Consider the following 60948-nt stretch of genomic DNA (forward strand, 5'->3'; position numbering starts at 1 on the left):
CAGGGCTTGTGCAGACATTTGGCCCAGGCGCTGCCCCTCTGGGGGCCTGCCCTGCAGCTCCTCTGAGATGAGCTGCTGTGGGTATTTGTTTTCCCTCTGGCTGCTGCATTCCAATGCTGCAGGTCTGCAAAGACCGCAGGGTCACCTCTGTGTCAGGCCCAGCTGGCCAGCTCTGCTCCAAGGAGAGGCTAGTGTTCGGCTCCCCCATTCCTCTGCCCTGGAAGTAGTCTCCAGGCCCCTCATCGACAGGGGCTGGGGTCATGGGACTCCCAGGGGGAGCTCAGGTCCCAGTCTGGGTGGAGGAACAGGCTGGGGCTGACCTGAGCTTTCCTGGACAGGGCTTAGGAAGGCTCCCTTGTGGGATGCTCTGGTGTAATGACAATAGTATAAAGGGGCTTCGGCTGCTGGACACAGGCAGACCCTGCGGTTCTCTCTAGCTCCCAGTCTGACTGACCCAGTGTCAGCTGGCTGGTGTCCAGACGGGGTCTCCTTGGCCTGGACAAAGTCCTCATGGAAGGGACTGTCGTCTGCATTGTGCGTGGTACCTAGAGAGTCTCCCCCGCTGCAGGGGGAGACTTGCACAGCCTCCCCTCCCCGTCCCACAAGTCCTTTGTCCCGGAGTCCCCGGGCGATGCTCTGGAACTGCTCCCCATGAAGCCAGGCAGGACTCTGGGGCAGTCGCCTTTCTGTGAGCAGCCTGTTTGCAGGACACACAGCTCACACGGCTTCCACCTTCCTGGGTCTGACCTCGGAGCATTCAGCCTCCTCTGCCCCTCCGTGCGCTTCCCACAGCGAGTCCGCCCAGGCAGGGTCCTGGGGAAGCCAGAGGGTCCTGCCCCGCAACTTCGCAGTCAGACGGGACTCTCAGCCAGTCAGTAAAACAGAAGGTTTATTAGATGACAGGAACATGGTCTAAAACAGAGCTTGTAGGTGCAGAGAACGAGACCCCTCAGCCGGGTCCGTTTTGGGGGCCGTGAGCCAGACAACCCCATCTGCACTTCACTCCATGTCCCCAGCCAGCCCCAAACTGAAACCCTCTCCAGTCCCTCCTCCTCTGGGCTTTGTCCCTTTCCCGGGCCAGGAGGTCATCTGATTCCTTTGTTCTCCAACCCCTTTAGCTCTCACCTTGCAGGGGGGAAGGGCCCAGGCCATCAGTTGCCAGGAAACAGGGTGTCGGCCATTCTCTGTGTCCAGACCCCTGCACACACCTGCCCTCTAGGGCTCTGCAACGATCACACACCCTTACCCCACCACCTAGATATTTAAGAACTGCACAGGGGAAACTGAGGCACCCCCACACCATTCAGAGGAACCATTAAGAACAGTCCCGCTTCGTCACATCCTTGTCCCATGTGGAGACAATGGAAGGTAATGGGGAGAAGGGGGTGGTCTGGGGCGATGGAAGGAGGCAGGATCTGTGCCCTGGCTCTCTAGTCTCCCCTAGAGCTTTAACATAGACCGGAGAGTGAGCAGGGTGGTGGAAGCGGTAGATGTGAAGCCAGGACTCCTGGGTTCTTTGTCCCAGCCCTGCCACTGGCTCGCCCTGTGAGCTTAGCCCAGATGCTTCATCTTTCTGTGCCTCCACTTCCCCAGCTGCACAGTGGGGCTAGTGGCGGGGTGTCCCTGCCTCACGGGGGCGGAGGAAGGCTGAGTCACCGGCTCTGCTGAGAGGTGCTGTACGTGCAAGGGCAGCGCTGCCGCTGGAGAGAGCCACCCGGCTTCGTGCCCCTCGGCTCGGCTCTCATGGTGCGCTCGGCTTGTCTCTTGCAGCCCTGGGCACCAGGATGGTGTGACGTGGTCCTGTGAATCCCACAGGGAAGGCAGTTCTTGTAAAGGTGGCAGTCCTAGACGGTAAGCAGCCCAGGGACCCTCCTGGGGTAGGGTGGGTAGAACAGGTCCTATGGGCCAGGACTTTCTTTCCTGCACATAGAAAACTTTCCTGTGAAGAGTAACCTTAGGGAGCTGGTCCCTCTGATCTGCTAAGATCTCCTGGCATATTTGGCAAGCCTTGAGGTGTTAGCCTGTGTCATTGGTCATCCTGGTCTCCCCTGAATCCCTCTCCACACAGCCCCATACTCTCACAGCCCCCTACCCCCTTTCATTTCAAAGGCATAGTGTGTTCTTTCTAAAAGCAGTTTCTCTGTTGTAGATCAGCTGCTTGTTCCACCCCAGAGGTGGCTGCTTTTTAAGGGTGAGGGAAGTGACCTTGGCATGCTGAAGGGGTAAATCCTACCCCTCGTTTATCCCTATGCACGTCCATGGGCTTTGGCAGAGTTGCGAGAGTTTGGCAGGGTCTCTGGCATGAAAGGGGCTTTCGAAACGGAAGGGGCTAGAGGCGGAAATGGATGTCGGAGATATGGGCGCAGCGGGGAAGAGCGAATGATGCAGTCGTTGGAAGCTTAGCCCACGGCCAGACAGTCCCTGCCTTGCACGGATCTGTGCCAGGGCCTATACCGGTGATGCACTGAGGAGTCTGTTCTGGGTTCAGCCCTGCAAAATCTGAGCTGGCTCCATGCTGGGCTTCCACGGCCTGGCCAGGGAGCAGGTGGGGGTCTATGCTGGGCTCCCTCGGCCTGGCCAGGGAGCAGGTGGGGGTCTATGCTGGGCTCCCACGGCCTGGCCAGGGAGCAGGGGGTTCTCATGGCATTTAGATGGTACCAGAACCTTGTGCCGGTGCCCCTCTGTCAGATGCAGCTGGCATCTTTGTAGCCATCCCTGCATTCCTCGAAGCAAAATCTCCACTATGCAGATGAAGGCTTCAGCTGGGAAGCCCAGCCCATCTGGTCTCCTGCTGCTCCTGGTAAAGGGGCTGAGCTCTGGCAGGGAAGAGCCAGGCGTCTCACTGGAGTATTTGCCTGCAGGGGGATTATTCACCCTGCAGCCTGCTTGCCTAACAGGTTTGTGTACTTGGACTTGCTTTTGCTCATAAATAGTTTCCTACTTACTCTGGGATGACTACTGCGTGGAAAGAGCAGGAAGTCAAGAGAGCTGGCAACCTTGCCGGGGGCCAGTGCACCTGGATGGAGCTTCACAGCTCACCAAAGGTTCTGGGTTAGAGCAGCTAGGTCCCTCAGACAATTTACTATGGGGATGAGGATCTCAGGTAAATTCCCGGATCGGAGGTGAAGTGTTTCCACAAGTGGGGCTAGTTTTGGACTGGATCTGGAGTGGTTCCATGTGCCAGAACGGCCTGCTGCAGGCCTGTGTGCAAGGGCTGACTACGGGGTGCTCCTGGGTCTGTAAGGGTCTGTGTTCCGTGGCTGCTTGGGCTGAGGCTGGGAAACTCATCTCGCTGGTGACTGGCAGCTCCCTGTGGCATTGCTGAGCCCAGACCAAGGGAGCGCATGAACTAGGTTAGCACAGCAGGTGAAATGGCTCATCTCCCTGTGGATCTGTAACGTTCCCTCCAGCTGACTCCAGTTTCACACCCGGCCCCGGCTCAGTTTCACTCGGCTGCCAGTGGAAAATCCGGAGTGCATATTCTCAGCGGCGGTGGGGCTGAAGGGTGCAGCTCTGTTCGGCCGAACCCCTGCCTTGCGGGGGGTGCAGCGGGGTAGGGTGAGTGTGCACTTGGAGATGTGGCCTCCGGGGCTGAATCTCATACTGCCTGGGATGCAGGGTTAGGGACTGGCTGGTGCTGATTCCTGGGCAGGGACCCAAATGCTGCAGAAGGGGTGAGCCATAAATGCAAGTGGATCCAGACACCCCAGAATTTGAGGGAGCTCGGAATCTAGAGATGAATTTTGAAGCTTGAGACTCTCTCAATTCCCAACAGAATGGCCCCGCCCCTTGGGACCAGGCCAGGTGAGCGAGAGGGTGCTCCCCTATGCCTATGGGTGTAGGGACACACCCACACACATGGTCCTGAGGGCCGAGCTTGTGCAGGGTGCCTTAAATGGAGCGTGGCTTCCCGAGGCCTCTCCACAGCACTTGCTTGGGGGATGACTTCGCCAACTCACCAGGCTGGGGAGGGATGGAGGCTTCTGCTGGGCAAGGTTGGGAGTTTCGGTGCAAAAGCTTGGGTGAGTTTCTCCCCCATGAGTGGTTTGGCTAGAGAGCCAAGGCGGTCTTTCATGTAGCTGTACGTGGGAGGCCTTGGGGCCTGGTGGTTAGGGCACAGAGCTGGGACTTCTGTGTCTGGCTCTGAGTGGGGGAGGGCTGTCGAGTGGTAAGAGCACGGAGTTGGGCGTCCGGACTCGTGGATTCTACCCCTGCCTCCGAGAAGGAGTGTGCTGTAGTGGTTAGAGTCTCCTAAGCTTTAGTGTCTGCTTCCTCAGTGACTTGCTATGTGTCCCCAGGCCGGTGACCTCACTTTCCTGGGCCTCGTTGGCTGCCCGTGCAAGGGGTGTGAGAGCAACTTACTCCTTTCCTGGGCATGGGGGAGCACCCCAAATGAACGGCTTTGCAAAGTGCTTTGAGATCCCCGAGACGAGGTGCTGCACAAGCTTGGGGCTTATGAGGGGTGTGGGCCACGTCCCGCGGCTGAGCAGAGGACAGCATGTCTGTGCCTGTCCCCTGCCGCAAGCACGTCAGGTTGGAGCATGTCCAGGTGCGTGGAGAGCTCGCCTTGAAAGGGCTTTGAACCAGGGCGGTTTCCCTGGTGACTAGAGACTCTGAGCCATGTGAGCTGCTGTCCTGCAAGGGAAGGAAAACAAGCAGAGAGGGAGTGACAGGGCTGGAGGAGACGTCCGGGGAGTTCCCTCTGCCTCCCAACCACCACGTAAATCCCTGGAGCCGGTTGGGGACCAGCCAGAGCCCCGTCTGGTGTAACGTCCCCCCGGGCCCTGTGCCAGCTGCTTTCTGACCCAATGGACCCATTCCAGGAGCAAAGTTCCCACCCGGTTAGGGCCTGTTTGCGAGGCAGCCCCAGCTTGTCTAGGGAGTGAAGCCGATTGGCTGAGCTAGGCAGGACTTTTACCCAAGTCTTGGATGGTGTTTGTCGCGGGTGTCTCCTCTGGAGGGGCCCGAGTGCTGCTGGTGGGCTTGTGAGGGGGTGTCTTGTGCTGGCCATACTCCAGCCTGGGCCCAGGGGCCCCTTCCTCGCTGCTAGTTGTAAGTTCCTCGGCTTCTACGACTGGCCATTCATGACCTGCTGGATCTGTTTATATCTCTGGGCAGCTGATAGGGTGAACGTGGGCAGGCCCAGGGGGGTGCCCTGGGGAGAGAGCCCCTGGCACATGTGACATTCACACCTACACGGCCTCTTCCCACCTGACCGCGGTGTATAGTGTGCTTTTAGGTACTGGAACTCAGGACTCCTGGGTTCTATTCCCGGCTCTGCCACTGACTCGTTGGGTGGGCGTGGGCAAGTCACTTCCCTGCATTTCGCCATGCGTAGAATGGGGCTCCTGTCTGTGCAGTGTTTGGGGAGCCATGGGAGGAGGGGGACCCAGTCCCTGCCCTTCCATGGGACCCTGCACGGTCTGGGCCCAGGGGAGGCACTCTGCTCAGGACTGATCCGAGCTCCTCTTTGCTCTCTGCTGGCTTGTGGATGGAGCCCGATGCTGAGGCCAGAGATGAGCATAGCTGGCCAGATCCTTGGGACAGGGCAGCCCCGGCTGGTGCTTGGTGCCCCTTGGAGGTGCAGCCCCCTGCCATCCCCAAGAGGGCTGCAGACTGAGCTTCCCATGATGCTAATGCACAGTCCTAGCTAGACCCTTAGCTCCCACAGTGGCAAAAACTTCCCGCACCTGAGAGCTGCCTAGTCCATGGAGCTGCTGCAGCAGCTGGGGCTTGGCCATCACCGCCTAGCTCTGCACTCTCCAGGCTGGCTTCCAGGTCAGCCCAGTAGCACCCTTCCCCCCAGCTCAGCACGCCCTTCCTACTGCTCTCCTGCAGGCCTCTGGCCACTCAGGCTGGGATGGCATCTCCAGCCAGCTCAGCTGCATGGCACAGCTGCTGGAGAGTGGAGCTGGCAGCTGCTGAATAGCCACAGGACTCTGTCTCTGGAATACCAATGCCCCGGGGCAGGCCTGGGTGGGAGGATGGTCTGAGCTGATGAAATCATCCCCCATGCAAACCCACTCAGGCGGGTGGGGAGAGGCAGGGGGACTGGCCCTGGCTGCTGGCTCCAGCCTGCAGTTTGTGCGTGGTGCTAAATTATTGATGGGAGCAGCTAGCTCTCAGCGGGGTCAGATGCAGCGGAGCAGAGAGCCTGGGCTGAGCGGCTCCAGCCCGCAAGTCCTCGCACTGGGGAACAGGCTCACAACTCCAGCCCTGAACCTCCTGCACTTTCTTCTTCCTCCCTGCTCTTTTATCTCTCCTCCAGCTCTCTCTCCCTTCTCTCTTTCCATTCCCGCAGATCCCAGCCGCACCTGTCCTGCCCCTCCATGGGACAGGGAGGAGAACGCACCCTCCCTTGCAGTCACATTTCCCCCAAACACACACCCCCCCAGCTGTGAAACCAGTGCCATGGAGAGGGAGGGCGGGCGGCATGGATTATGGGCTGCCCCTCATCTCTCTGCCAGGCTGGCCGTAATGACTCTTGGTGGGTGTATGACACCCTTTCATCTTCTCAGGGCTCCGGGAGCCTTGGCATACGAGCCTTTGCCCCGGGAGGAGGTCGTGGCCAGCATCCCACCCATCAGATGACCGGGTCCCTGCCCTTCTGAATGCCTCAGTTTCCCCATCTGCGGAAAGGTGATAACACTAGAGATGTGCCTGACGTCCCAAACCTCCCTCAACTTTGGGAGAGATTCAGATCCAAGCATTGTGAGTTAGAAGCATCTCTGAATACTCCCAGCTCGGTAAAGCAAGGCACTGTTATTACTGTTACCCCGAAAACATTTTGAATTGTGGGGCTCTGAGGACGTGCTGGGAAAATCTCTCCCTGCTCCCGAAACTTTCTACAGAGAAGAGCACAGGGTGACCTCTCCTACCCTGAGCTCTGCTCACCTGGGCAGAAGCAGGCCCCTCTGCCTTGTGCGGTGCAGGGCACTGGCTGCTGTAAACAAAGCCGCAGAGAATCCAGGGCCCTTGCTTTCTGTTTAGGCTCCTGCTCTCTGCTGCCATCTGTCCCTGTCACTTGCTTGCGTCTCTGCAGCACCCCCTGTGGCAAGTGGTCGCTGGGTTTGAGTCTAATTGAGAGGACAGAGCATCCCCAGCATGTGTGAGATCCTTGCCCGCCCTCTGTCCCCTCCTCCCCCGTGTGGGTGGGGCAGAGTGAGTGCTCCAGGATCGGGGTGGGGGTGCTGCCAAGCATCCCAGGAATTTCCCCACCATCTCTCCCGACCTATTGGGGTCTTGGTGACAGATTCTGGGGGGGAACCTCAAAGCTAGGGATGGGTTGGGAATGAGAGGGGGGTTCACGACCCATTCAGTCCTTGGTTTCTCTGCTGAGTCCGCCCACCTAGGGTCAGTTAGCAGCATTTCTGGTGGTGCGCTATGTCCCCCTGGGAGCTGGACTGAGACCTGACAAACTCATTTCCCATGTGGCCACCGAATGGCTGTCAGCCGGGACCAGCTCTCGGTCACCACCCCGCCAGGCTGGATTTGAACCTGGTTGGGATCAGTGATTGTAATGAGTGGTTGTGTCAGCTCTAAGCCTCAGAGGATATCGAGTCACGTTCTGTGGCTGTACTGGAGAGGGGAGCGGGGAAGGCTGGGCTGTCCTGGGCTAATGATAACATGAGAAGCAATAAATCTGTCAGCCACGCTCATGCTCCAAGGCTTCAATGGACTGTCAAATGGGGTCAGGAAGGAATTCCACACGCACAGTGACACGCAGACAGATGTGTGCACGCACACACATGCTCCCTGACCTGCTGCAGGTTACATAAAGGGCCTGGGGCATTATGGCGTCACCTAGTTCATCATCCTCTGAGTGGGTGACCCTGCCCTGCACGTTGGGTCGCCGTTGGCCCCAGCGCAAAGTGGGTCTAAAATGCAGCCCCATAAAAAGGTGGTTCCTTCCCTGCCGTGGGGTCAGTGGGTTTCATGTTTGTGGGGACTGCGCGGCTCAGTCTGCTCCACTCGCCCTCCGTGCTGAGCACCTGCCCCACCCCAGCACTGGGGACTTAGGAAGGGGGCTTGGTTTGGATTGGATCCCAACCCCCTATTGGCCCCTCTCTGCTGTCTGCCCCCACACAAGTACATCCCCCTTTCCATCCCACCCGCCATAACCCGCTCTAGAACCCAGCTGTGCCACTCCTGAGCCTACCCCATGCTCCTACCCTTGCCAGCCCTCAGGATACGGGGCGCCTGATGGACTTGGCTTCACACAGCCAGGTCCCGCTGCCATGGAGTGGGCCCGCGCTGCTGTGCATAGGATTTGGCCATATTCAGCACAGGGCTCCAACCAGCTGGTGCGTCCCCGCTGTGGGGCCTGCTGGGCCTTGCCCCTGTGCATCCCAGCCCCTCCGGTGACCGGCTCAGGGGGTTTTCTCCCCGGCAGTTGGAGAGGGATGTTTGTCTCTCCCGTCCAGAGATTTTAAGTCTCCCACAGCTACATTGGCCAAGTCACCTCCATGCTCCCACAGCAGGGGTCTCCTGCCCCGAATGCTGGCTCATAAGGGGTCTCCAGCCTTTTCTCAATATGTGGGGGAGGGGGGGATTCCAGGTCTCTAGCCCCTGTCTGTCCCCAGGGCAGCCTCCAAGCCTGGGGCAGGGTGTGTGCAGCGTGTTGGGGCGGGTGCCATTGGGGCAGGGACTCAAGGTGCCCACTGTGCTCTTGCTTTGCAGTCAATGCCACCAGCGGTGCCCCCGGAGCCCCGGTCTCCAGGATGTCCCAGCTTTCCTCCCCGCTGAAGCGCTATGGAGACACCTCCCGCTACCCCGCCTCCTCCTACAGTAAATCCCCCACCAGCTACGGCTCCTACTCTTCCTATGGCTCCAGCTTTGTCGCCTCTTACCCGGACAAGGACAAGGTCAGCTTCAAGCCGAGCCCCCCCAGCAGCTATCTGCCCTCCAGCCGGCTGCGGACCTCGGGGACCTCCCCGACCAGTAGCTACGATGCGGGCCGTCTGGCGCTGTGCCCAGAGTCCAGCATCAGGCTGAGCCCGAGCTATGGCCGCATGCTGGCCAGGCCTCTGGGCAGCGGGGGCCTGAGCGGGGGAGCGTGCTATGCCTACACCGGCACCACCAGCAGCCCCACCAGCTACATGGCGACACCATCCACGCTCAGCCGCAAGAAGTCCAGCAGCCACTCGGACCTGGCGCGGGAGTTCGCCGGGCTGCACACCTCCGAACCCTACCGCCTGGACTCACCCACCCGCACCCCACTCCTCGCCCGCAACCGCCAGGAGCTCTGTGCCCTGCAGAGCCTGTATCAGGCCGCCAGCCGCTCCGAGTACGTCAAGGAGTACCTGGAGTCCTGCAGCAGGAAGGACAACCGCACCCCCGGCTGCTCCCGCAGTCCCACCCAAGAAGTGCTCACCCCTATGCTCCGGCCCAACAGCCGCTGCCCCAGCCAGCCATGGGAGAGGAGTGAGAGCCGGACAGACTCCCCAGCCAGGGACCCCTCGGTAGGTGCTGCCGGCTTGGCGCGGGGATCTCGTGTGTTTGGGGGGGGGGCAAGTAACCTCGCAGGGCTGCTGATGGGGAGCAGGGACAGGGAGGAGAGAGGCTGCCCATGGGGCACAGGTGGAAGAGCAGGTGAAGTGTTGGGAGGAGGCCCAAGAATAGAGCAGCCTGAACCAAATCCACCTCCTGATCCAAGCTTCGCAGCTGTTCCCCACCCCCAAACCTGAGCCCCACAGACACTGAGAAGAAGCCACACCTGGAGCCAAATGCTGTGCATGCCCCCCCTGAGCTATAGCTCAGCCTATAGCTGGGTGGGGGCAACTCGGGGTGATGCAGCCCCACAGGCATGCGGCCGAGTGGGTGTGAGCCCGGCTGGACTCACTGATGGGGCTGGAACAAAACATCCTGCTGCCAGTGGCTGATCCACCCTGGGTCTCTGTGAACTGCGGTCTCCAGCCGGCCTGGCTCAGATGGGTGGTGTGGCTTAGTGGGTAGAACACTGGGGCTTAGGAGAGACCCAGCTTCTATTCTCAGCTCTGTCGCTGGCCTGCTGGGAGACCTTGGGCAAGTCACTTTAACCTCCCCGTGCCTTGGGAAGAATGATACAGACCCCTGTGGTAAAGTGCGTTGAGAGCTGCTGATGAGCGTGCTCGAGAAGAGCTAGGTGGAATTATCAAATGGTGCAAAGATACCTCACAAACACCCCCGTGTGCTGTGAAGTCATCAGCTCGGTCGAGTTCCCATCACTGAAACCACCTCACTGCTGACACTGCCCGGCCCCCTTACTGGCAATCTGGGCAGTGAGGCTAAGGACTGAATGGGTGGTGCATAGAAACTGAGCTACCCTGTCTATGGGGCGGCGGGGGGGGAGGATGGGGAGTCCCTGATCCCAAGCTGCACCTCCCAGATTCACATTCCCTCGGGAGAGGGGTGGGCTGGATTTCCAGTGCCTTTGGGCTTTAAACCACCCAAGCCCCTTCATGTGTCTTTTCCCCTCCAATAGTAGAGGGAATGGGCAGGATTGGCTCATCCCAGTGAGGTTTCGGGCTGGGGTCTGCTCACAGCATCCCTTGCTCACTCACAATGAGGAGGGGTTTGTACCCGGGGGCACAGCTGGAAGTGGGGGTGGGGGAAGTGCCAATGCCCCCACCCCCTTCAATCCTTTGATCTGGTTCTCATCACCCACGGGAAGGACGGCCCATGGCTGCGGGGGTGGGACCTGAGGTCTGTGGGCTCCATCCCAGGGCACAGAGCGTGCTTGGGGCAGCTGTGATCTGTGGTAGGGCACCTGCTTCTTGCTGGCCAGGTGTTACACATGAAACCTGTTAGCTCGTCACACGCGGCCCAGACCCTGGTCGGGGTGGCTAGTTTCTGGCAGCCCCTGGTGCCTTAGGGTCTGCTGTCGGAATGGAGAGAATCCCGCGGATCCTCCCCTGAGCCCCAGCTTCACTCACCCTCCCCGTGCACGGATCCCTGGGAGGAGGCAGGGCAGAGAGGGGGCCCTGGGTTCTTGCCGTGGCATACTCCTGAGAGATTTCTAGGCGTGCCCTGAGCGCTTCTCAGCTGCCTGTTGACGTGCTGCGTGTGTGTGTTTGTCTGCGCGCGCGTGCCAAAGCTGATATTAAGCAATTATACCTGTTCTGTAAACTCTGGGGATTGGAGTCCGGGAGAGAATGCGAGATGGACACAGAGACCTAATTAGGGGCACTGAGCCGCGTAGCCAACTCACCCCTTGGCTTCCAAGCCTCCCCCTCTGGCCTAGGCTGTGCAGGGCCAGGTTCTTCCGGGAGTCCTGTTCCAGGGACCCAGTCCAGCCAGACATCCTCGCACTGTGGCTGCCCTGGGGCAGCTGGGGGGTCAAACCCATCCCCTTCTGCTGCTCCCCTGATGCTGCATCCTTGTGCCGTTGCAGCAACCCCTTCATCATCCCACCGGTAGCGGGTCTGTGCTGCCCGTTTCTGGGTGTTCGGGAAGCCTAAACCGCTGGCTCTGGAGCTGTGGTCACAGCAGGCTGGGGAGAGGGCAGGTCAGGAGGGAGGGGCATTGGCAGAGCTGTGCGTGGGACGCCAAGGACTGGAGTGGCAGGAGATGCAGCCGGGCAGGACTGTATGTGAGACATTTGCACCACACCTGCACCCGCTGCCTCTGGCCCCCGCCCAGTCCGTTCTTTGCTGTCACGAATCACCCCAATCAGCCCTGCTTGTCTGGCATGGACCAGGCAGCGCTTGCAGCTGGAGACGCCCATCTGGGGCGGCTGGTTTGGTGTGTGCCAGTTACTGTACAGTGCAAGATGGGGACACAGTCCTGTTTCCAGAACCCAACCGCACCCCTCCCAGCTGTGCCATGTTGGAGCTTCCTGTGCCCTACTTATCCCAGAGGCCGTGGGGCTGGGCACCTGGACCAGAAAACAGGGTTCCCATGCAGAGCTGATGAGAGGGAGAACAGGTGGACAGTTGTACTGGGGCCCCAAAACATCTGTAACGTGCATGTAAATTAAGTGAAATAGGAAGCAAACATGATGTACCAGAGACCCAAATTTCTCTCCACGGCCCTGTTCTCATGTGACTGTCACTGGGAATATCCAGTCCCTTTCCTCTCTGCTGAGATGCCTCGGCTGTATGGGACAATGGATCCGTTCAGTGGCACCATTAGGCAAGGGACTTTTTAGCCAGGGAGGGAGCAGCAGCCTTCTCTGGCATTTCCCTGGCTGCTGGTTTCTGGTGAACTGTGACGCGGGCAGTGGAGCATTTAATACCCTGGGTACAGATCAGAGACGTCATGTCACCAAAGCCCCAGCCCAGGGCTGAGCCTCCCACGCCCACAGCCCATCATGTGAGCACATGGGACCAGACTGGTAATTTTCCACTTGGATTTCATTCCAAGATCTCGTCTCAGCCCCTTGGTCGCTTTTTCTGTCCCTCTCTGCCCTTCCTCCCCAGGGGAAACGAGACTGGCTGAGTAAAGGGCCCTGGGCCTGGGACTTGCCGTTGGGCCTTGGGATTGGGCTAAGAGACGGTGACTAGCTTCAAGCTGCTTTGCTTTCATACAAGTTCTGCCCCCCTTGCCCAGGGGGCTCTGTTTTCTCACTATGGGTTTGTAGAAGGAGCTGGACAAGTGGAGAGAGATCCTGAGAATCAGCTGTGTGGGGAGGGGGGAATCTTGTGCACCCCTGGCCCCCACCCTGCCCTAAATTCCAGCGGCTGGGCCAGGGCTCTAAACTCGGGGATCACATCTGTATTTGAGGGGAAATTGCTTTGGGAAGAGCAGTAACAAAATCCAGCTGCTTGGGGCGGCCCCATCAACCACATCCCTCCTGTTCTCTCACTGCAGATATCAGGCAAAAGCCTGCCACAGCAGGTGTGGCTCCCGGCCCCTGGCAGTGGTAACAGGCACCAAAAATAGCCCCAATAGGAAGACAGGAGCTGCCCGGGCTCCACAGAGATCAGCCTCCGACAGCGGCCACCACCAGCTGGGCCGGGGGAGAGACGAGGACCCGCGTTGCTCCAGCTCCCTGACCCTAAGCACTTGGGCCCAGATCCTCAAAGGTATTGAGGCTCCCAATCCCACTGGTTTCTGGGCCTTAGTGCTTAGCTTATGCCGCGTAGGGGAGGCACCTACAGTACTGAGGCTGTGATGTGACTGGGACCTACCCGGAGGGCTGCTAGCCAATGCCCCCGTGGGTTAGTCCATCCTGAGAGGCCACTGGCTGATGTCAGTGGCTATTTGTCCACTAGAAGTGTTCTGAGGTGTTTAACCCTGGTGTGCATGCCCCTGGGGCCTTGGAGAAGCTCAGTGGAGACTCTGGGCCTGATCTCCACCCAGTGGTTATACAACCAACCAGGAAGGAACTGGCTGCGGCGGGGCAAGGCAGGAGTCAGGCAAGCTCAGGGCCGGTCCGTGGGGCTGCAGTGCCAAGGGGGTCAGGTTTCAGAGTCCTGGTGAGTGAGTCTGCAGCCGGGTGGCTCAGTCCCTGCCTGGGATGTTCAGAGCCCTCTTGCTGCTGGGATGTCGGCTCGTCCCCCCGCCCCAAGGCTGTCTTACACCACGGGATGGGGCAGCCGTAGGCGTCAGGTCATGGCTGAGTACGAGAGTGTCTGGGCTCCAGGGCTGATCTGGGGGGGCAGGACTGGGGAAGCTGCCTGAAAATGCCCAGCTGTATCCAGGAATTGTCTCCTCTGGGGGGCCTCCAGCAGCCCCCAATACATCCCTGGTCAGGCAGGTGGGGACGCTGCAGTTTTCTTGCCCTGCACAGATGCAAACCCAGGTCTGTGCTGTCCTGCCCCAGTCCTGGAGGCTTGGAAGTGGACGAGAGCGGTCAGGAGTCTGGGGGACTCCCCTTTTCCTGCCTGGTGGTCTACCCCTGAGTGGCAAGAGGAGGGTTTTCAGGCTGTTGATTTCTTTCGTCCAGGCATTGCACTGCGGGCACTGGCTGAGGCATTCGCATAAGCAACCGCGTGTACAGCTTTGCCCCGCACACCAACACTAGCTCACACCCCAGCGTGCAGGGCTGCAGCTTGCCAGGGCCAGTCTCCCCTGCAGTGTTGCCCACTGGCACCATGCTCAGCTGGGCTCAGCCCTTTCCCTGCCTCGGGCTGAGGCTGAGCCTTGCTCGAGCGCAAGGGGTGCCTGCACTGATCTGTGCAGTTCCCTGGCATGCACAGAAATAGGAGAAACCCCCCTCCCAGCTCTTTCCTTCCCCTCCCAGACTGACCCTGTCTTGCCATGTGCAGGAGCCTGGCTTGGGGAGCGGAGTTGGGGCAGGTTCTCTCCAGCCCTTGCTGGCAGGTCCCCACCAGGGACATTACATAACAGGCTTAATCCCTCCTTAATCCTCCAGTCTCTGTGTCTGACTTTCCCACCATTACTTTCTCTCTTATTTCAGCTCTTGTCCTCTTTCTTACTGCCCTTTCTCCCAGAGGGGACAGCTTCTCCAGCATCTCTGGAACCACAGGGGCGAACCCTGGCAGGGCCAGCTTGGCCCTTCTCCTCCCCAGGGAATCACACACAGTCCCCTCCCTGCGCAGGACTCTGGGGCCAGCACGTCAAAGCCCTGCTCCTCCCTGGTGCAGCTTTGTGTGAGAGCCACAGGTTTGCCCTGTGCTTCTTGGTCAAAATCCCTACGTGCCCTCCTTCCATGGTCCACCCCAGAGACAGCTGCATTCAGCAGTAGGTGAGGGATCCTTGCGTTTATCACCTGTGAGGCCCTTGAGAGCATAAAAGCCGATTATTTATCCTCTCCTGTCCCATCTCCCCCACCGCCGTGTAGCTGGGAACAGTTCAGAACTCCGGCCTCAGCCGTGGGGCAGGATGGGAGGGGGTGCAGCCGGGCATGACCAGCACTGGGAGGAGCCACTGGCCAAGTTGCGGGGAAGGCAAATCCTGATGCCAGGCTCTAGTCGCCTCCCTGCAGGCTCCAACACATGGCTGGCCACACACAGTCCGTCTGCCAGGGGGTGGGAGAGCGCGGCTGCTCTTGGGGCTGGATGCTTTGCAGAGCACTTGGGTCTGGGTCTACCGGCTCCATGTAACCGCTGACACCGGCATGTGGGGGCCCAGGCAGGGGGGCTTTGTTCTGGACCTGCTCTGCACAGGTGCCAGTGACGAGACAAGGTAGCAGAGAGTCAGGAGCAGCGTCTGTCTGATCTGTCACCACGCGCACCCAGCTCTCCCTCTCTCCTGGCAGTTCTGTAGCTCCCACTACATTCATGGCTGGTGTGGGGAGGAGTAGGTGTCATTCCCCCACCCCCCCTCATTCCAAACACATCTCCCGCACAGCAGCATTGGGGTGTCCGCTAGGCTGCAGCACCCGGTCTGATGGCTAGAACAGAGGGTCAGGGAAGTTTGAACTCCTGACTCAGTGGGCTGCACTCAGGCTCTGGGTTCCCCTCCAAGCAATGGGGTATGGATTACGTGTGGCACTGACCGACCTGTCTCTCGGGACCCTAGGCCTCACGCCTGCCACCACTGTCTATGCAGTGTGTGACACAATCCGGCAGCTGTGGGGGCCTCTCCCCTCCCTGCGGGGGATCATTTACTGGGGTGGGGGGGTTTCAGAGGCCTGACTGGGTCCCCCACAGGCCCCCCATCAGATGTCCTCTGCAGGCAGTGTCATTCCCCATTTGTTGCGCTTTGCAGGTAGGCCGTTCCCACCTCCTCCCCGGAGCCTGGAATGGGGTTACGTCTGCTTTTTCATGTACACAGGCATGGTGGGCAGGAGAAGTCTGTCTTCAGGCTCCTTCCTGTGTCCTGGGCTCGCCCCAGATGCCTGTTACAATCCATCCTGATCCAGGGACTCCCTCCCCTCTGTCACCCTGGTCCTGAGCACCCTTTTCTCCCACTCTGTGATCCCAATCGGCTTTTCCCAGGCAGTGCCTTAGTGTTTACTGGGTTAGAACAAAACACGTAGTACGTTCTTAATGGTGACCTTAGCCCGGACCCTGGCCCACCTCCTGCGATGAGTCAGAGCCTCTCCAGAGCAGCAAGCTTTTGGTTAGAGCTGTATGAGCAATGGATTTTTCTGTTCGCTGGCAAGTCTGAAAAACAGGGGGGGAATTGTTTCAAGTTAAATCGAAAATGACATTTTCCGTGAATCAAACAAAATTTTTTTTAAATGTTGATGTTGGGCTTTATTCCCCCCCACCCCCGTTTTTATTTATTTATTTATTTATTTACTTATATATATATATAGATATAGATAAGTGAAGGTCGTTTTGAATTGAAAGGTCAAAACAGTTTGGTTTTTTGGGAATTTTTTTTCCCCACTGTTTTTTTCTTCCCCCTTCTCCCCTCCCCCCCCCCCCCCCCCCCGTCAACAACGTCCCGAAATCGACACAAAGTTGTGAAGTGTTTTGGTCGACCCAAATCTGCATTTTTCACCCAAAAAGGTTTCAATTGGAAGTTGTGCCCAGCTGTAGCCCTGCTCTAGGTTTTGGGGCGTAGGCATGATGGCATGTAGATGGTACTAGTCGGGGCGGGGGGTGACCAGGAGGTGCAGTGTGGGGGCAGCTGTCCTGGCCGGAGGTTATAGTGCTCACTGATAGTTTAATGTTCTCTGCTGTTTTCCGGTCTTATTTTTTTTTCCGAGCCAAGAAGCAAAATCATAAATAATAATTAAACCACAAACACAAAGCGCCGGAAGCGGCTTGTGGAGAGGGGTAGGAGAGGCTGCCAGCCCAGGTTTCCGATCGGTTCTGCTCCATTAACCGGGAGGCGTGGGTCACGCTGGTTGCTTGCGGTCACTTTGGAGCCGTTGCGTCTTTGAAGCTGCACTCCCTTGGCTACACGGTCCCCGGGCCGTTTCCCCCTCAACCTCAGCCTGGGCTACTTAGGATGTTGGGTGGTGGAAAGCAAAGATCATAGGAGTTATTAGAGCAAGAATCTGGGAGTCAGGACTCCTGGGTTCAGTTCCTGGCGATGGAAGGGGAGTGTGGTCTAATGGCTAGAGCAGGAGGCACGGGAGTCAGGGCTCCCAGATCCTGTTCTTGTTTCTGGAAAGGAGTGTTGTCCAGTGGTAAAGCAGCATGGACTCCTAAGTTCTAGTCTTGATCTCTGCCCCTGACCATGTGATTGCAGTGCTCCATGCCTCCGTTTACCTTGCCACTGGGGACAACAACCTGGCCCCAGCTGTGAAGCTTCTTGAACGAACATCCTTTCAGTGCTCTGGGAGTCTCGGGTGAAAGGGCAAGGCGGTCAGTCAGCTCCCGCGGAGGGGGCCGGATGGCAGGGCACCCTTTGCTTCCCAGCTGTGCTGGTCGAGCTCCCGGACTTGTGCGGCCCCATTAACTGCCCAGAACATCAGGTGAACTGAGTATCCGGTGGCTGCAGCCACCCATAAACTTGCCGCCAGCTGCTCACGCTTCCGTCCCAACCAGCTCCTGGGACTGGCTTGCAGCCAGTGCCTGAACCCATTGGCCTTTTACTGCCAGCTGGCTCTTGGCATCCTCTCCTGGGAAGGTCACTGCTTGGGAGCTGCACCAGGGCCCCGGGAGAGTGGGGACGACGGGGTCAGCATGTTGCCCGCCCCGTCTTGCCCCCTGCGACAGCTCCTGGGGCTGTGGGTTCGGCTCCCCTCTGGGATCACACACAGCCCAGCTGCGTTCGATCAATAACCCGGCTTCCGGGAAGCCTGTCGTCAGCTGAGTCGCAGGGGCCTTTCTCTGGATTCCGGCAGCCGCCACAGCTGTGTGCTTATGGCCCTGGCTCCTGTTACCCCACTGGCAGCGAGGGACATGGCAAACCCTCATGTACCCCCTGAGGGTGGGGGGGATGGGACAGCATGAAACTGCGGGGTCTAGGGATGCAGCGGCCGCTCTGCTCTGCACAGGTTGTCCCCTACAATGAGTAACAACTTTCAGCTGCGACTGGCTCCAGTGCCCCGGAGGGGAAGGGTCCCATATCCCATGCCCCACTCGCCCAAGCCAACCAGTCCTCTCCACCTGTAACCAGATTGAAGCTGGTGCCCGCTAGAGGGGAAAGGGCACATGTCGTATTCCCCAGCCCCTGAGCCAGGTTTGTGGTGTCTCTTTACTGACTTGTTCTTTGCATTGCTGGGATGGGAGATGGGTCCATTTGGACCTAGGTCTGGAGGGGAACCGGCCCCAAGCTCTGGGGAAGGGGGTGGGTTGCGTCCCTTGGTTCTGGCCTTAGGCTGTCGCCGCGGCTGATGGCTCATTGCAGAGCTGCCGGCAGAGTGGGAAGCTGCCTGGGAGCGTGCGTTTGCACAGTGTGAGTTGGGGCCAGGAGGGTAAAGTATTCACCCCCAGGCGCTCCATCTCATAATGACCCCTGTCATGCTGTGGGACCTGCTGAGCTGGAGCAGCCTGGCCCCTGGGCACCACCAGCCCAGAATGGTTCCCAGACCTCCGTTGGGGGCGCCCTGCCTGGCTCCCCCCAGTTCTGGTGGGTGACTCCGGCCCAACTTGGGGGTCAGTGCTCTCTACGCCTGCGTAACACAAGAGAGGCAAGAGCATCTAGAGCGGGAGGCCTAAGCTGGCCAGGGGGAGGGAGGGCTTGGCACTACCAGGCAAATCCTCTGCCCTTGGGAGTGCAGAGAAAACACTAGCGTGGCTGAGAGCCAACTGGCTGACACTCCGAGCATGGCCTGGAGGGCAAAGCTGGGGCTCATGTGCCCCCTGCTTTCTGGGGCTGCTTGGAAAATATCTGCCATCCCTTTCCACCCCCCCCCACCCTCCCCCCCCACACACCCTGATGCCCTCATGGGGACGTCGCCAGGGAGTTTGTGGGTGAACCAGCTGCCGTGGGAGTGATTGGAGCTTCCACTGACTCTTCTCCCTGCACGAGCCATCTCAGGGTGTCTGGGGTTCATCTCCCGCTCTGCACTCACCTGAGCAGGTGACAGGCAGCTCCACCATGTAGCACCCCTGCCTCCTCTCTTCGGATCTCACCCCTGGCTCGTTGGTTGCATGGTCACTCTTCTCTGGCTTTGCGCCATCTCCCATTTTCCATGTCTAGTGCGTGATCTGCCAGTTTGTATTAGCGTGGGTCCACTCCAGCTTTGCTATCACGGTGCACGGACAGTCCTGCTAGGGTGGACCCTCTGTCACAGGAATCCTTCGGAGTCTGGCTTTCACGTTGCATGGTTGGGTTTGACCTGGTCTTCCCGGTGATTTGGTGTGCATCTGTTTATACAGCGTGCGTGTATGTATACAGTGTACACTTTTGTTTGTGTGTGTCTTCCTGTGTAGGCAGTTTGTGTGTATACAGAGTGTGTGTCTATATACTATGCATGTGAATGTGTGTACACTGCATGTGTACATGTGGTGGGGGGGGTGTAGACAGTATACTTTAGCTTGGAAGGATTAGATTTTTGTTGGTAAACATTCATTTCGCCACACACCCACAAACTGATGAAAATACATTTCAATCTATAGTCACTGAAATGGACAGATTTTCTGAAACCCAGCGTCGACTGTCATAGAATACTTATTGTTCCCCTCCCCATAATTTCCCACAACTTTGACAATTGAAACAGATACAAAATGTTAGAAGTTTAAAAAGAAACTGACAGTACCACTCAAATGATGTAAAAAGAATTGAATTCTGCCAAGCCTACGTACAGGGGGTGCAGAGTGCAGACCTCTGTGTATGCAGTGTGTGTGTGTGTGTGTACACTGTCGGCTGTGAGTTGGGAGCAAGGGTAGGCATTTGTGTCCATGTTGCGTATGTGTCTGTGTACAGTATACTGTGTGTGTGTATATACACACAGTGTTAAATTAAATGACTGTCACACTTCGATGAGGAAATCTAAGTCCCCTGCAGATGAACACTGCAAGGCGCTGCCTTAGGTATTTTTAAAGCTGCCAGAAATAGTGCCCTCCTCTCATCCTCCAACCTATAGTTAGCTCCCCCAGAACATTTCTGCAGAAGCCTCAATCTGGGGATGGAGGAGGCTACCTTGGTTTTGGAGCAATTAGCATGAAAATAACAACCACCCTGGGCCTCTCCTATCCCTGACTCCTGGAGTGGGGTAATCGGAGGGGGGTGGCTTCTGTGCTTCACCCAGTGTGGTTATTAGGAGGCCGGCCCGCGTGCTGGACTTGGGCCGCTCACGTGAGCCGCGCTGCTTAGTGTCAGCTGGAGGCTTGAAAGCCAGTTTGTGCTGGGCAGAAACTGTCAATCTGTTCTTCCAAATACCCAGGAGGAAAACATGCTGAGGCTAATAGTGGAAATTTACCCAGAACAGAAGGTAAAGACACCTGATCCATGGCGCTCTTATGTAAATGCAGCCCCTTGTGCTTTCTATCAGCCCACCCGCCTGGCAGTCAGTCAGTTAACAGACTAACACAGAACTGTATTACTGTGATTGAGAGAGCTGTGCTCCTGAACATGCCCCTGCAGTCTGGACACCTGGGTTCTCTGCCCAGCTCTGCTACTGCCTTCGCTGCAGAAACTCAGGCAAGTCACTGCTCCTCCCTGTGCCTCAGTTTCCCCAGATTGGAAATGGGGCTAATAATATTTACCTGCCTCACAGTCGGCTCTCGTGGGATACCACAGTGATGGGCTCCTTATACACAGATTAGAGGAGAGCTTGCGCCTTTTGTTTTTGCTTAGCCAGAGCTCCCATTAGGGCCTGGGGCAGTTTTGCTTGAGTAACAGCTTCAGGATTGAGCCCTATTTTGCACAAGTGCTAAATGTAGCAAATCTGTGGCCAGTTGGAAGTGCACAGTAGCAGTCAAGATGGAACCCCATTCCTCCCGCTAGCCCAGGCCCATCTTTCTGAGCCGAAGGAGAATCCCCATTCACTATAAGCAGGGCCTATGGCACACAGCTGTGCCGTTCTGATTTAATCCAGCAGAGGACAGTAGTACATGGACATACTGGAGGCAATATTACAGTTTTATTTCTGAATCACAGGTTCAGTGACTGTTAAAAAGGGAATAAATAGCATGAGGATTTGGGTTGGGGTTTGTTTCCTACTAGTGCGGAAAAAAGAAAGAAAATTAGAAAATAATTACAAAAAATGTGGAGACCAAAAATGTACTGAGAAATAGCAGTTCAGCTCCATCTAATGAGTCTCTGTTGGCACAACCAGCTGTCCGAGCGTTGCCAAGCCCTAAAACAGGAGTCCCCCCAAGAGCAGAACTACACCCCCTGTGGGCTTGTCTCCATCCACAAGTTGCACTGGTTTCACTTAAACTGGTTTGAAAATGGATACAAACCTCTGTGTGGCCACTCTTATATCCATTCTGTCACTTTAACTTGCTCCTTGTAAGACTCCTCTGCATGGAAAAGTTGCACCAGACTGTCCTGAATCAGCTTTTCAACCTGTCTAATTAAACTAGTGCAGAAAGCTGGGTGTTCAATAGAAGAGGGGCTTCTTTTATTGCTAACGGACATAAACTAAACTGCACTAAGCCTCATTTAAATCCTAATACAATCTACATGGCCCTTGGCACCAGGTTAACGAAATGGTTTAAAGTCTCGCATTTTAAGTTATATTGGGGTCACTTTCCTGTGTCAGAAAACTATGTTTACTAACACTGGCAAAATTGCTCTAAGTCAGATGCTAGTCTATTTAATTGTCAGAGTTGCCCTGGTTTAAGCCAGTGGTTCTCAGCCAGGGGTACATGTACCCGTAGAGGTTCTCAGAGCTCTTCTGGGGGTACATCAACTTATCTAGAGATTTCCCTAGTTTTACAACAGGCTACATAAAAAGCACCACAAGAAACTAAAATTTCCTACAGACAATGACTTGTTTACGCTGCTCTATACACTGTACACTGAAATGTAAGTACAATATTTATATTCCAGTTGATTTGTTTTGTAAGTAGAGGGTAGACATGAGAACGCAAGCCATTTTTCAGTACTAGTGTGCTGTGACACTCTTGTATTGTTAGGTCTGATTTTGTAAGCAATTAGTTTTTAAGGGAGAAAAGGAGGACTTGTGGCACCTTAGAGACTAACCAATTTATTTGAGCATGAGCTTTCACGAGCTACAGCTCGCTTCATCGGATGCAAATAAATTAGTTAGTCTGTAAGGTGCCACAAGTCCTCCTTTTCTTTTTGCGAATACAGACTAACACGGCTGCGACTCTGAAACCTGTTTTTAAGGGAGGTGAGGCTTGGGGCTACGCAAGACAAATCAGACTCCTGAAAGGGGTCCAATAATCTGGAAAGGTTGAAAGCCTGCTTTAAACCAGTTCAGTGCGTCTTTCCATGGCGGTAGCGCCTAGGCGCTCCAGTTGTGACCCAGCTTGTGCTCGGGGCTGTACAAACCCGGAACAAAAAGACAGTCACTGCCCCGGAGAGCTTCGGATCAAAGGCAGATCAAACAGGAGCGAGGCGCTGGAGACAGACGGGCAAGGAGCCAATAGTGCTCAGCGTGCTGGGCAGGGCTTTCGGGCGGCCGGAGAAGCTTTCCGCAGCCTGGAGCCCTTTCACCCTCAATCCCCCGGCGCGACAGGGCTGCTGCAGCCCTGCAGAGCCGCCCCACGCGTGCCCCCCTCGGCTACCCCTTCCCGGCCCGTGGCGGCGTGGGGGCCGCCGGAGCCAGCTGGATGCGCCTCCCCCGTCTTGATGTCAGAGCCCGCCCGGTGCCGTCAGCAGCTCGGCTTGCACGGAGCGGCGGGGGCCGGGCTGGGCGGCGCCGGCGAGCCAGCGGAGTTTGCAAGCCGCCGGGAGCCGGGGAGGAGAGCGCCCAGCTGGGGGGGGCAGGCAGGTCCCTGGCCCTGGCCGTGCTGAGCCGCGGCCAAGCCAGCGCGCCTGGCTGCAGCACAAACTTTCCACGCCCAGGACACCGGGGGATCTCCCCGAAGCTGCCCACCCCCCCCCCCGTGCCGATGCCCGGGCTCTGACTCCGGGAGCCGGGCAGCATGCGGAATTCCTACACCGTCACCGTGCCCGAGGAGCCCCCCGCTTTCCCCGGCTTGCACAAGGAGCTGCGCCCCGGCAGGACCTCCGTGCCGGGATCCCTGGTGGTCTCCACCTTCGTGGGGCTCCTTCTCAACAAGACCAAGGTAGAGAGACCCCCCCACCCCCCCCGCCCTGTGTTGTCCTGTCTTCGGGGGTGGCCTGCGTCCCCCCTGGGCACTGCCCTGCACCTTAGCTTTGGCAGGGGATGGGGGAGGCTGCCGGCAATGCCCCTGCTTGGCATGGTGTTAAATGCTGTCGGGGTCAGGGCGCCCCCTCCTGCACCCGCCCCCAGGTGGTGCGCTGGCCATGCTGGGTTGGCCACCCAGAGCCTAGGCTCTGTTGGCTGCCCGTGCCAGGTCTGTTGTGTGGGTGAGAGACAGGGTGGACTAGGAGTGAGATCAGCAGCCTCCTGCCAGGACGCCTGGGTTCTTTTCCCGGCTCTGCCCCAGACTCGCTGTGTTCTGTGTTCCAGCCTGCCCCTACCCCATAACGGGGTGGGGATACTCGCTTGCCTAGCTCGGCAAGGAGCAGGGCTGCCCCTCGGGGCCTTACCTGTGACAGCAACAGGTAGCCTGGGAGGAGAACCTCTGTGCACCTGCAGCTGATCCCAGAGGGCCCAGACCTTCTTCTAATGCTCCTGTAGCCGCCCTTGCCCTCCCCAGACCTGCCCCTGCTGAAGACTGACCCGGAGGGAGGGTGCTGGCAGGGGGGCGAGGGTCTATTGTGCTGGGACATCAGCCCTGCTGTGGCTTTGTGACGGCTGCAGGCTAGTTTGTCAGAAAAGAATTTGTCAGACAGTTTTCTCCAGCTTTTGTTGGGAGAGGAAGTATTGTCTCATGGCTGGTGCATGGAGGAACTGGGAGTCAGGACTCCTGGGTTCTGTCCCTGGCTCTGGGAAGGGAGTGGGGTCTAGTGGCCAGAGCAGGGAGGGAGTGGGAGACCGGACTCCTAGATTCTTTTCTGGCCAAGTCTCTTCCCCTTCCCTGTGCCTCAGTGTCCCCTTTCATACAAGCAGAATCCTGGGCCATACATGTGAAGTGTAACCAGGGCTGACGTTGGCCCGTTGTGTGAGGAGTCCCTCTGGGCGCCCCGGGGGCCCCTCCGGCCAGGACCCGTAGCCCCCGAGGCTCCGGGCAGGTTCACTCCTCGGTTAGATGGGATGAATGGAGAGAGCAAAGGGGGTGTGAACCTGCAGGAACTTATGTAAGAGTCGCCTGCCCTGGTGTAGCTCCATCGCTGTGGCTCCCCGTGTGCTGCTGGGGCCGCTGTGCCCGCTGTTCTGCTCCAGCAGGGAAACCCGAGGGGCTAAAGAGACCGGGGTGGGGGCAGCGGGAGTGTCCTGCAGCCAAGAGACAGGAGCCAGTCCTGGCTGATCTCTCCAGCCCAGTGAACCCTGCATGGGGGCATCTTGGGTTCTGCCTTTGCTGTCCGTGCCCCTCACTTCGATTTCACCCATCCGGGCCGTGCCCACGTCCTAAATAAAGGCCAGGGCCGGGGAGGGGAGGGGGATTAGCCAGCATCGAATCATGGGGGAGGAGCACATGCTGTACAATCGCTCCCCAGCAGTATCAGGCCTCTGCCCAAGGGGGCCAGAGGTCAGGACTCCAGGGGCACGGCTGATCTCCTGCAAGCTGCCCTCTCACAGCACACGGACATTAGCTGCTCCAGCTCCATTTGCGGTCTGTCTCCCAGTACAGAATGGGCAGCAGTGTGGGCTGTGGAGGGGAGCTCCCAGCTACCCTGGTCCTGGCCTTTCCCCAGCAGGAGGCACTGTGGGGAGCGGGGGGAGAGGCTGCTGGCTACTCCCGTGCCAGGGCGAGCGCCGCTCGCCTTGTGCGAGCTCCCTGTCCATGGCCGGGGAGCAGCACTTGGCTCGGCTCGCCTCCCAGGGCGCTCTTGGTTCCTGAGTCTGCACTAGAGGAGCAAGCTTCAGCCCGTGCGGCTGGGGAAGCTGGTCGTATGTCAGGGCCCCAAAGGAGAGCTCAAGAGCAGGAGAGAACCATCCCTATGCAACCCCAACCAGAGCCGCAGCCTGCTGCCCTCGCCCTGTCCTTCCAGCCTTCTCTGCTGGTCATTCCCTCCTCGTCCTCTGCACCCACGGCCCGCCTCACCAGCCCCTGTGCTGAGGGGCAGAGCCAGCTGGCCAAAGCCAGCCCACGTGATTTCAGAGAGACAAATTCCTGGGCAGCAACCAGGGATGGTCCGTAGTTGGAGCCAGGAGGGGCTTTATGGGGAGTGCACCTTGATGGGGGGAAAGTGGGCCTCAGCGGACTGTGGGGAGAGGCCCGGCCAGGCATGGGGCCCTTCCAGCAGCATAGACACCCTAGCTGTTAAATGAGCTCCGTCTGTGCTCCCCCTGGGCTGTCATCCCCTGAGCTCCTCCCCAGAGCACACGTCCAGGCCCCGCCGTTCTACCTAGGTGATTATATGGCCCTGGTGGCTGTAGGATGGGAGATGCCCCGTCCCTGCCACTTGCATCAGTCCCCTTTGATAAGGGCACAGACCCAGCCAAATTCCTGCAGCGTTACAATGACCTGAGGCAGCCAGCATGCATGCCTCGCTCCCTTCGCTCATTCCCCTCACCTCCTCTCTCCTGTATGATAATCCAGGAGGCCACTTGTCAGTTTTTCCATAACTATCTGCCAGATCAGTCACCACTTTCTGGGTTCTTCACCAGGTGCCCAGCTCCCACTGAGTCAGGGCACTGCTGAGGGGAAGCTTGCAGGGTTCGGAGGCTACCTGAGGAGAGCAGCCAGGAGGCTGCATACTGGTGTCAGGCAATGTTGTGGCCTGTCTCCTGCAGCTGATTCAGGCGCGAGTTAGATGGGCTGCACCAATTTATCAGCATTCAGTTCTGAAGTAGCAAGAAGCACCTGTTGGTGCTTCCCTGCATGGTAGCCGCACAGCAGGCCTCTGGCAAGATCCCAGGTGTATCCTGCCCTGGGGCTTGTCCCCATTTATCGTGCTACTTAGCGGGTGTTGACCCGACTTCAGCTCACGCTCAGCAGTGGGAGAGAGGGGACAGCCGGCCAGTCCAATCCACCAGGGACAAAGGGAGGGGTGAGCCCAGACATGGGCATTCCTCACTTCTCCAGCATCCCTGGGGCCTAATCGTGAGGGGCTCTTGGCTTTGCTGGGTGCTTCAGGGCCAGAGCAGGAGTTGCCCTGAAAGAGAGATGGTTAACGTGTCTAAAGAGGGTTGGAGCCAGGGTGAGGAGTGTCTGGGACCGGCAGGGCACGGCTGTGGGGAGAATTACATCACTGCAGCCCCCTAGCTGGCAGTGACAGGGCACTGCTGTGGGGAAGTTCACATCACTGGAGGCCCCCAGCTGGCAGCAATGGCACTGCTAGAGCCCTGGCGAGGTGCCTCTGTGCGGAGGAGGATCCTGCTGTGCTCAGATCAGATTTGGGTCCACCATCACCTGCCCAGGCGCCCTGGTTGTGAGCAGGGCAGGGCCTGAAGGGCAGCGGGCAGGGACTGCATAGGGGCAGCCTGCAAGGGTGACCTGGCCCCGCTCCCCAAGGGGACTTGGCTTGTGACGCCTGTGCTGTCACTAAGCAGCATGTGTAATTGTAGCTGGGTTATTTTGGGCTGTTGCTGGGGCCTCCCACACACATGCCAGCCGCTGCTATTTTGGAGCTGCTGGCACAGTGCTCTCACTGCTTGGGGGGGTAACGTCACTGACATTAAGCTTCACAGGGGGTGGGGGGTGAGAGTCTCTTCCTTAACCTCCTGGGTACTGCATGGTGCTGGTGTCTGGAGAGCTACAGAGTCATAGCCCAGCCTTCTGCCACCTCACACCCATGGGCTCCCAGCTCTCCTCCTCCTGCCTGCAGGGGCAGGCCAGGCTAGCAGTGAGAGCACAGGGATGGGAGTCCGGGCTCCTGATTCTAGCCTCTGCCCTAGGAAGGAGTGGTATCTAGCACTTACGGTGCAGTATGGGGGATCAGGACTCCTGGGTTCTATCCCCAGTTCTGCAACTGACTAGTGCCTTGTCCAAGTCCTTTCCCTGCCATGTCTGTTTCATCTGTTTGATCCCATAGTTCTCTGCTCCCATGGGTTTGGCTCCTGGTCCCAGCACTGCCTGTTTCTCTGCCTGCCCCTGCTCTCTTGTTCTTTCTGGTAACATGGCCAGGATGCATGTCACTTTGAACTTGCCCAGCTGCTGGAGTCTGTCACTTGTCTCTGCAAGAGATGCCTTTCTGCTCTGGCTGTTCTAGCTGGGGATGACAGGGTATTGTTGAAAGGGAGCTCATGCTACTGGAGACCTACCAGTTGGAGCAAACTCACATGGCCCTTTCCTAGCTGATAGAATCAGGGCACTGCCCTGAGGAAGCTCACAGCGCCATCACTCTGGGCAGCAGGGAGAGTGGCAGAGTTGGCTGGGTTGCAGTTCAGCAAGTGTACTTTAGTCGGATAGTCCAAAGGTCTGGTTGCCTGACGCTCACCCAGCTGGAGCGTTTCATGCTGAGTGGGGCTCTTCCGGCTGCCTGAACAGGGCACCCAGTTCAGGCTGGGTGGGTGAAAGTAGTGACAGGAAGCTGGTTTCACATTCTAATTCAGCATTACAGGCAATGGGCATCCCGCCCATGGCTCTCTGGGCACAGCTGCCCTTTGTTAGTGCCAGGTGCACTGCTTCTTGGCCACAAGGGGTTTGTCTTTTACATGATGTGTGGGGTCTGTCCGGGGGGGGTTATGGCTCAGCTCGTGTATGCAGGGTGCAGCAAGAGTTTCCCAGGAGTCCTAGCTTCCCATCCCCTCATCTGGCTACACTGCAGGGGCTGAGGAGGCTGGGACCCCCACCCCCTTGCTGTTACTTTCAGGGGCATACTTCCTATTGGGTCTCATAGGAAGACAGAGCTGTTAACTAATAAAGGCAGCGATGGCACAGGCTGGTTGCTATTTAAGTTCCTCCCCTTGGGCTTCTTTGTGCCACTGTACTCACCAGTCCTTCAGCAACAGCCTGGTCAGGACCAAGGAATCCCACTTTAACTCTTGCTCCCTGCTGCAATGTGGACACACAGAGTGGGGGGGTTAACTCCCTGCTATAGTGTGGCCCCCCCCGGGACCTGCTCAAGGTCACACCAGGAGTTTGATGCAGAGCTGGGAACCTGTGTCTCTAACCACTGGGCCATCCTTCCTCACTAGAAAGTGGATCTCTTTGGACAGCAGTATGTTCCAGCCACCCCCATCCTGGCCTCCAAGGATCCACTCAATTGGAAATCCAGGGGACAGAGATCAGCTGTGTGGGGATTGCCTTTGCCTCTGCCATACAGAGTTCTGCTCCCAGGAGCTCTTGGTGCTAAGGGGGTGGGAGATGGCAGAGGAAAGGCTGCCTGGGACTTTGAGCCCAAGGCCCATCTGCAGCTGGGCCAGCTTTGTGCCTGGAGGAATCTCTGGACTGTGCCCTTGCAGCAAGGGTCTGAGGAATCCTGAATTAATGAGCTCCAGGGAGGAAACTTGACTTTCCCTGCCCCTTACCCAGGCAGCGCTAAGCTGGAGGCAGGGCAAGATGGGCTCTGCTGGGCAGCACTGTTCTTCTCACAGGCCCCTTCCCCTCCTGGTTCCCAAGGGCTGGGGAAAGGGGAAGGCTGAGTGCTCGGGGGAAGCTGCAGCTGAGCTCAGCTTGGCCATGCTCCTCTGAGCAGAGGAGTCAGGTCCCATTTAATCTGAGTCCCACCAAGCCCCCGCTTCCAGTTCTGACCCCTCTCCACCCCCATGCACATGCAGACTGCTGCAGCTACAGCTGGTGAATTGTGGTACTGGCAGGGCTTTTAAGGGGAGGGCGGATGCTTTACCTTTCATGGCTTACCCCTCTTATCCCACCGCAGGCTGGAATGTTTCTCCTGGGGGGGTCTCTGCAGGACCATTGGGGCAGTTAACATCCTCAGTGTTTGTGTAACAACCACTCACCCATACTGTTAGCTGGGAATTAATGTAGGTCCAAATGCACAGGCCTCTGAGTTGAAGGAGTAACTCCATTAGGAGGTAGCAGTAGTAGGCTTTTACCCTGTATGTTCACCAGCCATTGGGGAGAAGGGGGAAGAGAAGGATAGAGACACTGCTCACTCAGCCAGGCTCCTCTACTCACATGGTCCCCTGGGGAGTTCTGGCACTTGGATCCCAATGACCACTAGGAGGCAGGGCCCAGGTCATTGTAACAATGCTGGTTCTGGTGGGACCCAACTGAATGCCAATTCAGGACAAATTGCTTAAAGCAGGGCAGTTACAGCCCAAGGTTGGGGGTTTTTCCACCTGTAAGGCAAGCCAAACCATCTAGACAGTGATAACTTGTGGTTAGCCAGTGGGGTAAAACCAGTCACACAAGCAATTCCCTTAGACACTCCAGTTTCCCAGTATCACCACCAGTGCCACTTGTTATGGGGACAGATGGTTATGAAAACCAATAGCCCAGTAAGAGAAAAAAGGTTCTCTTGATCCTAAAGGACCAAGCCCCAGACCCAAGTCAATATACAAATCAGATCTTACCCACAAATCACACTGTTGCCAATCCTTTAGAATCTAAAGGTTTATTCATAGAAGGGAAAAGCTATAGACAAGAGCTAGAATTGGTTAAATGAAATCAATGACATACAGTCATGGCAAAGTTCTTGGTTCAGGCTTATAACAATGATGGAATAAGCTGTAGGTTTAAATCAAGGCTCTGGAGAACATCCACAGCTGGGATGGGTCATCAGTCCTTTGTTTAGAGGTTCTGTTTGTAGCCAAGTCCCTCCAGAGGTAGGAAGCTGGATTGAAGACCAGATGGAGGAGCTGCAGCAGCTTTTTATAGTCTCTTGCCATGTGGTCTTTGTCCCAAAGACAAGCTGTCCATCCCATGGCCTGGAAAAACCTCAGAGTTGTGTCCATAGGCAGGTCCCTGCACACCTTGCTGAGTCGCAAGGCGTGTCTGCCTCCTCTCAATGGGTCAGTTGTACAGCTGATGGTCCTTAATGGGCCATCAAGCAGGCTAGGCAGAGCTGACACCAACTTGTCTGGGGTGTCACCCAGAAGCAGAGCATAAGTTTGAAATACAGACAGTATAGAGCCAATACTTACGTCCTTAAATACAAAAGATGATGCATGCACACATAGCATAATCATAACCAGCAAACCATAACCTTGTCTTAGACACCTCCTTTTATCCCCTTTGTACAAGATTTGGGGCCACTACAGGGCCTTGGTTGCAACAATGTTCTATATGGTCCCAGTTCAAGTCAACATCACAGTCATGCTGCCATAAGGGCTAAAGTCCCACCTCGAGGGTGGAAGTGTGGGTGCCAAGGATGCTCCCCAGACTCAGCAAAAGGTGCTCTTTGAAGTATTGTTTTAAATGGGAGGTGTACCCTGAGCAAAGAACAAGAAGTCAGGATTCCTGGTTTCCTTCCCAGTTCTGCCTGGCCATGTGGCCTTGGTCAGGTGTCTACCCTGCCTGGTGCCTCAGTTTCCCCATCTGTAACATGTACATAGTGACACTGGCCTGTGCCTGGGGAGGCTGTGGATATGCAGGAGTCTGAGCATCTGGAGGCAGCTTCCTGTTGGTTTACTCCTAGCCTAGATCTTCACATGGATGCTCAGATGGGTAGAAAGGGTTACAGAGGGTATGGCCCCCCAGCTGTCTGGTCACTGCTCCCCACTGTGTCTGCCAGGGGTTTTAGACTGACTGCCTGCCTGAGAGCTGCCCAAGCCCCATCATTGATCTGCCCCTGGTGCTCTCTTTTCAGAACTCCAAGACAGTGCAGGGTCTGACTGGCCTCCGTAACCTTGGAAACACGGTGAGTCCCTTCCCCGCATCTCTGCTGGGCTCCCCCCCAGGGTAGTGGTCCCCTTGCACCATGCCCCATCCCCACATGCTCACAGGGGTCACCCTGGAGACATGGTCCCTGATGTGACTGCTGCACCACTAGGGAGCCCTGAATGCTGGACTGGTTTGTCAGGCTCCTGCACCCAGTCACCATCACCCACCCACGCCAAGCTGCTGCTGCCCTTCCCTGACCTGTATTACCCAAGGGGCTGGCACCCAGCCCCACCCCACCACCCTGACTCATGCACCCGATCCACAGAGGGCCTTCTCAGTTTCTGCTCAGGAAAGACTGTGCTAATGCGAGGAACTCCCTTCCTGGTTCTGCCAGCGGTCCCCCAGCCTGCTCCACCCACCACACAGCTCTTCTGTAACCACTTCCGGCAGTGGCCTCACTGAGCGGATCCCCCAGTGCTGAGCCTGCCCCTCACTTCCACACCACAGAAAGAGGAACCCAGAGTGACAGCAGACAGTCCCCCACCCACGAGCTGAGAGTCTGGGAATACCCAGTACCTACCCGCAGGGGCAGAGATCCCAGGGATCCCTAGCACCCACCCCAATGGACTGACAGCCCCAGGATGCCCTGCACCCATCCCAAGGGGCTGAGCACCCCGTGCCTGCTTTCAGTGCTTTGCCTTCTCACTGCTGGGGAGGCATTAACCCCAGGGGAAAGGGCCTGTTTGGAAACTTCCTTCCCCTGTGGCTCATCAGTGGGTGCTAGGCGCTGCATCATTAATTTGATCTGGGGCCTGTAGTAAAGCCACCCCATGCTGATTGCCCAGCTGTGGTGCTGGGTGTGCCTGGCTCTCAGCCCTGTTTAATTGGCTTTAGAGGTGGTAAAAGGGCCCTGCCCCATCCCCAGCATTTGGTCATATTTTTCTTACAGAGAGAGCTTGCTCAGCACTCACCATGTACAGATGAGTACCCTCACTTCCCACATCCCACTCCGGAGTCGGGCCAGGTATCTGTCACTTGTCCATCTGATGCTCTGCAGTACCAGGGCAGCAGGGCCCTCTGCTGAGGCTGCCCACAGGTGCAGGAAGGTGTTGGCATGTGGACACCCATTCACATGGAACTTGCCCCACCAATCCCAGAGCACCCAGCCACTATCAGATGGGAGCAGCTTTCTGCCCCTGCTGCCTCAGTGTGGCTTGGAGCCAGCTGCTGCATGGTGCTGAGATGCCACAAGAATAGAAATTCTAGACATGTAGAACTGGAAGGGACCTTGATAGGTATCAGCACATTCCCCTGTGCTGAGCCAGGACTCAGTATTATCATCCCTCACAGGTGTATGTCTAACCTGCTCTTCAAAGCCTCCAATGATGGAGATTCCACAACCTCCCTAGGTAATTTGTTCCAGTCTTAACTACCCTGTCAGAATGCTTTTCCTAATGTCTAACCTAAATTTCCCTTGCTGCAATTTGAGCCCATTGTTTCTTCTCTGTACCCACTAAAGACAGGACAAGAAGTCACCCTCCTCTTTATAAGAGTCTTATATACTTCTCTCTCCCCTCAGTCTTCTCTTTAAGAAGAACTCGATCCCCCCCCCAATCTTTCCTGTTAAGTCAGCTTTTCTGGACATTTAAGCATTTTTGTTGGAGGAAGTCCAGAGGAGAGCAATTTGTCTGCATCTTTCCTGAAATATGGTACCTAGACCTTGACACAATACTCCAGTTGAGGCCTTAACAGTGCTGAGTAGAGCAGAAGATTTCCCCATGTCTTGCTTCTAACTCTCCTACTAATACATCCCAGAATGATGTTTGCTTGTTTTTGCAACAGTGTTACACTGTTTGCTCATATTTAGTTTGTGATCCACAATAATCCCTTTTCTGCAATACTCCTTCCCAGAAGATCATTTTTATTTGTGCAATTGAGTATTCCTTCCTAAGTGGAGTATTTTGCATTTGTCCTTATTGAATTTCATCCTATTTCAGACCATTTCTCCAGATCATTTTGAATTTGAATCCTGTCCTCCAAAGGGCTTGCAGCTCCTCCCAGCTTGGTATCAACTGGGAACTTTATAAGTGTACTCTCTATGCCATTTTCCAAATCATTTATGAAGATCTTGATTAGAACTGGACCCTGCACTGATCCCCTGCAGAACCCTGCTCAGTATACCCTTCTAGCTTGACTGTGAACCATTGCTAACTTGTCTCCTCATGTGTTGTGCACCAACCTTCTAGCAGGTTCATCTGAGCTATATTTCCCTAGTTTGCTTGGGAGAAGCTCATGTGACTGTATCGAAAGCCTTACTGAAGTCAAGTTTTATCACACCTCCCGTTTCCCTGCATCCACAAGGCTTGTTACCCTGTCAAAGAAGGATAGTAGTTGGTTTGACATTTGTTCTTGACAAATCTATGTTGGCCATTACCTTTTCTAGATATGTACACATTGATTGTTTGATTTGCTCCATCATCTTTATAAGTACTAAATTTAAGACAAGTGGTCTATAATTCCCTGAGTTGTCCTCCCCCCATTTTTTAGATAGGTACTACATTTGTTTTTCCAGTCTTCTGGCATGTCTCCTGTCCTCCATGAGATCTCAAAGATAATTGCCAATTGCTCAGAGATCCCTTCAGCCAGTTCCTTAAGTATTCTAGAATGTATTTCATTAGGACTGCCTACCTGCAAAAAACCAGTCTAACTTGTTTAAGTAATTCCTAGAGTCTTACCCTATTTTAGCCTCAGAGCCTACTCCATGTACACTGATGTTCACTATGTTAGTTGGCCAATCTCTGCTCACTGTTGTGATGAAAACTGAAACAAAAAGGGCATTTAACACTTCAGCCACTGCTGCGTTTACTGTTATTGCCTTTCCCTCCTCACCAAGTAATGGGCCTACCCTTTCCTTGGTCTTCCCACTGCTTTACAAGCAAGAGGTTTCAACCTTTTTTCAATTGCAGACGCCTAAAATTTTTGAGTTGAGGTGCAGACCCCTTTGGAAATCTTAGGCAGTCTAAAATTACTGTTTTAATCAATTTGTAAAATGTTTTGTTAATAGGTCTTTAAAAAACTGCCAACTCTGCTAAACTCTCCCCTTAGACTTGCTTCCCATGGGATCTTACCTACCAATTCTCCAAGTTTGCTAAAGTCTACCTTCTTGAAGTCAATTGTCTTTATTCTGCTGTTTTTTCCCTCCTACCATTCCTTAGGACAGGGGTAGGCAAACTATGGCCTGTGGATCGGATCCGGCCCCTCAGGGCTTTGGATCCAGCTCACAGGATGGCCACCCCATGGCACTGCAGACCCTGCGCTGCTCCCAGAAGCAGACGGCACCACATCCCGGGGTGGGGGGGAGAGAGGAGAGAGCTCTGTGCACTGCCCTTGCCTGTGGGTACCTCCCTGGAAGCTCCCATTGGCCAGGAATGGGAAACTGCAGCCAATGGGAGCTTCAGGGGAGGTACCCACAGGCAAGGGCAGTGAGCTCAGCCCTCTGCCCCGCCCCCCCCCCTTCCCCAGGGACGTGGTGCCAGCTGCATGGAGTCGGGACCAGGGCAGGCAGGGACCCTGCCTTAGCCTTGCTGTGTTCCCAGAGCTGCTCCAGGTAAGCAGTGCTGAGCCAGAACCCGAAGCCCTCCTGCACCCCAACCCCCTGCCCTGAGCCCCTGCACACCCCTGCCCTGAGCCCCATCCCACACCCCTCCCTGCACCACTGCCTTGAGCCCCCTCCTGCACCCCACCCCCTTCCCTGAGTCCCTTTGTACACCCTGCACCCCTCCTCTGCCCCAATCGCTTGCCCTGAGCCCCTTCCTGCACACCCTCCCACACCCCAACCCCAGCCCTACATTCATGGCCCTGCAAGCAATTTCCCCACCCAGATGTGGCCCTTGGGCCTTAAAGTTTGCCCACCCCTGCCTTAGAATCATGAACTCTTATGATTTCATGATCACTTTCACCCAAGTTGCCTTCCACTTTTGATTTTGTCTAATAGGGAGGAGCCAGCTTTCTGCAATAAAACATTAACACCAATGCATTCCAAGAACTTGTTGCATAATCTGTGCCCTGCTGTTTCATTTTCCCCAGCAGGCGTCTGAGTAGTTGAAGTCCCCCATCACCGCCAACTCCTGTGCTTTGGATGATTGTTAGTTTCTTTTAACAAGGCCTCATGCACCTATTCTTTCTGGTTAGGTGGTCTAGAATAGACTCCTGCCATGACATCACCCTTGGTTTTTACCCTTTTTGTCCTTACCCAGAGACAGGTCTGCCTCCCACTTCTATCTCAACCTCAGAGAAATCTAGATATCTTTGATATACAAGGCAACACCACCTCCCTTTTTTCCCTGCCCGTCCTTCCTTAACAAGCTGTACCCTTCTCTACCAATATTCCACTCATGAATTTTCCCACCCTAGTTCATGATGCCTATTTGGTCATAATTGTGATAATTCATTATTATTTCTAGTTCTTCCTGTTTAATCACCATAAATCTTTCTTTATCATAGAGACCGCAAAGAGGTTCATTATATTTCCCCTCTTGTCCTTTGTCCCTGCTGTGATTGCCCATGTTCTGCCCAAATTCTGACCCTTCACCCTGGTCTCTAGGTTTTTGGACTTGCCTGTAGGCTTTTGTCTCCTGCCCCCCGCCCCCTCAAGCCTAGTTTAAAGCCCACCTCACTAGGTTAGCCAGTCTGTATCCAAACATACTGGGCCCCATCTCTACTCAGCAGAGTTTCTCAGACCAGCATTGTAACAGGTCAAGCACTCACCAGTACAGTGCCTACTGCTAGTTACCTTGGGAATTAGCTCTTTCAACCCTGGAGTACGTCCTGCTGGCCAGTGTCCCTCCTGCCTTCAGCCCCTGTCCCTTGGGGTGCTGCCCACAGCAGTGCCCCCACTCTCTGGGTCTCCCTTCCCAGGGGAACCCCAATCCCCTATACCCACCTTGTCTCAGTGTCCACTGCCAGTCCTCATCTAGCCCCCTCTCACCAGGGGCAAAGTGCAGTCTGTGATGGCCACTCATCATTGGCAAGGGGGTTGGATCTGCTGCCTTTCCCTGCAGTCCCAGTACCTTCCTGTCCAGCCTTAGCCTGGGAGGGCACCAGGCCTGCACGACCCAGCACTGCTCTGTCCAAGGTACTCTTTGCTCTTCCAGCCAGGTCCACCTCTCTCTAAAGTTAGAGAGAGACTGACTGCCCCCTTCCCCTGCAGCTCTTTTATAGGGCCCAGCCTGGCCCTGATTGGCTGCCTCACAGCCTTTTCTGATTGAGTCTCAGCCATCCCTAAGGGCTGGCTTTTAACCCCTTCTAAACCGGAGCCGGGTGGCTTCCCGGCTACCAGCATCCCACTGCTGAGGAAGCGGAAACCTTCCTGGCAGCACGATGACTGTGCAGCTGTGCGTTCACCTCCAGGACATGCCTGTCTCTGCCCGGGCCCCTACCCTTGACTGGAAGGATTGACGAGAACACCGCCTGCACCCCCAACTCCTTCACCCTCACTGCCAGAACCCCTGTGCTCACTGCCGATCTGCTCAGAGTCATGGCTTCTCCTCCTCCACCTTTGGGGGAGATTCCTCAACCCTCGTTACCAGGGCAGCGTACTGGTTTTTGTTCTCTATGGACAGTGGGTTGGGAGCAGGGGTGGAGCACTGCCAGAACTAGCCAGCAGCCGGCCTCCCCTCTGTTCAAGAGCCATTTCCTCCCCCCCCAGTGGCACTATTGTAGTCCTCTGCAGCTGGATTGCTTCCTCTGCCTTGGGGGTCTCCCTGTGCATGTTTTCAATGAATTCTTCCTGTTTCATGGATGGGCCTCAGCCTAGCCACCTCCTCCAGTAGCTCTCCCACCTGCTTCCTGAGAGATTTTACCAAGGGACACCTCTCACACAGGATGGTCCCCCCCCGCCCCCCCTCCGGCTTTCTATGACTGGGAAATACAGGCCACAGTCCCTGCAAATCCACACCAGGACCTAAGTAGAAGCATCCTTGGTTGTGTTCTTTGTCTGGATGCAGGTGAGCGGGAGGAGCCAGAAGTAGTGTCGGTATTAGCCACGTGGCCTTTCTAGACCATGCTGATTTTATTCTTTCTCCCTCCAACAAACTCCCTCACATCTCCCCGGTTTGCATGGCACAGACTGCCTGGGTTCTCAGCCTGGGGGCTGCAGACAGGTCCAGCGAAGTTACAAGATCAAAGAGGGGGGATCCCCAGACATTTCTGTTCCAATGAGCAGTCTCCCCCATCTGAAGAAGGCTAAAAGCCCCTGCTCTAGAGACATAGATCAGATGAGATGATCCATCTCTCCAGTGCCCTCCAGTGATGTGGCCTGAAACACCAGGTTGAGGTGGGCTTTCCCAGCCCCCTGGTACTGGTGCCCCTTTTCCAGGGATCTCCCCCACAGCTGGGATTGTCCTGTCTCCTGTTGCCATAGTTTCTCTTCTGCCTCCCCTGCAGTGTTTCATGAACTCGATCCTGCAGTGTCTGAGCAACACGAAGGAGCTCCGGGACTACTGCTTGCAGAACCAGTACGTGCGGGACCTCAACAGCAACAGCTGCATGTACACCGCGCTGATGGCAGGTAAGGGGAGCCAGCTGCCCGCAGCCAGGGCTGGGAGATACCAGTGCTCCACCTGGCCCGTCCCTTTGGCAGACTGGGGGCTGAGCCGGTGCCTACAGCTTGGCCTTTTAGTGCAGCTCCCCTCCGGCGAGTGACCCTGTCTGAACAGGGCTCCCGGCCTCTTGGTCCTCTGGCTCTGTGTCACATGGGCACAAGAAGATTTTCCTGCAAAACTCTCCCTCGGATGTGAGAGTCATGCTGGCTTTTTTCTTCTCACATCCCCTGCCAGCCCTTGCCCTCGGTGACCCCTTTGCCACACCATCACTAGTCTACCTGCCCGGACCCATTTGGGGCACTAAGGGGTAAACCCATCAACGAGAAGAAAATTGTTCCTACCACATGTGAGTCACATAGCTGGTGGTCATCAGCAGGATGCTTGCAGATGCTGGAAGTGGTGTCGTTTTTCTGTATCACAAAAAGAAAAGGAGGACTTGTGGCACCTTAGAGACTAACCAATTTATTTGAGCATGAGCTTTTGTGAGCTACAGCATCCGATGCATCCGATGAAGTGAGCTGTAGCTCACGAAAGCTCATGCTCAAATAAATTGGTTAGTCTCTAAGGTGCCACAAGTACTCCTTTTCTTTTTGCGAATACAGACTAACACGGCTGTTACTCTGAAACCTTTCTGTATCACGTGATGTTTAAAGGTTCCAAGGCATTCAATACGGAAAAATCACCAAAACAGCCATAACGCGAAGAAACAGTCTAATTTTGCCCAAAATTGTCAGAAAACTTCTATGCACTCAAAATAGCACTGTTTTGGAAAGTCTGGGACATATATAGCCCCAGGTGATATATTGTATGCATTTCCCTGTGCTTGTTTGCCTGCGGTTAAAGCAAAAGTCTGTAGTCACAGGACAGCATGAGTTTGTTTGTACCGTGTAATACATCAAAATATTTGTCATTATTTATAGAATGGACTGATTGGGGAAATGTTTTTCTGTCTGCTATTTTTATAAGCTACACAGATAACAACACCTCGACCCCCTAAATATAAAACATATATTTTGATGTTGTCTGCTCAACCGGAGACATATGTCTAAAGCACACAGATGCAACTATTGTTATCTTCTTACTGTCACTGAATACAATGACAATCCATGTGAACGCCTTAGAAACAGTAAGGACACTTTGCAGAAGGGCTGTGGAATGTCTTGTATGAATATATCCTGTGAATATCCTGTGAATAGCCATGTGCTCTCAATGTAACCTCTACATCTAACGAGGGGATATTGAAGGTCGAATGCAGCACCCCTTCGAGCTATATTTACTCACAAACATAGTCTCAGTAGTATGCAGACAGTTGAAACATTTCTGCTCGCCCCAAGGGTCTCCGCTGAGTTCGATACTCTGCTGCTGCACTCGTCCCTGTCACAGCTGCATGCATGGGAGCACAGCAAATCTTCCCTGCGGCAGTCGCATCTCCTCGTCGCATGGGCATTCTCACCGCCCCGCTGCGCAAAGGGCAGGGCGGCTTCTGGAGCAGGCAGCAGCACCACAATGGCAGGGACGAGACGACCCGTGCTGTCTGTCACCCGTCCGAGGGTAACAGGGGGGACTTAAAGGTACCGAACTGTTGCATGATTCCATGTGAGCTGATAATTTGCACTTTTCAGGTGCTGCCTGAAGGAGGCCACTGATGGGAGCAGTTTCTCACTTGTTTTGTTCTTCTTAGCAAACAACCCGTAGCCCACGATCTCCAGAGCTCCTTCTTTGTACCACATTACAGTGAAGATACCAATGCGACACAGGCTGCCTCCGCTGCAAAACCTTACATGACATAAATCTCAGTTGAAAGGCCAAAGTGCCTGATGAAGAGGTAGTGGCAAATGGGGGCTCCCTCAGGCTTTCCTGTTGCAGGGGGGCCGCTTTCAGTACATATTACATGAGAATTGGGAAAACAGCTCCCTGGGTAGTCCTGTGGTCAGGCTCCATGCCCCAGAAGCAGTGAGCCGCTGGTTCAAGCCCCCTTTCTGTTTGTTGAGATCAAGACTTGGGAACTTAATCTCTTGCCCCCGCGAGTGTTCCACTTTCACTATATATTAACCGGGGCAAAGGCAGCCCTCCAAGCCCTCTATGGTACGGGGGTTAAGGTGTTCACCTGGCATGTGTGTGCTCCTGGTTCAACTCCCCTGGGTGTCGATTGAGACGGCATGGGGAGCCTCAATTTCTTACCGCTCCAGCCTTCCACTTTAACTATATATTAACCGGGGCTAGCTAAGCTTTCAAGTCCCTCTATGGTACGGGGGTTAGGGCGCTTGCTTGGATTGCAGGTGACCCTGGTTCGCATCCCTGCTCGGTGGGATGGGGGGCCTCTGGCGGGTGAGAGGAGGCCCCTCCTAGCTGAGCAAGAGGCCTGACACAGGGCCTCTTGCTTTTTTAATTAAAGAGGCAATGCTGCGCTACAGTAAAACCCCCCTCTCACTCTTGTCCACCCTGATCAGGATACACGCCCAGGTTGTGGCAGACCCCAGGGCACTCCCCTGCTCTTTTGAGGGGTGTGAACTGGGGGCCGCCACCTCCTGGGGAGAGTCACTGGCGAGCGATCCCTGTCCGAATCCCCTCTCCGTCCCAAGAAGACAACGGCCTCTTGAGAAAGAGAGGGGCTTCGGACAAGGATGGCCCACCTAAAGGACGGTCGCCTAGGAGGCAGGAAATCCCTGTGCAAATCCCTGCTGAATGGGCAGCTGGGGGATTTGAACCAGGATCTCCCCCAACCCAGGCGAGTATCCTAACCACTGGACTAGAGAGTGAGGGTAGCCGTGAGGCCGACCCACAGCCCACTTAACTAAAGTGGAACAGCTTCAACGAGCAAGAAGGAAGCGGGCAACCCCCCTCGCTAATAGAGAAAGATCCAGGGGAGATTTGAACCCACATCTCACGCACCCCAGGCGCACACTGTGACCATCAGCCTACCGAGGGAGTTGTGGTAAAGAGAGGCCCAAATTCCATTTAATTCAAGTGGAACAGCTTTGAAAGGCAAGAAAGGAGGCACCCCCAGAAAGACAGCCACCCACACACACACCAAGGGGGATTTGAACTCACATCTTCCCCACCCAAAGCACACAGTCTAACCATCAGCCTATAGAGGGAACTGGGTCAGCCTGTGGCCCAAATACCATTTAATTAAAGTGGAACAGCTTCCACAGGCAAGAGAGAAGCAGCCCCCCTCCGGCAGTACCCAAAGACCAACCAGGCCTGTGTTAAATGCTCATTTCAAGCTCTTTTCAGCATCAGCAGATCTGGGGAATTGAACCCACAGCACCCACATGGAGCCCAACCACTGGACCACGGAAGGAGCGGTACCGGGCGCTTTGCCTGAACAATAGTTAATTAACGTGGAACACCTTCTTCGGGCCAAAAAGCAAGGGACATCACAGATTCAATCCAGGACCACCAGCCATCTCATCAGTTTTCGCAACGGACAAAGGGAGGATTTGAACCCACGGCGCCCACAAGCCAGACCAGTAGCGTAACCACTGGACTACACACGAAGCTGCTGAACTGGCTGGCCCAAATAATATTTCATTAAAGTTGAACAGTTTCACGGGCAAGAGGAAGGGATCACGAGACCCCCATCACTAGATTTACAGAACTGCAGAACACAGACAGCCTGTAGGGCAGCGCTCGTCAACCCCCCCCACAACCTTCCCAGCAGGATGAAGGGGGATTTGAACGAGCCAGCCTCCTACCCCCTCTCTGAAGTCTAACCACGGAATCAGAGAGGGAGCCGCAGCCTTTAACTGGGCTCAGGGCCCTTCAATTAAAGTGTAACAGCTTCAAGTGAGGGTGCTCCCGTCGCTGTAGCCCAGCACCCAACGATTAGGGCACTCACCCGGGCGGTAGGTGAGCCCTTTGCAAATCCCTTATGCTCGTCCGGCAGAGGGGCGAGTTAGAAGGTGAATGGCCATAATGCAACAGACCCATGGCCCAGGTAGCCCACTGTCCTGCTTTCTGACAGCGGCCAATGCCGGCTGCTTCAAAGGCAGTGAACAGAAGAGGGCAACACTCAAGCGATCCATCCCGTCGGGCCCCCCTCCCAGCAGCTGGCCGTCAGCGGGCGAAGGACGCCTGGAGCACGGGGCCGCGTCACTGACCGTCTTGGCTAATAGCCACGGGTGGAGCCATTCGCCACAAACTTTCTCAGTCTTTCTTTTCTAACCCACTTACAGTTTTGGCCCACCCCACCTCCACCGGCAACCACTTCCACAGGCTGAGCGTGCGTTGCGGGGCCAAGTACTGCCTTTGGTTTGGGTTAAAGCTGCTGCCTGCTCATTTCAGCGGGTGACCCCGGTTCTTGCGTTGCGTGAAGTGGTAAATAACACGTCCCGATTCCCGTTCTCCACCCCAGTCGTGACTGGCTAGCCCTCTGTCAGATCCAACCTTAACCGTCTCTTTTCCCAGTTGAACCTGAAGCACGCTCCCCCCCACCAGCCTCCCTCACAGGCGAGGCCCCGAACCACTAGGTTAAAAGTTACACAAGGGGGCCTCCGCCTCTGTCTCCTGGGCTGTTTTGTGGGGCGTTCGGCCGGTCCCTAACCAGCTCATGCAAAATGGTCCCTAATCAGCTCACGTTAAGTCACCTGAGGGGTTCCTGGCCGTGGCTGGCAAGCAGAGGGCGGTACCTGGGAGGGGAAGACACTTGGTCGATTTCCTTCTCCCCGCCTGATGGGCGCCGGGGAGTTGAAGAGGGCTCTGCAGTCTCTCAAGCGTGAGCCCCAATACTGAAGTAAAGGACGGCCTGAGGAGACTTGCTCGTTGTAGCTTGTCGGGCCTGTGCCACTTCCATGAAGTGGTAACGGGCCAGCCTTGCAACATGAATCCCTCTGTAGTCCAGTGGTTTGGGTACTTACCCAGTGTGTGGGTGATGCTGGTTCAACTCCTCCCCCAGCTTGCTGAGGAAGGACTTAAACAGCTATCTCCCTGCTCTCAAGCAAGTATCCAGCTTCTGGACTAAGAAGGATTCTCCTGGGGCGTTTGGGCCCCTATCTTTTTTTTTTCCTGCTGAAGCTGTTCCACTTACATGACATATTCATGGGGCCACCAGCTCACCCGGCAGCCTGCTGTCGTCTGATGGGTGTGGTGTGTGCCCAGCAAGTGGGAGGCTGTGGGTTCAAAGCCCCTTTCTTCTTGCTGAGAAGGGATTTGAACTTTGATCTCCTCCCTCTCAGGCGAATCGCCTAAGTGCTGGGCTCGGAGGTTTTCCCCTGTGGGGGCTCTCTCGGTCTTTTCTGTTGCAGGAGGGCTACATTCGGTTACATTATTCACTGGGGCAAAAGCAGAGCCAGCAGAGTTGGGTGGTCCAGTGGTTGGACTCTGTGACTTGCACGTGGGAGGTTGGTGGTTCCCATCCCCTCTTTTCTTCTTCTTCAAGAGAAGGGAGTTGAGCACTTGCCTCTCAACCAAATGGCCTAAGTGTCTGCCTAGGAAGTAGTGGGATGTGGGCTCTCCCTCAGGCTTTTCTGTTGCAGGTTGGCCGCTTTCAGTGCATATTATATGAGAATTGGGAAAGCAGCTCCCTGTGACTCCCTGAATAGTCCTGGGGTCGCGCTGCGTGCCCTGGAAGTAGTAAGCCGCTGGTTCAAGCCCCGTCTCTGTTTGTTGAGATCAAGGCTTGGGAGCTTAATCTCTTGCCCCGCGAGTGGTCCACTTTCACTATATATTAACCGGGGCAAAGGCAGCTCTCCAAGCCCTCTATGGTACGGGGGTTAAGGTGCTCACATGCCGTGTGCGTGTTCCCGGTTCAACTCCCCTGGGTGTTGCTTGAGACGGCACGGGGAGCCTCAATTTCTTACCGCTCCAGCCTTCCACTTTAACTATATATTAACCGGGGCAAAGAAAAGTCTCCAAGCCCTCTATGGTATGGGGGTTAGGGCGCTCGCTTGGATTGCGGGTGACCCTGGTTCAACTCCCCTGGGTGTCGATTGAGACGGCATGGGGAGCCTCAATTTCTTACTGCTCCAGCCTTCCACTTTAACTATATATTAACCGGGGCAAAGAAAAGTCTCCAAGCCCTCTATGGTATGGGGGTTAGGGCGCTCGCTTGGATTGCGGGTGACCCTGGTTCAACTCCCCTGGGCGTCGATTGAGACGGCATGGGGAGCCTCAATTTCTTACTGCTCCAGCCTTCCACTTTAACTATATATTAACCGGGGCGAGCTAAGCTCCCAAGTCCCTCTATGGTACGGGGGTTAGGGTGCTTGCTTGGATTGCAGGTGACCCTGGTTCGCATCCCTGCTCGGTGGGACAGGAGGGCCTCTGGTGGGTGAGAGGAGGCCCCTCCTAGCTGAGCAAGAGGCCTGACACAGGGCCTCTTGCTTTTTTAATTAAAGAGGCAATGCTGCGCTACAGTAAAACCCCCCTCTCACTCTTGTCCACCCTGATCAGGATACACGCCCAGGTTGTGGCAGACCCCAGGGCACTCCCCTGCTCTTTTGAGGGGTGTGAACTGGGGGCCGCCACCTCCTGGGGAGAGTCACTGGCGAGCGATCCCTGTCCGAATCCCCTCTCCGTCCCAAGAAGACAACGGCCTCTTGAGAAAGAGAGGGGCTTCGGACAAGGATGGCCCACCTAAAGGACGGTCGCCTAGGAGGCAGGAAATCCCTGTGCAAATCCCTGCTGAACGGGCAGCTGGGGGATTTGAACCAGGATCTCCCCCAACCCAGGCGAGTATCCTAACCACTGGACTAGAGAGTGAGGGTAGCCATGAGGCCGACCCACAGCCCACTTAACTAAAGTGGAACAGCTTCAACGAGCAAGAAGGAAGCGGGCAACCCCCTCGCTAATAGAGAAAGATCCAGGGGAGATTTGAACCCACATCTCACGCACCCCAGGCGCACACTGTGACCATCAGCCTACCGAGGGAGTTGTGGTAAAGAGAGGCCCAAATTCCATTTAATTCAAGTGGAACAGCTTTGAAAGGCAAGAAAGGAGGCACCCCCAGAAAGACAGCCACCCACACACACACCAAGGGGGATTTGAACTCACATCTTCCCCACCCAAAGCACACAGTCTAACCATCAGCCTATAGAGGGAACTGGGTCAGCCTGTGGCCCAAATACCATTTAATTAAAGTGGAACAGCTTCCACAGGCAAGAGAGAAGCAGCCCCCCTCCGGCAGTACCCAAAGACCAACCAGGCCTGTGTTAAATGCTCATTTCAAGCTCTTTTCAGCATCAGCAGATCTGGGGAATTGAACCCACAGCACCCACATGGAGCCCAACCACTGGACCACGGAAGGAGTGGTACCGGGCGCTTTGCCTGAACAATAGTTAATTAACGTGGAACACCTTCTTCGGGCCAAAAAGCAAGGGACACCACAGATTCAATCCAGGACCACCAGCCATCTCATCAGTTTTCGCAACGGACAAAGGGAGGATTTGAACCCACGGCGCCCACAAGCCAGACCAGTAGCATAACCACTGAACTACACATGAAGCTGCTGAACTAGCTGGCCCAAATAATATTTCATTAAAGTTGAACAGTTTCACGGGCAAGAGGAAGGGATCACGAGACCCCCATCACTAGATTTACAGAACCACAGAACACAGACAGCCTGTAGGGCAGCACTCGTCAACCCCCCCCCCACAACCTTCCCAGCAGGATGAAGGGGGATTTGAACGAGGCAGCCTCCTACCCCCTCTCTGAAGTCTAACCATGGAATCAGAGAGGGAGCCGCAGCCTTTAACTGGGCTCAGCGCCCTTCAATTAAAGTGTAACAGCTTCAACTGAGGGTGCTCCGGTCGCTGTAGCCCAGCACCCAATGATTAGGGCACTCACCCGGGCGGTAGGTGAGCCCTTTGCAAATCCCTTGTGCTCGTCAGGCAGAGGAGCGAGGTAAGAACGTGAATGGCCATAATGCAACAGACCCATGGCCCAGGTAGCCCACTGTCCTGCTTTCCGACAGCGGCCAATGCCGGCTGCATCAAAGGCAGTGAACAGAAGAAGGCAACTCTCAAGCGATCCGTCCCGTCGGGTCCCCCTCCCAGCAGCTGGCCGTCAGCGGGCGAAGGACGCCCGGACCACGGGGCTGCGTCCCTGACCGTCTTGGCTAATAGCCACGGATGGACCCATTCGCCACAAACTTTCTCAGTCTTTCTTTTCGAACCCACTTACAGTTTTGGCCCACCCCACCTCCACCGGCAACCACTTCCACAGGCTGAGCGTGCGTTGCGGGGCCAAGTACTGCCTTTGGTTTGGGTTAAAGCTGCTGCCTGCTCATTTCAGTGGGTGACCCCTGTTCTTGCGTTGCGTGAAGGGGTAAATAACACGTCCCGATTCCCGTTCTCCACCCCAGTCGTGACTGGCTAGCCCTCTGTCAGATCCAACCTTAACCGTCTCTTTTCCCAGCTGAACCTGAAGCACGCTCCCCCCCACCAGCCTCCCTCACAGGCGAGGCCCCAAACCACTAGGTTAAAAGTTACACAAGGGGGCCTCCGCCTCTGTCTCCTGGGCTGTTTTGTGGGGCGTTCGGCTTGTCCCTAACCAGCTCACGCTAAATGGTCCCTAACCAGCTCACGCTAAGTCACCTGAGGGGTTCCTGGCCGTGGCTGGCAAGCAGAGGGCGGTACCTGGGAGAGGAAGACACTTGGTCGATTTCCTTCTCCCCGCCTGATGGGCGCCGGGGAGTTGAAGAGGGCTCTGCAGTCTCTCACGCGTGAGCCCCAATACTGAAGTAAAGGACGGCCTGAGGAGACTTCCTCGTTGTAGCTTGTCGGGCCTGTGCCACTTCCATGAAGTGGTAACGGGCCAGCCTTGCAACATGAATCCCTCTGTAGTCCAGTGGTTTGGGTACTTACCCAGTGTGTGGGTGATGCTGGTTCAACTCCTCCCCCAGCTTGCTGAGGAAGGACTTAAACAAACAGCCATCTCCCTGTTCTCAAGTGAGTATCCAGCTTCTGGACTAAGAGGGATTCTCCTGGGGGGCTTGGGCCCCTATCTCTTTTTTTTCCTGCTGAAGCTGTTCAACTTACATGACATATTCATGGGGCCAGCAGCTCACCTAGAAGCCCACTGTAGTCTGATGGGTGTGGTGTGTACCCAGCAAGTAGGAGGCTGGGGGTTCAAAGCCCCTTTCTTCTTGCTGAGAAGGGATCTGAACTCCCTTTCAGGCGAATCGCCTAAGTGCTGGGCTCGGAGGTTTTCCCCTGTGGGGGCTCTCTCGGTCTTTTCTGTTGCAGGAGGGCTACATTCGGTTACATTATTCACTGGGGCAAAAGCAGAGCCAGCAGAGTTGGGTGGTCCAGTGGTTGGACTCTGTGACTTGCACGTGGGAGGTTGGTGGTTCTCATCCCCCTTTTTCTTCTTCTTCTTCTTCTTCTTCTTCTTCAAGAGAAGGGAGTTGAGCACTTGCCTCTCAACCAAATGGCCTAAGTGTCTGCCTAGGAAGTAGTGGGATGTGGGCTCTCCCTCAGGCTTTTCTGTTGCAGGTTGGCCGCTTTCAGTGCATATTACATGAGAATTGGGAAAACAGCTCCCTATGACTCCCTGAATAGTCCTGGGGTTGCGCTGCGTACCCTGGAAGCAGTAAGCTGCTGGTTCAAGCCCCCTCTCTGTTTGTTGAGATCAAGGCTTGGGAGCTTAATCTCTTGCCCCGCGAGTGTTCCACTTTCACTATATATTAATCGGGGCAAAGGCAGCCTTCCAAGCCCTCTATGGTACAGGGGTTAAGGTGCTCACCTGCTCTGTGTGTGCTCCCGGTTCAACTCCCCTGGTCGTCGCTTGAGACGGGAGCCTCAATTTCTTACCGCTCCAGCCTTCCACTTTAACTATATATTAACCGGGGCAAAAAAAAATCTCCAAGCCCTCTATGGTATGGGGGTTAGGGCGCTCGCTTGGATTGTGGGTGACCCTGGTTCAACTCCCCTGGGTGTCGATTGAGACGGCATGGGGAGCCTCAATTTCTTACCGCTCCAGCCTTCCACTTTAACTATATATTAACCGGGGCGAGGTAAGCTCTCAAGTCCCTCTATGGTACGGGGGTTAGGGCACTTGCTTGGATTGCGGGTGACCCTGGTTCAACTCCCCTGGGTGTCGATTGAGATGGCACGGGGAGCCTCAATTTCTTACCGCTCCAGCCTTCCACTTTAACTATATATTAACCGGGGCAAAGAAAAGTCTCCAAGCCCTCTATGGTATGGGGGTTAGGGCGCTCGCTTGGATTGCGGGTGACCCTGGTTCAACTCCCCTGGGTGTCGCTTGAGACGGCACGGGGAGCCTCAATTTCTTACCGCTCCAGCCTTCCACTTTAACTATATATTAACCGGGGCGAGCTAAGCTCTCAAGTCCCTCTATGGTACGGGGGTTAGGGTGCTTGCTTGGATTGCAGGTGACCCTGGTTCGCATCCCCGCTTGGTGGGACAGGAGGGCCTCTGGTGGGTGAGAGGAGGCCCCTCCTAGCTGAGCAAGAGGCCCGACACAGGGCCTCTTGCTTTTTTAATTAAAGAGGCAATGCTGCACTACAGTAAAACCCCCCTCTCACTCTTGTCCACCCTGATCAGGATACACGCCCAGGTTGTGGCAGACCCCAGGGCACTCCCCTGCTCTTTTGAGGGGTGTGAACTGGGGGCCGCCACCTCCTGGGGAGAGTCACTGGCGAGCGATCCCTGTCCGAATCCCCTCTCCGTCCCAAGAAGACAACGGCCTCTTGAGAAAGAGAGGGGCTTCGGACAAGGATGGCCCACCTAAAGGACGGTCGCCTAGGAGGCAGGAAATCCCTGTGCAAATCCCTGCTGAATGGGCAGCTGGGGGATTTGAACCAGGATCTCCCCCAACCCAGGCGAGTATCCTAACCACTGGACTAGAGAGTGAGGGTATCTGTGAGGCCGGCCCAGAGCCCATTTAACTAAAGTGGAACAGCTTCAATGGGCAAGAAGAAGGAGGCAGGCAACCCCCTCGCTAATAGAGAAAGGTCCAGGGACACGCACCAGGGGAGATTTGAACCCACATCTCACACACCCCAGGCATCCAGTGTGACCATCAGCCTACAGAGGGTGTTGCGGTAAGGAGAGGCCCAAATACCATTTAATTCAAGTGGTACAGCTTTGAAAGGCAAGAAAAGAGGCACCCGCAACACTACCCAGGGAGGTTTGAACTCACATCTCCTCCACCCAAGGCGCACAGTCTAGCCATCAGCCTACAGAGGGAACTGGGTCAGCCTGAGGCCCAAATACCATTTAATTAAAGTGGAACAGCTTCCACAGGCAAGAGAGAAGCAGCCCACCCCACCCCCAATCACAGAACTCCAAAGATCTGGGAACACCTACCAGGGCTGCATTTGCCACCTCTCCAAATCTCTTCTTAGCAGAGGCACTAGGGCGATTTGCAGCAGGGTCCCCCACAGCCCTTGTGAGGACCCTAACCATCGCACTAAAATTACACAGAAGGCCTGTGCCTCCTTCCCCCTCTGCTCAAATCTGTTTTGTATGATCTTCGGCAGGTACATATCAATCTGACACAAAATGGTTCATGCACCTAAGTCAGCTTACTCCAGGAGGGGTTCCTGGCTGCAGATCACAAATATATCTCGGTCCCAAGCTGCCTAAACGGGTCAGGGCTTAGCACCGCCCCCCTTCTTGGCATGTCCCAGTGGCTAGCTTATCAGTTCCATATCTGTCATTCTTGTTTTTATGTATCCCATTCTTTGGTACCTGTCTCTGTCCCTTCCTCCAAGACAGAGTCCAAGCCCCTAACTCAGGCATTGGGAATCCCATTGTTGTTCCAATGATTTTCTAGGCATCTGGAAGCCAGGGCAATGGTGAGATTGCCACATCTATACCCCTTTGTGGGTCTGGTCCACAATGCTGAGACAGAGGGGAGCGGAGACAGAGTATACTTGGTCCATATTACAAGCAAAGAGCACTGGGAGGTAAGGGAGCTGAGAACAGGCATGCCAGGGGCATGTAGTCCTGAGACCAGTGGAGAAGAGGGATTGCTGACAGTGGGGATGCTCTGGCGTTCATACAACAGACATCACTAAGTCCAACAGAGGTGTGAATGGGTGTGCTTTGTGAATGCTGCAAGCCCTGAGATCTGGGTGGGCAATGCAGAATAGACACTGAGAGACCAGGTGACAGCTTATGCCAAGGCCCCTCGGTCTCACCTGAACACTGACAAATACCTGGCTGGAACCCATCTGACTCACCTGTGTGTTAATATTGTTAAAACAGACATTAGAAGTGTAAGAATGTGTTTAGATTTTATAAAACGTTTGTAAATTGCTGCATGCATTAATCTCGCTTATAATATCTGTACCCAATGGTATAAGGTAATATTTAAGTGTTTGCATTGTAATCCTTGGTAACTGTAAATCACGAATGAGGAGAAAGACATCAGGTCGTGTGAAATGCTGGTGTGCAGAAGGTGTGATGTCCTGCCCAACAGAGAAGGCCCATCAATGGCAGATGAACTACTGTGGAACCTTAAAAGGGAGAAAAGACCTCTTTGGTTTCTCTTCTCTCTCCAGCTCAGCGGCTGTCGTCAGCCAGCTCTTTCTGCCGTGCCACCGAAAGCTGAAGTAGAGTCACTTCTACTGACAGCATGAATGTTTGACAACATACAACACATGTCCGTTCCCAGCTCTGCTTCTTCTTTTGATCAGTTGTTTTGTTGCGATTATCAAATGATTTGAGATTGTGCCTTTTTATGGGCTCAAAGACATCTCCCTCACCCCTTTGCAGCCTCCTGGTTACAAACTGTTTCATTCCTTGTGTGCCGTTCTCTGTGATCAAGCAAACTTTCTTCAGTTTCAGGTGGGGTCACAGTAGATGTTGCAGTGTTCACAAGTGGCTGCCTGTGGTCTGGGCTTGTTCCAGGTTCAGTGCATAAAGGTTTTGTCATACTTTCAGTCACAAGTTTTATAATATCTTGGACAGCAGTTTCATCTGTAGCAATGCCCTTTGTGGTCACTTCTTTGTGGAGATCTGCTTCTGAAGGCTGCATTCCACACATCTGCCTTGTGTAGATGTTACAGCTGCCTTAAAATGTGCAGAGACAAGGTGGGTGAAGTAATATCTTTGATTGGACTGAGTTTTCTTGGTATTCGAAAGCTTGTCTCTTTCACCATAGTCCAGTAAAAGATATTACCTCACCTGCCTTGTCTCTCAGATATCTCGGGGAAAACACATCACTGCGAATAACGTAAAATGTACAGTCAGGTAATACTTGGTCAACGCCTTATCTTTTGTGCAAAGATGCAGATGCTTCTCACAGTCCTCGTTGAGTGATTGCCACATGCTTCTGTGGTATATGGCATGACATGGCCGTGGAGCAGTCTGGTATTCTGTACCCTGACTGTCAGCTGGCATGGGACATATATCTGGCTTCTGGTACATTTACACAACCCCATCTAGCATAGCTCATATGACCACACTGCAATTCGAATGCAATCATCTCTGCCAGTGTCTCAAGCCACAAGGACTTGTTATCACCTCTCTTTGCTGCAGTGTATCCCTCAGGAGTTGGGCAACATCCATTACATATTTCAGAGTAACAGCCGTGTTAGTCTGTATTCGCAAAAAGAAAAGGAGTACTTGTGGCACCTTAGAGACTAACCAATTTATTTGAGCATGAGCTTTCGTGAGCTACAGCATCCGATGCATCCGATGAAGTGAGCTGTAGCTCACGAAAGCTCATGCTCAAATAAATTGGTTAGTCTCTAAGGTGCCACAAGTCCTCCTTTTCTTTATCCATTACATAGTTTTCCCAGAGCAGAAATGTATCTCAGCAGTTTTTGCCTTGGGTAATGTAAGTGTCCATGAGCTGGTGGAGTGACTGGGTTCTGTTCATGACGTCTGCCAGAGCATTCTGTGCTTCCACGCTCTTTTCTCTGTGTGCCTTGTCCACATCTTCAAATGCTTCCGTGCAAGGTCAAGCTTTCTCCAAGATGCGTCTCTTCTCATCTCCTGGGAGAACATCATTGTTCATGGAATCGCCCAGTGCCACCCATTTCAAATGATTCATTGCTTCCTTCATAGGTTTCTGGATTCTAACACCACGGTTATGTGCTTTCGCTCCTACAGCATGGCTGATGACTGAAGCACCATCGATGCTTGCTTCCACAAGGAGGTCTTCAAACCCACTTTCCTGTATCACACTGCCTATGTCACCCAGGAAATTCACTGTACGATGCACGCCTCCCATCTCAAAGGGGTCATTGTCAAATTCGGTTCGATTCCTCCATTTAATCAACTGTGCTTTGCAATACATTGCTTCATCATACACGTCATAAGTCCAGTCTTGGCCCAGAGAGTGGAACATATCCTGAAAATATTTCATCCTGGTGTACTCTGTATTTACATCAGTTGCTGATGCAGAAATCATTGCACAGTAGCCAATAGTCATAAAATAGCAGACAGAAAGTCTTCTCCAATCAGTCCACCCTACAAATAATGACAGATATTTTGATGTATTACATGATACAAACAAGCTCATACTGTCGTGTGACTACAGACTTTTGCTTTAACCAAAGGCAGACAAGTATGGGAAAATGCATAAAATATGTCACCAGGGGCTAAATATTCCCCAAACTTTCTGCAACAGTATTATTTTGACTACATAGTTCGTAGGCAATTGAATTTAGAAGCTTTCTGCCAATTTTTGGTAAAAAATAGACCGTGTTTCTCCAAGTTGTGGCCTTTTTGGTGATTTTATGATTTTTTCAGGTTAAGGTTTCAACATGACATGATATAGAATAACTGCACCACTCCCAGCAGCTACAAACACCCTGCTGATGACCACCAGATGTGTGTCTAACATGTGGCGACAAAATGTTTCTCGCTGACTCATTCATAAGACCCCTTTTTAAATCTGACTGGCTGACGACTCCTCCTCCAGGTTTGCCAGCTCTGCCGCTGATACCCAAGGTGTAGGCTTCAGCTCCCTCCGTGAGACCCTGGCCAGGCAGAGCAGACCAGGTTTCCTGCTGCTCCTCTGCTCAGCAGATCTGGCCGTGAATATGCGCTGGGAGCAGATCTGCAGAGTAAGAAGCTGGACAGTCCCCCCTCAGAGGAGAGCCGCCGGTAGATGGGGCTGTGGTTCTGAACACGCCCCCAGGGACCTGGGGGATTGGGCTGGAGCAAGCTACAGGCCCTGGTAACCCTCGTTTGCACTCTCTCTTGGCAGAGTTCGCAAAGCTGATCCAGCTGCTCTGGACCTCGTCTCCCAATGAAGTGGTGAGCCCCTCGGAATTCAAGACCCAGATCCAGAGATACGCACCCCGCTTTGTCGGCTACAAGTAAGGCTCTGCCACAGCCTAGGCTAGACGGGGGGCGGGGTGGGGGGCTTGTGGAGCCCAGGGAGTGGCTCCTTACCCTTCCCTTGTCCACTCCAGCCAGCAGGATGCTCAGGAATTCCTGCGCTTCCTCCTCGATGGGCTCCACAGCGAGGTGAACCAGGTGCTAGTGCGGCCCAGATCCAACCTGGACAACCTGGACCACCTGCCGTAAGTAGGCGGCGCGCGCGAGGAGAGAGCCACGCCCGTGGCACAGACTGGTGCCTCTCGCACGCTGCCTGTGCAGAGCAGCATCCATCCATCATCGCCAGGGAGCCACGCTCCCTGCCAGCTGGCTCACGCCCAGCCTGGAACTGGAGAAGGGGTCCCAGAGGTGTTTTTCACCAGCTAAACCCAACCCCAGGGGCCTGCCTTGGCCAGCTCTCTCTTTGGGGTGATTCTGAGCAAGTTCAGATTGGTGGTGGCTGGACCAAATTGGCAGCAAACGCCCAGGACACCAGAACCCAACTGTGATGGGGTCTGGGGGGAGACAGGGGCTGCAGGTGCGGAGGGGATATTGGGGCCTAATAAACGAGCCACAGGGAAGGAAAATCACCAGCAGATCCCAAACTGGGCAGGTAACTGTCCCCTCCAGAAAAGAAAAGAAAAGAAAAGAAAAGAAAAGAAAAGAAAAGAAAGAAAGCCCTGCTAATGTGAGGGGATCCCTTCTTCCCACGCGTTCCAAGCTCGGGGGAGCCGGCAGCCCTGTAACAGCCCGGCATTCTGCACACCTGCCTGCCGTGATGTCTGTAGGGTTTAGCATTGCTAGCCCTGGAATTAGCACGTCACAGATCCCAAATATATGGAGTCCCCAGGCTTGATGTATGGGGGTAAGGCTCTGGTCTCTTATGTCACTCAACTCGCGAGCCATCAAGTGCTCCAGCGGTGCTGGACTAAAATTCAAGTGGACTAAATGCAAAGCCCGAAGGCCCTCAGCATGCCGTGCTTTTAAGGGTTTGAGACCCACTGGCGCGGTAGTGGAGTTCAGGACCAGAGAAGCTTTTCCAGCATCAGTCCTGGACCAGTGACCGTAAAGGGGGCAGAGCATGCTCCCTGCAGCTCCCTCCTAATTGGCATGCTTCCGCCTGCAGACTGCAAAGCAGCTCAGGGCTTGGTGGGGCGCTGGCCCTGGCAGGCATCTCACACACTCTGTCTCTTCTTTGTCCCCTGCAGTGACGATGAAAAAGGGAGGCAGATGTGGCAGAAGTACCAGGAGAGGGAGGATAGCCGGATTGGAGGTGAGTGCCTGGGTACGGGGAGGGGAGGACATGGGGGCAGGGAGTGGATGGAAGGATAGCAAGGCCCAGGGAGTGAAGTGGAGGCGGGCAGGGGAATTGCAGTGTCTATGGAGGGGAGGGCAGGCAGCCGGCTCAGACCCCATACATCCAGTACACAAATGGATAGATCGGTAGAAGACACGGTTGCTGTGATGGTCAGAGCCCTGCCGGGTGAGGGCTGGGCCATGCAGTGCCTTGGGCATCTCTCACCCCCTCTCGTTCCCACCCCACCCCAGATCTCTTCGTCGGGCAGCTGAAGAGCTCCCTGACCTGCAGCGAGTGTGGTTACTGCTCCACGGCCTTCGACCCCTTCTGGGACCTGTCCCTGCCCATTGCCAAGGTAATGCCCCCACCCCCACCTGCTGCTCAGCGTCCCCCCATCCTGCCTGCCTGGGCATGCTCTGACCCTCACTTTTTGCTCCCCACAGAAGAGCTACGGCGAGGTGACCCTGTTGGACTGCCTGCGGCTCTTCACCAAGGAGGATGTGCTGGATGGAGACGAGAAGCCAGTGAGGGAGGGATGGGTGGGGAAACGGTGGGAGGAAGGGATGGATGGGCAGGGACAGATGGACAGGCAGACTGCTGTTTAGGGATCAGGAGGTGCGGTACAGAGATCACCACCCTTCGGCACTGCGCCATTTGCCCACATCACAGTTTTGCTGTAGCAGTTGGTCCCGCATCCCAGCCCCATGGGAATGAGGCCGCCTGCCCTCAAGGTGGGCACCATCTTGGCTCAGGGATAGGCTTGGATTTGCTTCCGCTGTGCCCCATTTCCGCTAGACGGTGGGCCTATTTGCTGAAGTTCCCCTGTGGGTAGCACGCTCGGGCCTGGCCCAGGGCTCCTGGGTTCAGCCCCCCGGTGATGCTATCAGGATCCCCCTCTAATCCTGGTTTGTCTCCCCCAGACATGCTGTCGTTGCAAAACCAGGACAAGGTGCACAAAGAAGTTCAGCGTCCAGAGGTTTCCAAAGATCCTGGTGCTTCGTATCCATCAGTCTCCCCGGAGCTCCCTGCAGTGGAGATCCCAGCACCTAGGCAGCATATGCCATGGGGCGGGAGGGTGGGGGGTCTTGGGGCAAAGGGATATGGGTGGGAGTCACCTCCTACCCCCAGGCATTAGCAGATCCAGCTTCTGCTGAGTGGGACATACCAGAGGAAGACCGGGGCCCATCCCCAAGAGGGCAAAGGGCTCTGTGCATATCTCCTCCCACCCTTCCCTCCCATCCATCTGTCCTGGCCCTGCCCCCTTTCCTTGACTCCGCCCCCCCAGATCTGAAGCGCTTCTCTGAAGCCAGGATACGAACCAGCAAGCTCACCACCTTCATCAGCTTCCAGCTGAAGGACCTGGACCTGCGGGAGTTTGCCGCACAGAGCTGCAGTGAGTGCCCTGGGGCAAGGCGGGGGCTGGGTGTGCTGGCACAGGGAGACAACAAGCCCGTAGCTGATGGGGCAGGGCTGGGGCAGCGTCCCTCACGGCATCCCACTGGGCATCAGGGGCATGTCACGGAGCACCCCTGTCTCTAACCAGTGTGCCACACTGCCCGGCCTGGCCCTAGATCAGACACACACCCAGTCGTGACCCTTCCTCCCTGTGCGGATTTATTCTTCACTTACCAAGGTCAAGAGAGTGGGTTGCGGCCTGCCAGCAAAGCAGACTTCCCCACAGCCACCTCTCCTCCACCCAGGCTGCCCCTCTGAACTTCTCCCGTTTCCTCTCCCTCCCACTTAGATCCTTCCACTTACCCATCCCATTGCCTCATCAGCCCAGCAATTGCCACCCAAGCTGAGTCATCCCCAACAGACTTCAGCCTGCACACCTTCCCCGTGCTGCAGCCACCTCGAATCGGGCCCTGGCACAGGGAGCTTGGTGGCTGATGAGCCACCCCAAGGGAGCTCTCCCCACTAGCTGCGTGTCCTTGGTTGCCAGTGCACTCATCCCACAGACAGGGCATGGGTACGTTCTGTCTCCCCAGGACTGTGTCCTGCCCCAGCAGAGGCTGCACGGCACGCTCTGCCTTGCTGCACCCCTCTACCCCACACCCTCGAGGGAACCAGACAGTGGTGGATGAATTCCCCAGCCCCCGAGGGACATGTCTTTAGCCTTGTATTTCAGGTGTGGAAACTGAGGCACAGGACGTGACACACACAAAGCCATGCACTAAGCCAGTGGCAGAGCTAAGAACAGAACTGAGGAGTCCTGGCTCCCCCAATCACTTGCTCACTCAAGACCACTCTCCCTCCCCAAGCGGAGAATAGAACCCAGGAGTCCTGGCTCACCCCCTCCCCCATTCTTCTGCCCAGTCCTTGGGGTCTTGCTCTTTGTGCCTTGCTAGTGGAATCCCAAGGGCACAATACCAGCCCGGCAGGGGATTCTAGCAGCAGGGGTCCGGATGAGCACGCTGGACCCTACCCTCGCTAATTGCTGGGTTTGCTCTGCTCTGCCCCACCCCTACAGATCATGCCATTTACAACCTGTATGCCATCTCAAATCACTCCGGGACCACCATGGGAGGGCACTACACAGCCTACTGCAAGAGCCCAGTGTCTGGCGAGTGGCACACTTTCAACGACTCCCGGTAATCCTGGCACTTGGCATCCCAGGCACCCGTCCCACTTCCCATGTGGCCAGGGGTCTGTATGGGCATGTGGGGAGGTGGATGGGTATTGTGGGCTGATGTGGGGAGCAGCTCTGTGGATTGAGGTGACTGAGGGCTGCATGGGCAATGAGTGTTGTGGGGGAGATCTGCAGATGTAGGGTAACTGGGGGCTGCACAGGCTAGGGGGGTTGTGGGGGTAGCTCTGTAGATGTGGGGTAACTGGGGGCTGCGCAGGCAATGGGTGTTGGGGGAAATCTGTAGATGTGGGGTGATTGGGAGCTACACAGGCTCTGGGTGATGTGGGGGGAGATCTGTAGATGTGGGTGTGATGGGTTTGGTCACAGGGACCCCCTTGGGACTGCCACCTGATGTGCTGAGACTACCTGTGAGCCCGTTTTCCCAGCGCCCAGCATTCTGCCTTTCTGGGCAATTTGCAACTTGTGCAGTTCTAGCTTCTTCTGATCTTCACTCTTACTTATTTTGCTTACTTTTCTGTCCCTATTTCCCTTACCCAAAATAAGCAAACAGAAAATAACTAACCGGTAATCACTTTGTCTGTTCTCCAGCCAACACACTTAAACCTCACTTAAAATCACTACCAGCATTTCAAAGCAATCAGCTGTGCACAGATCCTGCTTGACTATGCCGCTGTGACAGGTTGAGTCAGAGAAACTCCCTTGGGACTGCCACCTGATGTGCTGAGAGCCCCTTTTCCCTGGCAGCTTGGGACTTCAGTACCCTGTCTTGTTGAGCCAGACACGCCAGCCTGCTGCAAACACAGACCCAGGTCTGAACCACGTCCCCCAAAAGCTGCAGACTTAACTAAAAGCGGCTTAAGAAGTGCTCCTGTCTCTAGCACCCAGATATCCAGTTCCCAGTGGGATCCAAACCCCAGAAAATCTGTTTTACTCTGTATAAAGCTTATACAGGGTAAACTCATAAATTGTCCACCCTCTATAACACTGATAGAGAGATATGCACAGCTGTTTGCGCCCCCAGGAATTCATGGCTTACCCTGGGTTAATTAATAAACAAAAGTGATTTTATTAAGTATAACAAGTAGGATTTAAGTGGTTCCAAGTAATAACAGACAATAAAGTAAGTCACCAAGCAAAATAAAGCAAAACACGCAAGTCTAAGAAGAATACACTAAGAAACTGATTACAGATGAAACCTCACCCTCAGAGATGTTCCAGTAAGCTTCTTTCACAGACTAGACTCCTCTCTAGTCTGGGCCCAATCCTTTCCCTGGTACAGTCCTTGTTCCAGTTCAGGTGATAAAAACTAGGGGATTTCTCATGACTGCAGCCCCCTTTGTTCTGTTCCACCCCCTTATATACCTTTGGCACAAGGCGGCAATCTTTTGTCTCTTTGGGTCCCCACCCCTCCTTCTAAATGGAAAAGCACCAGGTTTAAGATGGATTCCAGTACCAGGTGACATGGTCACATGTCCTGTGAGACCCCAAGCCTTCATTCTTCCCAGCCTGACTCATAGGAAGGCTTGCAAGTAACAGAGCCATCTGCAGTCAATTGTCCTAGCTGATGGAACCCATCAAGATTCTAAACCACCATTAATGGCCCACACTTTGCATAACTACAATAGGACCTCAGAGTTATGTTTTATATTCCTACTTTCAGATACAGGTATGATATAGTCATACAAATAGGATGACCACACTCAGTAGATTATAAGCTTTGTAATGATACCTTACAAGAGACCTTTTGCATGAAGCGTATTCCAGTTACATTATATTCACACTCATTAGCATATTTTCATAAAATCTTATGGAGTGCAACATCACAGTGGGGTAACTGGGGGCTGCATGGGGAATGGGTGTTGGGGGAGATCTGTAGATGTGAGGTGACTGGGGACTGCACGGGCTCTGGGAGTTGTCAGGGGAGATCTGTAGATGTGGGGTGACTGCGGGCTGTATGGGCTCTGGGTAGTGTGGGGGTAGCTAGGTAGATGTGGGGTGACTGTGGACTGCACAGGCTAGGGTGGTTGTGAAGGTAGCTCTGTAGATGTGGGGTGACTGGGAGCTGCACGGGCTCTGGGTGTTGTTGGGGGAGATCTGTAGATGTGGGGTGACTGGGGACTGCACAGGCTCTGGGTGTTGTGGGGGTGGCTCTGTAGCTGTGGGGTGACTGGGGGCTGCTATGGGGGTAGCTTCCCTTCCTGTGCCATGACCGCCACTCTCTCCCTACAGCGTCACCCCGATGTCCTCCAGCCACGTGCGCAGCAGCGACGCCTACCTGCTCTTCTACGAGCTGGCTAGCCCATCTTCCCACATGTAGCTCCTACCCCCCCGCTCGGCCCCTTGGGAGCATGGCATGGCCACGCCGAGACGGGAAGACCCAGGACGGCCACGACTCTGGCGGGGATTTCTATTAATCGGTTCGTTTTTTAAAAAACGACACAAGACGCAAGAGAAACCACCCCTAAAATGGGGCCAGCACCCTGGCCGGGGGTGGGGGGGTAGATTTCTCCTGCCCGTGGGCCCATTGCGGCTGAGGCTGAAGACAAGTGGAGCCCCAGACCAACCGGCGGCACAGACAGCGGAGAGGATGCCGGCACAGAGGGGGCTGGACAGTTTGGACGATTCCTGCTATTAGGGGCGGGGATTGGATTCTTAGCTTATTTTGCTCTTTTCTTTAGTGTGTAATAAATGCCAAGGGGTGCAGAAGCCTGCCTGTCCCATTAACTCCAAGCAACCAACCCCTCCCACCCCGGGGCAGACACGAGTGGGGTTTGGGGACCCAAGAGTACCTCCATCTCATCCTGGTGCAACCACACCATTTGGAGCCTGCTGCTTGGGAACCCCATCTTGAATTGCACTATGGAAACACCACACCTGCTCTCCAGCTCGGCCCCACCCTGCTCGCTGCAGCCAGGGGCTGCTCCTCCAAACCGGACTAATAGCCCGCCACCCTTCTCCAATAGCCCGAGGCAACTTGGCTGGTGGCTCTGCCCACAGAGCAGTCGTAGCAGTGAATTATTGATTTGAAACTCCCTGGCCAGGCTATGACCGGATTTGTGTGGATGACGCCCAGCGGTGCACAGGGAGCCCAGGACAGGTCCTGGAGTGACTGTTCTGCATCTCAGCACTTTGGGGGGATACTCTTGAGTTCATTTTTAATTGACTTTTCTCAATCCACAGTGCCCACACTGGTTTCCTAGGGGGCCTCCTTGCTCGGAGTATCGGGGATGGGGGAGAGACTCGCTTTGGGTGGGTTTACCAGCCTGCTGTACAACCGTGCCTTAAAATGTTTTGAGAGCAGGGAGGGGCATGTGAGCTGAAGTAATGTTCCCATAATCCTCTGGGGCATGCCCAGCCTATGCCATGAGGGCCAGCAGCTTTCTGAGAGCCAGCTTTTTATTTTTTTTTGGGGGGGGGGGGAGGGGGGCGGGAGGGTCTCTGAGCAGTTGGGAATGGTGAGCAGCAGCCTCTCCCTCCCACAGAGGCGTGAAGCCAGCCCCACTGGGCTTCCCCTGGATTGGCCAGGGAATCTCAATTGCCTTTTTAGTCTTTTCTCTAATTTGTTCTCTTCCTCCCTTCCCCCCCAGCCTCATTCAGAGCATCCCACCCCACCCTACAGCTAAGCTAGCCCCTGGCATGCTCAGAGATGCCCCCACAGCCATGTTGAATTGTGCCACTTGCCTGTTCTTGGCACTGCACGGCTGGGGCATCCTGGCTGCTTTGCCTGCTTCCCTCAACCGCTCCTTGCGCCCTGCCCCAAGAACAGGTCTAAGAGGACTGACACTTAGCTTGAAAGGGACATTTTCCAACTGCTTAGCCAGGGCCCCTTTCAACGTGGCTGGGGGCACCTGCTGCAGGGGAAGAGTGGCTACAGGAGCAGCCCAGACAGCAGCTGGGGGGAGGCTGAGCAGAGCAGAGTTGCTGGTTTGGTTATTGCTTGTTTACTGTGTAAGCAAGGTGAGCGGAAGAGTGTAGAGTACAAGGGAGACTTGTACAGGAATAAATTTTAGCTTGAACACCACCCCCAGGCTTTGCCTTGCTGTGTGCGTCCCAAGCTAACAGGAGAGACCGCACTCCTCCCAGCCTAATGCTGCAGCTCAAGGGCATGAGCTGTGGAAACCCGCCCCCGGGCCAGCTTCGCCCAGCCAGCTAGGGGGTTTCTCCTGCACTGGCTACTCACTGGTGGCAGTGGGCTAGATAGAGCCGTGCTCTGTGCCAGGGCACAGCTCTTGGCTGCCCAGAGGGCTTATGAGATTCCCATTGCCCCCCAGAGCAAGATAGCAGAGCCTAAAGCAAGCTGGGACCACCATTTAACCTGGGCCTGAGGCAGGCAGCAAGTTTCTCCTGCAGCCCCACGGAGCCTGGCTTGTGCAGTATGAAACAGAATGAGAACTATGACTGCAAAAGGGACCCAGGGCTGGCTAGAGAAGCAGAGATCCAGACCCAGAGCAAAGCCTTTTGCTGTAAACCCTCCCCCGCGCCACCCATTAACATGCCCCAGTCTTGGGAGCCCTAAGTACTGGGCTCTCCCCCTGCAGCTCAGCTCTCCCCAAAGCTCCTGCACAATGAGCCCTTTCTCCACTGCTTAGTAACAGAGAAACAGCTTCGCCTTGAGGGGCTGCAGGAATGTGACTGGCTGGGCCTTGGCGCC

At 55.3% G+C, this 60948-nt stretch overlaps 1 protein-coding gene across 4 annotated transcripts; it reads left to right on the forward strand.

Moving 5' to 3' along the window:
• Positions 1–8720: 8720 nt before the first annotated feature.
• Positions 8721–59684, forward strand: USP2 (ubiquitin specific peptidase 2). Of its 4 annotated transcripts, XM_077839917.1 has the most exons (13): positions 8721–9461; positions 23402–23419; positions 30556–30606; positions 37014–37137; positions 52298–52409; positions 52506–52616; positions 53619–53683; positions 53959–54062; positions 54151–54231; positions 54628–54706; positions 54993–55100; positions 56178–56298; positions 58527–59684. In XM_077839917.1, the coding sequence occupies exons 1-13, from the start codon at positions 8721–8723 to the stop codon at positions 58612–58614; spliced, it is 1803 nt and encodes a 600-aa protein (XP_077696043.1). In that variant the 3' UTR covers positions 58615–59684. The 4 variants fall into 4 exon arrangements, with proteins under 4 accessions (XP_077696043.1, XP_077696041.1, XP_077696042.1 ...); XM_077839915.1 differs by lacking the exon at positions 23402–23419 and having other exon boundaries at positions 8721–9479; XM_077839916.1 differs by lacking the exon at positions 23402–23419.
• The last annotated feature ends 1264 nt before the right edge of the window (positions 59685–60948 follow it).

This window comes from Eretmochelys imbricata, chromosome 22 (assembly GCF_965152235.1).
Source record: "Eretmochelys imbricata isolate rEreImb1 chromosome 22, rEreImb1.hap1, whole genome shotgun sequence".
NCBI lineage: Eukaryota > Metazoa > Chordata > Testudines > Cheloniidae > Eretmochelys > Eretmochelys imbricata.

Coding starts and splice junctions, on each gene's coding strand:
- USP2 (XM_077839915.1), top strand. CDS start 8,721: ATGTCCCAGCTTTCCTCCCCGCTGAAGCGCTATGGAGACACCTCCCGC. Junction 37,138..52,297: donor GTACACCGCGCTGATGGCAG/GTAAGGGGAGCC, acceptor CTCTCTTGGCAG/AGTTCGCAAAGCTGATCCAG. Junction 54,707..54,992: donor TCCAAAGATCCTGGTGCTTC/GTATCCATCAGT, acceptor CCGCCCCCCCAG/ATCTGAAGCGCTTCTCTGAA.